The 72,089-nt window shown below is 45.9% G+C and overlaps 1 long non-coding RNA gene across 1 annotated transcript; it reads left to right on the top strand.

The window, feature by feature from the left end:
• Positions 1-28,128: 28,128 nt before the first annotated feature.
• Positions 28,129-56,885, top strand: LOC147685228 (uncharacterized). The gene is made up of 2 exons (XR_015300419.1): positions 28,129-28,342; positions 56,578-56,885. It is a non-coding gene; the product is annotated as an uncharacterized LOC147685228 (long non-coding RNA).
• Positions 56,886-72,089: the final 15,204 nt, after the last annotated feature.

Below are 72,089 nucleotides of genomic sequence, written 5' to 3'. Positions count from 1 at the left end.
AATCTATATAATCTCATGTCTATTGATTATGTACTTTTTCTATTGTAATTTTAACTGAATGTTGTCATATCAAAAAATAATCATAAGAAAACAAAACAAAACAGAAGAAAAAAGAAAAGAAAAAAAGAAAAAAACATATAAATACTTGCGCTTTCAAAGAAATAATGATTAAAATATATATATCATATACTAATAAAATCAAATCTTAAATATCCAATGCTTGACAGTTTTGCATACAGTTGGACTTCATATCTGGGTTATGCTAACTATGAACTTTATATAATCAGAAAATCACCTTTTTATTGTGTCACTTGGCTATAGACCTTTTCCAAACTTAATTCGTCTGAATTTGCCTTCTCACCAATGACCTTTAACGATCGCGCACGCCGCACAATATTCTTTTTTACCCTCCGTAGTGGGTTGAGCTGATCCGTCAGTATAAATTATACATTCATACTGATCAAGAGGGAGAATTTCAGTAGGCAGAGGACATTCTTGTTCGTATTGTAGAAATGCTTATGTTTTTAAATAAGGTTCAAAAACGTATTCAACATCGGTTGCAGTAAGAGAACTAACCCATTGTATCCATTTCGAATGTATAGCCTTAGCATTAGGAATGCTCGCTCATCACTGCCGCTAAGGCAGGTACAGGTGTCACAACCATAATTCCTTTTCCCTGTGCGAGGGCTCTTTCTTTCACTACAGCAGTTTGAACAGCTGTCAGAATTTTTTCTGTAGAAGTGAATTTTATTTCTGCTTGTGTGTACAAATGTGATTTGTAAGCTATTGGTACTTTTTCACCTTCATTAAAAGTTAAGTACGTGAATCCGCATTGTCCTGGAATGATTCGGATCACTAAGTTGCGTCCGTTCACATGTGCCTGTAAATGTTTAGTTGCCAATATGTCTTTTTGCAATGAACGCAAAATTTCTGTGTGTTTTTGTGTCCAATTTACTGTTTTAAAATCAGGTTTGATTAATTAGTAGAGAGGTTTAACCCTTTCTGCGTAGTTTAGAATGTAAGTTCTTCTGAAATTTAGGAATCCTAGAATTAACTGTAAGGTTTTCAGCATTTTAGAGGTTGGAGCAGCACACACTTTTCTAAAAAGTTCACTGCCAGGCTGTTGCTTTCACTTGATAATTCATATACTAGAAAAATGATGCTGAGGTGGGCAATTGTTGATTTTTTTTTATTGAATTTGTACCCCTCGGAGGCGAATCCAAGTATAATGGTGTTCACCCTGTTCAAGTGCCTATCCAAGTCATCGTCTGTCGGATAGATGTCATAGACACATGACAATGCCTCATCGTCATAGATTTGAAGTAACTCTGTTACCCTTGCTGAGAATGACCCAGGACTATTCTTGAATCCTTGAGGGAGGCGACAGAAGTGATGCTGTGCCCCTATTATTGAGAAAGCAGTCAAATACCTGCTTTCAGGTGCAATGTTTTGACAAAAGAACACATTTGAAATATCTAATGTGGTTTTATATTTTTTACGCACAATAGTATTCATTAATGCTGTACTGTGTGCATTCTGCACAGCAAATGTTTTTCAAAAAAAGTTTAGATATCTGAAATCCAATACTAGACAATATGTATTGTTTGGTTTGGAGAGAGGAAACAAAGGATTGCTCATTGATGAGGTGCATGGTTCAATCAGACCTTGGTATTCAAGTTGATCTAATATCTCCCTGACCTGTTTTTTAGCTTCTTCCATAACTGGGTACTGCCTTTGTGCAGTTAGTTGATTTTTTAACTGGATTTTATGGTGAGGGGAATCCTCATCCTATCCTACATGATTTTTATATGATGCAGGAGCTTGGGCAACTGTCCATTTCCTGGCATAGGTATATTTTAAATGTATTGGAATATGATTAGAGAAGGCTGGCATAATGATGTTTCCGCATGTGGGCACTCCCTGACACATTCTGGTGGCCAGTCTTGTTCAGCTAAAAGAATGTCATAGCCCTTAGAAAGTCGCTGCCAAAAGAATGCTTTCACATTTCGTGGTATGTCTCCCTCCATCCGCAGAGTTATTTCATATAACTTATGTGGAGAACTAACCCTGGTTTCCGCAATTTCAACTTGGATGTATTTATTCAAGTCCACTGTTTTCCAGAAGATCCTTCGGGTTCTGGCGAACTTTTGTGACTTCTGCTGCGCTGTCCAACATTGTCTGAGCCCATTCTCCGTTCTTGAGTTGTGTCCTCAAGATCCTCGGCATGTCTGATTTTTAGACCTGCTACCTTCTTTTTGGTAAATTGAGGTTTCTTGTTTTTCGGAACGTGTTGATCGTCTTTGGACTTCACGTGTTCTTCCTTGTTTTCTGACCGTCCTCTTTTTTCGGATTTCTGTGATGAAGTCTGAAAGGTACGAGAGGAACATGTATCAGTATCTTGATATCTATCAGGTTTTCTCAAATTATCCCTATTCCTGAGGTTATACCTACTTTCACAGGGATCCTTTTGAGGAGACCTACCTCTGGAATGCGAACGCTTCTCTTTAGAAGTTTGTTTGCTATTTTCCCACTATTTTTTAGAAGGAGTAGGCGTGTTTTAGTAAAGACCTTTTCAGGACTTTCAGACCGTTGTGGTTTAATTGTATAATTCAACTAACCTGGTAATGTGATTTAAATGTCTTAGGGTACCTTTAAACCAAAGCTCATACTCCTCGTATGTGAGTGGAATTTCAATATCCTCGAAAGGAATGTATTCCTCTGGTGGCTCATCTTCTTTGTAGAAGTGAAACATTTATGTTATTAGATTTGCTTCTGGGAAGACTATCCATGAATAGAATACTAGGCCTGGGCGTAGTGGGCGTAGTGGGGCTTCGCGGAGCTACGTGAAGTGGGCGAGAAACTACGTCCACCTCCGCACTCCGCGTAGCCCCACTACGCACCGCAGGTCTCCCTCCCTCCCGCCCTCCCTAAATACTTTAATTTAAATGTTAGAAATAATTAAAAGGCACTTACCTAGCCCGCCGCTGCCCACCCCGTCCCCGGGGCTCCCTCTCTTCATCGCTGCCGTCTTGGGTACTAATGCGCATGCGCGGGCGGCCGCGCATGCGCATTTCTCGTGAAAAATGCGCATGCGCGGCCGCCCGCGCATGCGCATTAGTACCCAAGATGGCAGCGATGAAGAGAGGGAGCCCTGGGGACGCGGCGGGCAGCGGCGGGCAGCGGCGGGCAAGGTAAGTGCCTTTTAATTCTTTCTAACATTTAAATTGAAGTATTTAGGGAGGGCGGGAGGGAGGCAGGTGGCGGCCAGCTACGCACCGTCTGCGGAGCGTGCGTAATGCCGAATTCTACGCCTGCTACACAAAATGCGTAGAAGCCACCACTACGCACACTCCGTGCACGGAGCGTAGCTGCCCGCCCAGGCTTATAGAATACCTCTGTCTGGTGATATTCATGTGACTCTATCACAAAAACTGCCCTACCACCTCTTGATGTTAGGCCATGTTTTATAAGTTTTATAGTGATGGCTTTCCTTAAATTTGGAGGAATGACTACAGCATTCTAATTGGTTTCTTGGAAACCTGCGAGGTTAAAAGCTGCTAAATCAGCCGCAGGTCCACCGGCCTCGGTGTTGTTATCCCCATTTAGGGACACTTTTGTTTAATGAAAACTGCAGGGCACGTTTCAAGGGAACAAGGATAAGGTGCAAAATATTTTGGAACACTATCCTTCAAAGTTGAACAAACCAAAAAGCTTATACATAGGATTTTTCGTCCTACTAAGCTATGGTGGATATTATCCTTTACCTACTCTAGACGTCTATTGGAGTATTACGAGAAAAGGGTTCTCTGAGAAAAGCACAACTGAGTTACTCCAGTATCTAGCGTTAAATAAGTGCCTTACCAAACCGTTGGGCGCCATGTAGTGTAGTTCCTATATTCCCAATGGGCTCTGCACATTGGAATAATATAAACTATAGATGTGACATAGGACTGATGTCAATATGTCTCTATAGCGTATACTAAACTTAATTGTTTGTGCCAGCTAACTCAGAGGTCACTAGAAAAAGTTCTCGAGTAAACAAGGGATTAGTCTCTGACAACCGCATAAACATGAAAACTTTCTTTCCCCTAGAACCGAACAATATCTTCAGAGTCATGGAAACAATAGATAACTATTTCACTCAGTCAATCATGCATGCTTAGTTTCTACTGAGTTTTGCACAGAAATAGAGAGACAGGCTTTTCAATAAAAAGGGGTTTATTGAACAGTCTTCTTTCTCATGCAAGAGAGGTGAACTGCTACAATCGTTAGACAGAATGCGAAGTATAATGCGTAAAGCATAAACAGTCAAATAAAATAATACTGTAATAGCATTGTCTGGTGCTATGACATATATAAAAGTACATACATAAATAACACAGGCTAAAATACTCAACCGGTGCTTCTAAAATACGCCTAACCCAGTGTACCTAATCTAGGTCTAGTACGAGGGAAGAAGTAGGTGTTTGTCTTTAGCATAGGTTTAGTTTTGCCAAGAATTGCAAAAGGTTTCTCTAGGTTCTAATCAGCTCCATACCTTAGAATGAGAGAGGTTGGTATCTCTTTCTCAGCACTCGATTTCCCAACACCCTGCAAGGGGAGTCAGAAACAGTGGAGCTGGATTCTTGGCAGGAGGATGACAGCTTCTGGTCAGTGCATCAGCTGGAGAGTTGGCTTCCTTCGGCACTTGCTGTAGCGAGCTGCGTCGTGCAAGTAGGTAGTGGAACTGCACCGAACCACACAGTGCTTTGCCATAGCAAGTGAAGGTATATTTATACCTTGAAGGTGTTTAGGAATGCCAGCTTTGACGTGAAGTATGGCATATGAACGTCATGAATGAACCCCTAAAGAATAGATGTTCATGCATAATAAATGAGTTATTGGAAAAATTAATATCCAAGCAAGGGGAAGTCCCTAACGGCTTAAGAGTCTGGTTTTTCAAGAAATTATTGTGACGTAGATGAACGGATGGAAGTAGCCATGCCTGTATTTGGGTACCATGGACTATGTCTAAATAAGGACTGGATTTCTATGCCTATATAAGGGCAACGCGAATTGTACCTATGTAAGGGCATGAATTGGGAAATTCATTTGGAATCTAAAATCGAACACAACACTTCGGAGGCTAAGCGAGTCTTGGTTCAATCAATCAACCAATCAATCAATCAATGCATTTATAGAGCGCGCTACTCACCCCTGAGGGTCTCAAGGTGCTGAAAGGAGGGGGGGTGTCGCTACTGCTCGAATAGCCAGGTCTTGAGGTGTTTTCTGAAGGTGAGATGGTCCTGGGTCAGTCGTAGGTGCGCGGGGAGGGAGTTCCATGTTTTGGCTGCCAGGTAGGAGAAGGATCGTCCTCCGGTGGTGGTTCTGCAAATTCGTAGGATGGTGGAAAGGGCGAGGATGGCGTAGCGGAGCTGGCGGGTGGGGGTGTAGAACGAGAGGCGGTTGTTGAGGTATTCGGGGCCCTTGTGGTGTAGTGCTTTGTGTGCGTGGGTGAGGAACCTGAACGTGATCCTCTTGCAGACGGGGAGCCAGTGCAGGTCTCTCAGGTGGGTGGATATGTGGCTGTGGTGAGGGATGTAGAGGATGAGTCATGCCGAGGGGTTCTGAATGCGTTGGAGTCGAGTCTAAAGTTTGGCTGTGGTTCCTGCGTATAGGGCGTTTCCGTAGTCCAGTCGGCCGGTGACGAGGGCCTGGGTGACAGTTTTTCTGGTTTCGGTGGAGAACCATTGGAAGATTTTTCAGAGCATTCGCAAGGTGTTGAAGCAAGATGAAGAGACAGCGTTGACTTAATTGGTCATCATGAGGGAGGAGTCCAGGATGAATCCCAGGTTGCGTGCGTGGTCTGTGGGTGTTGGCGCGGAGCCCAGTGCTGTGGGCCACCAGGAGTCATCCCAGGCACATGGGGATTGTCCGAGGATGAGGACTTCCGTTTTGTCTGAGTTCAGTTTTAGGCGCCTGAGCTTCATCCATTCTGCGACGTCTTTCATTCCTTCCTGGAGGTTGGTTTTGGCGGTGCTTGGGTCTTTGGTGAAGGAGAGTATCAGTTGAGTGTCATCGGCGTAGGAGATGATGTTGATGTTACGTTTGCGTTCGATGGTGGCGAGGGCGCTCATGTAGATATTGAAGAGGGTAGGGCTGAGCGAGGAGACTTGGGGTACTCCGCAGATGATCTTGGTTGCTGCTTAGCAGAAGGGAGGGAGGCGGACTCTCTGGGTTCTGTCGGAGAGGAACGAGGTCATCCAGTCCAGGGCCTTTCCTTGGATCCCAGTGTTGAGGAGGCGGATTGTTAGGGTGCGGTGGCATATGGTGTCAAAGGCTGCCAAGAGGTCTAGGAGGATGAGGGCGGTTGTTTCTCCGTTGTCCATCTGGATCCTGATGTCGTCGGTGGCTGCGAAGAGAGCGGTCTCCGTGCTGTGGTTGGCTCGAAATCCGGACTGGGACGGGTCGAGCGAATTGTTTGCCTCGAGAAAAGCAGTTAGTTGTTTGTTGACGGTCTTCTCTATGACTTTGGCCGGGAAGGGAAGGAGAGAGATGGGGTGGAAGTTTTTGAGGTCTTTGGGGTCCGCTGTGGGTTTCTTCAGAAGGGCGCTGATTTCTGTGTGCTTCCAGCTCTCAGGGAAGTTGGTTGACGTGCAGGAGTTGTTTATGACTTTCTGGAGGTGGGGTGCTATGATGATGTCGGCTTTGTTGAAGATATGATGGGGCAAGGGTCAGAAGGGGAGCCAGAGTGGATGGTGTTCTTGACGTGGATGGTGTCTTCCGTGCTGATGGGGGTCCAGGCACTGAGGGTGGTGGTGGGGGTTGATGCTTCGGTGGCTGGAGGCTGGGTCTGGGGTCTGAAGCTGTCGTGTATATCTGCGATCTTTCAGTGGAAGAACCTGTCGAGGGAGTTGCAGAGGTCTTGCGATGGGGTGATGTTGTTTTTGCTGGCGCTGGGGTTGGAGAACTCTTTGGCGATGCTGAAGAGTTCCTTGCTGTTGTGGGTGTTGTTGTCTAGCCGCTCTTTGAACGATGCCCTTTTGGTAGTGCGGATCAGCTGGTGGTGTTCGTGGGTGGCGTTCTTGAGGGCTGTCAGGTTTTTTGTTGTCCGTTCGTGGCACCAGGTTTTTTCGAAGGTTCGGCAGGATTTCTTTGAATCTTTGAGGGCGTCTGTGAACAATGAGGTTTTCCTTTTGCCGGTCTTGCCTGGGGGTTCTTCAGTGGGGCGAAGTCATTGGCGCAGTTGGTGATCCACTGTGTGAAGTTGTGAGCTGCGTTGTTGGTGTCAGCGGTGTCAGCAAGCGGGTTCTGGCTTATTGATGAGAGGACCTGGTCTGTGGTGATTTTGTTTTAGCATCTACGGGGCATTTGTTGCGTGCGGTGGTGTGATGTATTCTTTTTGATGGTGAACTGGATGCATCTGTGGTCTGTCCAGTGTAGTCCGGTGGAGTGGCTGAAGGAGACGTGGTTGCTGGCGGAGAAGATGGGGTCGAGCGTGTGGCCAGCGAGGTGGGTGGGGGTATTCACCAGTTGTTTGAGTCCGAGGTTGGCGAGGTTGTCAAGCAGGGTGGTGGTGTTGTTGTTGTTGTTTTTCTCCAGGTGGAAGTTCAGGTCCCCTAGGAGGATGTATTCTGGTGAGGCCAGGCCATGTGGGCTGATGAAGTCGGCGATGGTTTCGCTGAATTGTGTGCGCGGGCCCGGGGGTCTGTAGATGATCGTTCCTCTGAGGGTGGTCTTGGGGTCGGTGTGAATCTGGAAGTGTAGGTGTTAGGCGATGGAGAGTGTGTCTTCGGGATTGGTCATGATGTTGATGGTGTCCCTGTAGATGATGGCGATTCCTCCTCCAGTTTGGTTGATACGGTCCTTCCGGGTGATCTTATAGCTGTCCGGGATGGCTTTGGTGATTTTGGGGGCCGAGGAGGTGTTCATCCGTGTTTCTGTGAGGAAGGCGATGTCTGGTGCTGTTGTGTCAAGGAGGTCCCAGATTTTGACGGCGTGCTTGTGGATGGAGCGTGTGTTGAGGAGGATGCACTTGAGGTGGTTGTTGTTCATGTTAGGTCCGGTGGGTGGTCTGCAGGTTCGGAGGCAGTTGAATTTGCAGGATTGACAGGTGAAGAGTCCCTGGGTTCGCTTCGGGGTTGCTCTGTAGCAGGCGGGTCGGCTTCCAGTGTTGAGTGCCTTGAGGCGGAGGAGTCATTTCTCAGTCAAGTTCCCTGGCTCCGGCGGGGGCCAGGGGTTCAGGCGCTGGGCGCGGTCCAGGCGCGGACGGGCACAGACGGGCTTGTCTTTGGCGCGCCTTAGGCGCGCCAGCGGCGGCCTCCATATGAGGGACTGTGGCAGGGAGGAGCAGCTGGGAGGCAGGAGTGGGGCGGCGAATGGGAACGGCGGGGGGCGGGGATGCAGCGGCAGGAGGAAAGCACAGAGGGAGCTGGGGAAATAGGGGGCAGGACACGGGAGGCAAAACGGGGGAACAGGGGGGGCAGAAGGAGGTACAAGGTACAACAGGGGAATGTAAGAAATCACAAAATACAGTAGAAATAAAAATAAAATACAGTGGGCAACAGAGGGGACTCACACGGCCCAAGTAAACACAAAATACAGAAGAGATAGAATAAAGATGCAGCGAGCAACAGAGGGGACTCACGAGGCACCAGGCAGCGGCAGGGGCAAGGCAACAGCGGGGCAGCATCACCGGAGGACCGTGTGGTGGCTGGGGGCTGACCTACCTGGGGACAGGGTCATAGGTAGGTTCCTACCATTCCAATCTGTCTGGATTGACTGTGTTTTGCCTGTTCCCCGCTTCTTGCTTTGAATGCGTGTTGGATCTCTGGATCTCTGTCTAACACTTCCATCGGTTGTGCCACAGGATGTGGATGTATTGCTGGACCCATTAAAGGCCCAAGTAGTGCAGTGTCCTCAGTGTATTCCCATGTTGATATCGGCATTCTTCGAGCCACCACTGGATGCTTCAGCTCCTGTTGGATTGGATCTACTACAGGCACACAGGCTTTGGCTGTTTCACATGCTTCTCCGGCATCAGCTGTCGGAACTGTAGAAGATCATTTTTACTCGTTTGATCTGATCTGTGAGGTGTTACAGCCTGGAACCATCGTCTGTGAAGGCAAGCAGCAGTGATGTTGCTTCTCCCACACAACACACATAAACATTTAGCTCTCCGTGTGCTGAGAAGATTTTGGCCTTTTTCTAAAACAACCAAAATTGGAATTTTAAACAAAAAAAAGTTGCTCTCTTTTTCTCCTTCCTTGCTCTTCCGAGCACAATGGCTTTCAGATGCAGTCAGTTGCTCAGACCATATACATGAACATATTTTAAGGGATTGAAGAGCTTTTTTAAAAGAACATATAGAGTTTTTTGGCATTTTCCTTTTATGAACTTTATTATGAAATTTGTATTCTGAAAATGTTAACAATGTTTTTATGATTGATTAGAAAGACATTCCCTTTCTAAGTATAGCGTCCGGTCGGACGAGGAGTGGGTGTTATGATTCGCATTGCACCCCAATTTGGGCCCGGGGAGTCACTTAACCTTTCACCTATATTTTCTGTGCTATTGTAATACATAACGGGCTTGGTGCTGACCTTTTACCTAGTTAGGTGCTGCATAAGTTTTGTATGGTTTTCCCACGAAACTAGCCTCATTTAGTATACATGAGGATTCTCAGAATCCAAGCAGGATTACCTTCTTGTGCATAATAACTATGTTTAAGGTTCGTCCATTTCGTCATCCTCGGCTGACATGATACAGCAAGGTAGAACCCATGAGAGTACCTTTTGGGTATAAAAACACCATATATTTGTGGGGCAGGAAGAGGAGAAAGACTTACATGCTGGCACACTGACTCGAGCCGCTCAGGTTCCTGCACACAGACATCCCAGCACACAGTTGTCTGACATCCCTCGCTGGGGGTCCATATCGAGACCAAGACGGGGTCCTTCATTCTCTCACACCAGGTAACAAGGTAGGTTATATCCTAAAGGGATTCTTGGTTATACACATACATACATACTAGGTAAATTTAGCTACATCTAGTTAGGACCTGCATCATAGGAGTACGCATTATTACTGTCATATATACATATGCCTGCATATATTCATTGTTTTAGCACGATAGTAGAAATCTACCATCCATTTACTCTGTTGGTGCTAATAATCATTTATATCTGTTTCTGTCTTATGGTTGTTTCAGCACACATATTTTACACTAGAATGATGCTGGTTCAATAAATGCTTCTTGAAAACGTCCCCACCGTTTATTCTGTGAGCACAAATGACTGATCAAAAAGTACTGCAGTGTTTCCACGATCCTTGACTGGAGTATTTCATACTAGAGCCATTTGGTAACTTTACAAGTGTTTAGTCACACAAAGAAATATTTTATATTGTGTTCTTTCTGGCATCATGACACTTTGACTTCTACATTTTCAATGGAAAAGTAATAAAAATTGAAGATCAAAATACAAAAGCATACCGGAGAGATTGAATTAATCACGTTCGATACCGGAAACACAATCCTTGGCACATCCGTGTGTGAAATTCTCCATTTTTAATTGCTTGCTTTCAATATTATGAGAGGCATGGAAAATGTTGCAGAGATTTCAAGCTGCCTCCTGTATGGAAGGGGATATCACCCAGTCATTGTTTTGTCTGTGTATTCTGGTACCCATTTTTCACAAACGATAAAGACTTTAATAAAACCTGAAGAATAAGACAAGTACAAAGGAACGAACGGAACAAGATAAATTGCCTGCACCTGAAATAAGTTACGCTCTACCTACTGTTCAATGGAGAGTGAGAGAGAGAGAGAGAGAGAACGTGTGTGTTTTTTACAGCAAATCCCAAATATGTCTTTTAACATTTTCAAGTACTGTCTGATTTTGAAAAAAAGCAGTCCTTTGAGATGTTCTGATACAGGTCCATCAAGAATGTATCAACTACGCTGTGAGCCCCTCCTTCCATTATTGGCCCTTCAAAAAGGATTCATGCCTGAAGCACACAGGTGGACTGCAATCCTCTACTGACACCAGGGAAATGTATTTTTGGAAGGACCACCCCACAGCGTAGGACTTACCCCTGACCCACCAGAGCAGATCTTGCTCGCTCTTTCTTCCATAGTTGTTATACATTTTATGTAGACAAGTTCTATTCAGGAATACAGCTGTCGAGCAAACCATACATTTTTGTTAACATGGCATGAGGGTCAATTGGAAGCATCTGTAAAGGAATCCCTCCATATCTAGTTTATAAAAGGCTCTAGGAAGGTCAGTGCAGTGCTTTACATTGTAATGAACTGCTGGCTATGATTTAATCTGAGAGATTGAGCTACATGATGAGAGCACTCATCCTCCAAAGGGTGGAGTCAGTTGGTAGACATGTATAATCCCAGATGTATACTTGATCATAATAAGGACATGGGTGCAATTCAGAACAATGACCAGTTGCTTTAACCATATGATGCAAAATCGTACAAGACATTGGCTATCCACCTAATTCATTTGGCAGAATACAGTTTGCATGTTGTCCTTGATCTGACTCCCACTGGAAGACTGATAGTTGCTTCAACCACACAAAACAAGTAGCAAAACCTAAACTTAGTGTAATAAATTGGCTATCTACCTGACTCATTTAAAGAGTACAATGCATATGTTGTCTATCATCAGACTACTATTGCAAAACTGAGGTCCTTCCTTGAAGAGGAGCTGGCCATATAATCAGTAATTGCCATGGAAGCAGCAGCCTTCGTTTCTTCTATTAGGAAGAATGTTACAGACCTGAGGGATTAACAATTTGCTGACCACAGTCCTGCAAAGGAGAAGAAAATGCAGAGTTTGAACTCAGAAAGTAAGGAGACCCTAGACTCCATACTACTGTTATCAGTGACCATATAAGCCAGGCCGGTGCATTCCTGCTGGGTTCTTCATATCATACAAAGGAGAAGTTATGGGAAATCGACTAAAGGGGAATTGTCAGTTTAAAAGTAAGTAAGTACCTGACTTCAGATGGATGTGTATGACTACATGTCTTCCATGGAATATTTGCTTACTTGCCTATGCAACATTTGAAATTATTCTATCAGAATTAGAAACATAGAAAACATTCTTGCTCAAAGAATTACCAAAACCTATAAACGTTTTTCTTTGTTAATCCTATTTGAGACATTTGGGCATACTTACAATGAAATGTCAGAGCACAGAGGTGTGCTAAATTTGCCAACGCTGTGCTATGAAATTTTAACAATACAGGGAAATGCCATATTCACAAGAATACAGTGCACCCCTGTGATTCCGCTGGCTCAAAAAAAGCTGCCTAGCAACGGTGCAGGCACCCTGCCGCCATGTTGCAAGGACACCTTCCTGTGCATAAACAATCAATAATGGTGATTTGCATCTTCTATGAGTGCTGCAGAATGCGTGCAGCACACATGTGAAGAGCGAAAAACTAGGAGTAATTAATGATTTCTCCTTGTATTACTATTCTAATGCCTGGTATTCCATTGCGTTAGTTTTGGCGCTGCCTCAGCCTTGTAAATCTGGGTCAGAATCAAAAGGCAATGGGTGTTGCAGTGGAATGAACACACCAATACCCATTGCATGACCCTTTAGTACAGATGACTGGAGCAAAATGGGGCAAATCTCCAAGGTGACGTTAAGCCACGCAAAGTAGCTTAGCGACACCTTGTAAATATGGAAAATAGCACTGTGCTACCAGAGCGTCAAAGGAAGTGATGCTTCCATGGTGGTGAGGGTTTGTAAATATGCCCCATTGTGTTTACACTGACTCAAGTAAATGAGTACCTCGGGTAGGTCACTTCCCCACCGCTGCTGCTCCGCCTGCCAGTCTTCTTGCCTCCTGCTCCTCCCTCCAGATCGGCGCTCTCCTACCCTGCTCGAGCACCGCCTGGACTGCCTGCGCCTGGACTGAGTGCCCCCATCTGCCTGCCTGCCCCATTCTCTTTTTTCTGTACCCCCACCCGTACTGCCTGAGTGCCCGTGTGCCTGCCCGCCCCATTCTCTCTTCTGTACCCCCGAGTGAGTGGTTTGTCCGCCGGGCTCCTCAGCCCTGTTTTTCCCGCCGCTGCCTCCCGTGCAGCCCCGCCCCCCCAACACCCATTGGATTCTACCCTCCCGCCTCCCAGCTGACCCCTCCTCCCCTCTTATGACGCCCCGGAGCGTCCGCGCAGCGGGCGCGCCGATTGTGCGCCGAAGGCAAGCCCGTCTACGCCTGGACCGTGCCCAGCGCCAGAACCCCTGGCCCCCGCAGAAGCCACCCCACCCGCCGGACTTACGACGCCGCCACCCTGAACGCACTCAAAAAGTAAGTTGTCCCCGAGCACATATATGTCAATCCTTATGTTATTCAAAGAGAAAAGATGACCACAGTCAAATGAAATATCCTTTCACAGTTCATCAGATTAAATTCCTTTAATTTCCATTTCTTTTCTCTTCAAAACATCAAATCTCTTCATGGTCTTCATCTAGTTCAAACAGAGGTAGCCAACAGAGGTAGCCAACACGTGTTTCGTCAGAGGGTACAGTCACCCAAATGACTTCTTCAGGGCTACAACAGAATAAACAAATCCATAATATATACAATTCTCTTTATGTACACAAACCCATTTGTGTACATAAAGAGAATTGTATATATTATGGATTTGTTTATTTGTTGATTTGATGTTTTGAAGAGAAAAGAAATGGAAATTAAAGGAATTTAATCTGATGAACTGTGAAAGGATATTTCATTTGACTGTGGTCATCTTTTCTCTTTGAATAACATAAGGATTGACATATATGTGCTCGGGGACAACTTACCTTTTATTGCTGAATTCTCTGGTTGCAGAGGATTTCTTTGGGGACGCAAGTGGCCGCTTTCCCCTGTTCCCTTGAGCCTTCATATAAGGAGAATATTAATTCAGTTATAGTTGCGCAAAAGTTACCCAGCCACTATCTGTTTTGTTCTGAACGCACTCAACACCGGCCAGACCCCGGCTGCTACCGAGCCATCCCGAGATGCACCCACGGACCCTTTACCTGCCAATCCTGCAAGTTCTCCTACATCCAGACCTGCACCGCACCCACACCCGCCAAGCCGAGCACCAGCAGCAACCACCTGAACTGCATCCTGCTCAACACCCGCTCCGTCCACAGGCACGCCGTGAAACTCTGGAACCTCCTCGACACCACATCTCCAGACGTCGCCTTCCTCACGGAAACCTGGATGAACGCCTCCTCAGCGCCCGACATCGCCATCCCAGACGGATACAAGATCACTGTGGTAAATTTAAATTACCTATACTTAATTTATGCGGTAAAGTTCAATAAGAATAACTCAGTCAAAAATAAGAGGCAGAGTCCGTGGCATCTGAGTTTTATGAAGGTTTTATTTCTTAAAAAGGAATTGGTTCGAACCAGGTATCATGTTCCATCACCACAAGGGTTCAGGAAGGGAATGGACATGGACATGTACAATGCTTTATTAACAGGATATCATATATATAGTCAATACACTTAATAGTAATGAATGCAGAAGGCGTAACAGCTGAGAGAAACGAGATAAGAACACATGTACGTAACAGAAGGCGTGCATGAGGGCGTGCACGGAGGTGTGTGCTAGACAACGTCACTTGAAACGTATCACAGGTAGGTGGATTCATAGAAGAATCCTGCAGTGTCAGCAGAAATACATGGCAGAGATGCGCGCGCAGCAGCATGACGTGTGATTGACGTGGAACTGGAGGGTGAAGGGGACTTGACATTTAGCCCTACATGAGGAGACAGAAGTCTGGGATGTCAGAACAACCTAATCCCAAATCATATCTAATATCTTGTGTTTAAGGAACTGTATTATCTAGAAGGAAAGGTCTCTCGGGCAGAGGCTATTCTATACTGACTGCTAGTGCGTGCATATGCGACTACGTGTCTACGTGTAAAGCAAGGGGGCCATGGGCCTACCATGGTAACAGGAGCTATGAAGTACTTGCATGGAGACAGAAAGGCCGGGCCCTTTGCTCTGCAGCTGGGAAGATGTTTTCCTAAACTACTAGACAGGAATGTATTTTCGAGGAGCGGAGCAGATAACTTGAAGGCTGAATACAGTCTTGGCAGGCAAGCAGGTCGAGCCAGGCACCGCTCGCCGCACAGGGAGTAAGGCAGAGGTCAGGAAGCAGCAGACTGTAGTTTTCAGAAACAGAAGGCAGAAAGGGCTCGATGGCAGGAATCAGGGCCTAACTCACCAGAGCTAGTAAAACATGAAAGTGCACCAGGTAAAGACGTTGGCGAGGCACACTTAGGAACCGAATATCCGACCCATTCATGGTGGATCTGAAAGAGGACATGTTAACGTTGGACGCAAATGTATTTGCGTCTTCATAGCTGGTTGTGGAGGGAACATACATGTACTTGAAGCACGTACATGGAGCCGTTGGGGTCTACGTTAGGGGACACAATTGACCATAAAATTCATATTACCTCATTCCCTCCTTGTCCCCTACGGACCCTTCATGATATATCAATCCTCATTAATCTATCAATCTGTTCATGTAACATCATTTGCTCTTCTTTCTTCTTACGGTGTTTTGAATGTGGACTTGAATGAGGAATACATGATGTGGCGCACAAGCTGCAAATCGCTGGCCCACATTGCAAACATAGACAGCAACTGAATACTATGAGAAGGGCAATACCTAGGACGGATAGGACCTTCCATCCCCAGGCTGATAACACGCTCCAGAACCAACCGGACCAAGTCCAGGTGCCTGGATTCTGGTGTATCTGACTTGCAATTTTGTGAAGACGAGTTATGGCTCTGTATACTGATGGCGCGTTTTCTGGAATGAAAACACAGCAGCTCGATCCGATGACTCTACAAGCTCCGCCCCTATCGGCCAGGATGACGTCAAGGACAAGACGATTTTGAAGAACAACAATCTGCATAGCAGACTGCTCCTCCGTTAAGTTACCTAGGGCGGAAGTAGTTTCATTCACTACTGCTTTGAGGGTTCTGGTTAATTTACGTATCAGTTTACTATTAAAGACAGCACCTAAGTAGGGAAAGAAACCTTTATTGAAGTCTGTGTATTGTTCCCATGCCGTTTCAGTGTAGTCGACAATCGGGAGATCTCTCTGTGGTCTATTGTGTACTAGATGGGTGTCCCTATGGTAATCAGGAGGGGCTAGGAAAACGGGTGGCAGAAGGAATGCAATGTAACAGGTGCCATCCCAATCTAGAGGTAAGCGTATATATGCGGTATGACCACAAATGAAGTAGGAATGACGGGAGGCTTTAAACGCAGACTTGCCCTTATCACTGAATTCGATCACAGTAGTACATTTACTATGACCCAGGTGTACTGAACCATTCTTTCTGACACATAATTCACCTTTGACTGGTAGTACGGACATAGCGGGCAAGACTGGTTCGGTTTCGGATTCAACACTCAGAATCATGAGGTTAAGTGTAAAGTTACCTAATCCATATACTTCATTTTCTAGATCAGTCCCCGTCCTCTTTGGAAGACCCTCCTTGTCAGGGAAACATACTTTATGCAGAACTGTGTTCAGATTTCCCCATACCCAATTGCCCTGGTAAACTACGGAATCAGAATCTAAGGAATTAATTAAACTAAACCATGCACCACAGGAACCATTGTGTGTGAACGGGTACGGGAAGAGGGGCAGAACTCCCTTGTATTTCTGATAGGGAGGGAGTCGACCACATATCCAACAGTTTGTAGCATTGCTGGTCTGATGGGAATGATGTAACATACTAATGAATGTGTTGTTGCGCAGCGCAAGTCGGTAAGATAACTCATGCGGGGGCAGTTCACTGAAAGAGTGCTCGGCAGTGACATTGAAGGAAGAATGTGCACGCTTGAAAATAGGGTAATATATATGTAACAGTACACTTGTAGCAATAATCAAAAGACTCAGAAAAAACATAATCAAAAGTGTCACGATACAGTGACTGCGAAGAGATTTACAATATTCACGTTTCTTGAGCTGTTTCTGTCTATCTCTCTCTCTGTTGGGGTCTAGGGGATACATGTCAGAAACTCGTCTAACCGATTCACCTAGGGGAGGACTTAAACAATTAAACTGTCTGACTTGCTAGACCTCAATTTTAATTTATATTCTTGAGAAGAAGTTTTCTCGACCAGGGGGAGTTTTGAGTCAGTCTGTGGAGGAGGGCAGGGCTGGGAGTCTAGATCTGGCGGTAGTCCATGGTATTTTTTGATATGACTCGAGTGAAGCCAGCCCTTGCGGCCCTCGACTTTAATCGCGGTCCTTGTGGTTAAAAGTACTAGCTTCGGTGCTTGCCAACAGGGCTCCAGCGGACTTCTCCTGTCAAAGTTCCTTATGAAGACGAGGTCCCCCGGAACAACCTCATGCGGCTTCACCTCGGTGTTGTCGGGAAAAGCTGCAGCAACCTGTGAACGACATGATTGTAGTGCAGACATCAAAGAAGCAAGGTAATCTGTCAGCATGTTACAGTCAACATCAGTGATTTTGCGAGGCAGAGGCGTCCCCCACATATTCGGTGGCCTACCAAAGACCACCTCGTACGGGGATAGCCCTGTTCTGGAGTGTGCGACCATTCTCATGTAAAAGAGTGCGACTGGTAAAGCTACTATCCAGTCGACACCTTTCTCTCTACAGATCTTGGCAAGACGAATTTTCAGAGTCTGATTATGGCGTTCCACGAGGCCTGCTGCCTCGGGATGTCGGACACAGTGGAACTTCCATTGATAGCCGAGCAGGAGAGATACCTGCTTCATAAGCTCGGACGAGAATGGCTGACCGTTATCGGAGTATACGATGCGGGGCAAACCATATCTAGGGAAGAATTCACGAACCAGCTGCTTGGCAGTGGTCGGAGCAGTGTAATCTGGGACTGGATATGCTTCTGTCCAACGGGAGAGTGCACATACAACTACGAGGACATACTTGAATCCTCGACAACGTTCCATCTGGATATAATCCATCTGGAGGACTTCAAAAGGGTGATCGGGAGGATGAAATCCACCTTGCTCTACGGGAATGCTTTTACCTGGGTTGAACTGACAACAGATCATGCAAGTACGCACTTTCTGTTTGGCTGCTGCTCGTAAATGTTTATTGAACCAGAGGTTTTGAACACTGTCTAACATGGCCTTTTCTCCTAAATGTGCAGGACTGTGTACTGTGTTAATGATTACTTGGACCATAGAGTCAGGGAGAAACCATGTAGATTTTCCCTTCGTCATCCATCCCTGTTCTGTCTAGATCCCTCCTAGTTCAATCCATTTCTTGATTTCGTCTGGTGTAGCATGTGTCTGTATATCAATTACATCTAGGGCGGGATCCTTAACTGTCATGCAATGTGTCGGCGTCTGGACTATTGTCTTTGTCAGATCAGTTGCGTGAGTCTGAGTCTGGGCTGTATGCTTTGCTGTTCGGTCTGCCAGGTCGTTACCCTGGGAAATTGTATCTGTGACTTTTGTATGTGCTTTGCACTTCATGATGGATATTGCTGTAGGCAGATGTATTGCATCTAACAGAGTTTGAATGAGGGGACCGTGTTGAATTTTGGCTCCGTGAGAGGTCAAGAAACCTCTCTCTCACCACAGTACACCGAAGTCGTGTACGACTCCGAATGCATAACGTGAATCTGTGTATATGTTAACTCTCTTGTTCTTTGCTTGAATACAGGCTTGAGTCAGAGCGATGAGCTCTGCTGCTTGGGCTGACAGGGTGTCTATACAATTTGTTTCTATGACTTCAGTTTCTGTCGTGACTGCGTAGGCGGCCACTAAGTCTCCTGTACTTGTTCTCATGCATGAACCATCCACATAAAGTGTCAGGTCTGGATCTGGTAATGCGGTGTCTGTCAAGTCTTGTCTGGGTTTCGTCGTAATGGTAATGACTTCAATACAATCATGTGCCAATGGGTCTGTCTCACTTAATGGCAAAAGTGTAGCAGGGTTCAATGTGTTGCAACGTCTGATTTCTATGTGTGGCTGAAACAATGTCAATTCATAACCTGTCAGTCTTGCTATAGTCAAGTGCTGGGTCTGTGTTCGGTTTAAAAGAACTTCCACGGAGTGTGGAACTTGTACTGTCAATTGGTGTCCTAACACTATGGAATCACTTTGTCTGATTGCTAGAGCTGTTGCTGCTACTGATTTCAAGCACGCAGGCAGAGCCTGGGCTACTGGATCCAATGTACTAGAAAAATAAGCACACGGTTTGTGTGAACCTGCTTGATCCTGAGTGAGTACTGACAATGCAGTACCTTCACGTTCGGTGACAAAAAGTGTAAAAGGCTTGCTATAAGATGGTGTCGCTAAAACTGTTGCTTGACATAAGGCTTTCTTTAAGTCGTCAAAAGCTTGTGTGTGTTCCTGAGTCCAAGGGAGGGCAGTCGATGTCGCTGCCTCCTGGGTTGTCAACTGTATGAGTGGTTTCGCTAGAAATGCATACTGAGGGATCCATTGTCTACAGTAGGAAGTGAGGCCTATAAAGGCTCGTACCTCCTTTTGTGTCTTGGGCTGTGACATGTTTACAATTAACTGAATGCGGTCAGGTGTTAGCTGTCTCCCCCCTTTGGACAGCAAGTGCCCAAGGTAAACCACTTGCTGAACACAGAATTGCAGCTTCGAAGGGGACACCTTGTGTCCCTTGTCAGCCAGGAAATGCAAAACCGTCAGTGACGCTTGCTCACATTCAGGTTCGCTGCGGGCGGTGATCAGTAGATCATCGACATACTGTAACAGGGCAGTGTTGTCAGGCATGTGCATACTGTCTAGTTGTCTTTTCAGTGCTTGGCTGTAGATGCTGGGGCTTTCTGTGAATCCTTGAGGTGCGCGTGCAAATTTGAAGCTTCGACCATTTAAACAGAATCCGAAAAGGTATTGGCTTTCCGGATCAATTGGGACACTAAAGAAGGCGTTCTTCAGATCAATTACAGTAAAGAACGTTGCTTCGGAATCAATGGCAGTCAATAAAGACGAGATGTCTGGGACCACGGGGTACTGTGGTACGATGCATTTATTCAATTCGCGCAGATCGATAACTAATCGATAAACTGGGGGTGCATTTGGATCAGTACGTTTAAGAATTGGAATGATGGGGGAGTTACATAGATTCGAGTCGGTTTCTACAACCACTCCTTGTGCAATGAGCTTGTCAATGATTTTCAGTAAAGCCGCTACAGCATCTGGAGGTAACTTGTATTGTCGGATTCGTGGTAAGACTACTCCTGGCCTGAGTGTGACTCGATATGGTGTAATGTGCATACAACCTACATCAGTGGGGCCTTGTGCCCATAAATGTGCAGGAACATTCTGTAATCTGGGATCAATATCTCTCAACACGTAGTGACCCTTAAAGTCACGTAAGAACAATCTTACTCCTTCCGGAGAACAGCAAATCACAGCTCCTAGAGCTTTCAGTGTCTTGATACCTAACAAGTTTTCTGGACATGATTTCGTTAATAACAAATCTGTAGTGCGAGACAACGGACCAACTAAAAGAGGTACTGGTTTCGATACTTCATTAACAATAGGCTTTCCTGAAAATCCAAGGGAAACATTCTGGGAGCCTGAGAGGGGTGCCCCTGGGACCTCGTCATGACTTATCGTTGTTCTGCTTGCCCCTGTATCAATCAAAAACTTTCTATCTTTTCCTAACACTTGGCTATGTACATAAGGACCCTCTTGATCTACAGGAACCTCAATAAGGGGCAAGCCAACTTCCCTCTCTAGGCTGTTTCATGTGTATCGCTGATAATCGGGATAATCTGTTTGTGCATACTGGTACATCTGTTGCGTTGCATGTTGTGTTGCGGCAATGGGCTGTGGCTGTGGTACTGCTACGGTCTGTACTGTCTGTTGTGAAGCTTGCATAGGCTGGATATTCTGTGATACTTGTTGTTGGGCCTGGTCCTGTCTAGGAGGACGCGGTCTTTCTTTAGTTTACCTGTAGCTATATTGTGTTTCAAAACTGCACAATCGTTTATATAGTGACCTGGCTGTTTACAATAGTTGCATATCCCTTTAATAGGATCTGCTGAATTACTGGACTGTGTCATGCCCTTTTTCTGACCGTCAGCTGGAACTGACTGAGCAACTAACATTTTCATTTTCGTGTCTTTCATACGTCTTTGTTCGTGATCATATTCTTCTCTAATTCTGTTCTGGTGATACTGTAACATTTGTAACATTTGTGAGGGCGTGTTTGCTAACCTCCCGTAGCACCTCCTGAACTGGAGGCTTGAGCATAACCTGACTGTACTTGCTGTAGCTGGGTTTGGTCCTGGGCCACGCCAGTCCCAAAAGGATTTGATGGATGCAGTTGTTGAATACCGGGGGGAACAACGGGAGCAGGTGCGGGCAGCGGACCCGGAGGGATCTGCAGTTGCGGACCTGGGAGCTGATGCTGTAGGGGTAGGGAGATGTCAGCAGGTGCAGGTGGTACGGGTACATGAGCAGGTGCAGAAGTATATGAGGGAGCTACATCGTCTAGATAGGAAGAAAGGAAAAGGTCTTTTGTGGTCTTGTGACGTACTTTAGTCGGAACCAATGGAGGGGGCAGATCCTTCGGTATTTCCGGAGTGGCCTTAGGTAAACCCTCGGCCAGAAGAGGATACATACCATTCACAAGAGTGTTTCGTTGTCGGTCTACTTGTTCTGCTTTTACTCGTATCCCCTCTTCAACTAATATGTTTTCTCGGGCTTTGTCTGAATCCTCTCTATGTTTTTTCTGCTTTTATGAATTCTTTCTCTGTACGTCTGTGTGATTCTTTATGCCATAATTCAATGGCATCTTTCTGTGACTGTCTGGCTTTCTTTTTCCATAATGCTTCTTCTACTCTCATGATGCACTCGGCATCCCATGTCCCTGTAGCAGGCCATCTCTGATTTTCTGCTAGATCTTTGGTGTAATCCACCCACAAGTCGAGATATAATACAGCATCTAAGCCGTGTTTGTGGTACATAAAATACCCTGGAGTGTCCCTGGGTGGAATGGGAACAGCTTCCTCGAGTATCCCTTTTCTAGTTCCTATCTGTCTTAGTTTAGAGAACAGCGGCATGTTTCAGCCGTGCTACTTGGTACTTGATACTTACTCGGACTTGGACACAACTAACACAGTAAACACGATAATGTAGATCGAACAATCACTCATACCACGACATTAAAACACATTTAAACATTTTGAAAACGAACAACAATAACTAGAATAAAACTAGCTACCTGCATACTCGATATACTGCTAAACAGTACAGATACACCGCTAAACAGTGCAGACCGGGTCTGTGTACCCAAACCCGTCTTGACCGGGCACAAATTAATGCACCCGTCTAGATGCGTCCCCAGCAACGGTACTCACCGGGAAGCACGGAACGGAAGGCCTCGGAAACTCGACACTGGACTGGACCGGACTGGACTCGACTCGACTCGTGACGTAGGCACTTCGGAACTTCGGAACTGGTGGGCCTCTGAATACCTCGGACTTTGCTCTCTCAGCTAGGCTCTGGTCGGGATCCTCCGCACTCCTCACCGCCTCGTCTGGGTGTCGATCGCAGCCTCAGTCACCTCCGTTGGCCTGAGGGAGATACAGGAAATCCTGCGGGTACGCGTAGTTGTCCGTCCGGCTGTGGCAGGGGGCTAGGCCTGCAACGCACCGCCGGCGCGTAAGGTGGGGGAGGGGTCCCTGTTCGGGCGCCAATTATGTGGTAAATTTAAATTACCTATACTTAATTTATGCGGTAAAGTTCAATAAGAATAACTCAGTCAAAAATAAGAGGCAGAGTCCGTGGCATCTGAGTTTTATGAAGGTTTTATTCCTTAAAAAGGAATTGGTTCGAACCAGGTATCATGTTCCATCACCACAAGGGTTCAGGAAGGGAATGGACATGGACATGTACAATGCTTTATTAACAGGATATCATATATATAGTCAATACACATAATAGTAATGAATGCAGAAGGCGTAACAGCTGAGAGAAACGAGATAAGAACACATGTACGTAACAGAAGGCGTGCATGAGGGCGTGCACGGAGGTGTGTGCTAGACAACGTCACTTGAAACGTATCACAGGTAGGTGGATTCATAGAAGAATCCTGCAGTGTCAGCAGAAATACATGGCAGAGATGCGCGCGCAGCAGCATGACGTGTGATTGACGTGGAACTGGAGGTTGAAGGGGACTTGACATTTAGCCCTACATGAGGAGACAGAAGTCTGGGATGTCAGAACAACCTAATCCCAAATCATATCTAATATCTTGTGTTTAAGGAACTGTATTATCTAGAAGGAAAGGTCTCTCGGGCAGAGGCTATTCTATACTGACTGCTAGTGCGTGCATATGCGACTACGTGTCTACGTGTAAAGCAAGGGGGCCATGGGCCTACCATGGTAACAGGAGCTATGAAGTACTTGCATGGAGACAGAAAGGCCGGGCCCTTTGCTCTGCAGCTGGGAGGATGTTTTCCTAAACTACTAGACAGGAATGCATTTTCGAGGAGCGGAGCAGATAACTTGAAGGCTGAATACAGTCTTGGCAGGCAAGCAGGTCGAGCCAGGCACCGCTCGCCGCACAGGGAGTAAGGCAGAGGTCAGGAAGCAGCAGACTGTAGTTTTCAGAAACAGAAGGCAGAAAGGGCTCGATGGCAGGAATCAGGGCCTAACTCACCAGAGCTAGTAAAACATGAAAGTGCACCAGGTAAAGACGTTGGCAAGGCACACTTAGGAACCGAATATCCGACCCATTCATGGTGGATCTGAAAGAGGACATGTTAACGTTGGACGCAAATGTATTTGTGTCTTCAAAGCTGGTTGTGGAGGGAACATACATGTACTTGAAGCACGTACATGGAGCCGTTGGGGTCTACGTTAGGGGACACAATTGACCATAAAATTCATATTACTTCATCACCCTGAGGGACCGCGTCAACCAGACAGGAGGAGGCATCGCCATCGTCCACAAGAACACCATCCGCATCGCGACCAGCTCCGAGGACACCCTCACAGCCGCCAAACATCTTCAGTTCCAGATTCACACCGACCCCAAGACCAACCTCAGAGGCACCCTCATCTACAGACCCCCAGGACCTCGCACGCAATTCAGCGAAGACATCGCAGACTTCATCAGCCCACACGCCCTCTCCTCCACTGACTACATCCTCCTAGGGGACCTCAACTTCCACCTGGAGAACAACAACGACAACAACACCACCACCCTGCTGGACAACCTCGCCAACCTCGGACTCAAGCAACTGGTGAACATCCCCCCCACTACGCCGGCCACACACTTGACCCAGTCTTCTCCTCCAGCAAGTACGTCTCCTTCGGCCACTCCACCGGACTCCACTGGACAGACCACAGCTGCGTCCACTTCAGCTTCAGAAGGACCACAACTCACCACCACCCGCAACAGGTTCCCCGCAGGAGCTGGAACAAGATCACCGCCGACCAGTTCACCACATCCCTGAACCAGAATCTTCCCGCCAGCTCAACGAACCCCAACCAAGCAGCCAACAACCTCACACAGTGGATCACCAACTGCGCCAACGACCTGGCAACCCTGAAAACCCATCCCAGCAGACCCGGCAGCAAGAAAGTCTCCTGGTTCAACAACGATCTCAAGAACTCCAAGAAGAACTGCTGTACCCTCGAGAAAGCCTGGCGCAAAGACCCGACTACAGACAACATGACTGCCCTCAAGCACGCCACCCGCAAACACCACCAGCTGATCCACACCACCAAGAAGACAGCATTCAAGGAACAACTAGACAACAACACACACAACAGCAAGGAACTCTTCAGCATCGTCAAAGAGCTCTCCAACCCCAGCGCCAGAATCAACGACATCACCCCCTCGCAAGAACTCTGCGACTCGCTCGCCTCGTTCTTCCACAGCAAGATCGCCGACATACACAACAGCTTCGGCGCACAGACCACGCACCCAACCACCGAACCAACGCCCACCACCACCACCCTCCGCGCCTGGACCCCAGTCAGCACCGAAGACATCATCCACGCGATGAACACCATCCACTCCGGATCACCAACCGACCCATGCCCCCACCACGTCTTCAACAAGGCCGACTCCGTCATCGCACCCCAACTTCGGGACATCATCAACTGCTCCTTCAACACCGCCACCTTCCCGGAGAGCTGGAAGCATGCCGAACTCAGCGCCCTCCTGAAGAAGCCATCAGCAGACCCCATCGACCTCAAGAACTAGCGCCCCATCTCGTTCCTCCCGTTTCCTGCCAAAGTCATCGAGAAGACCGTCAACAGACAGCTCACCGCCTTCCTCGAGACGAATGGATCCCTTGACCACTCGCAGTCCGGCTTCTGAGCCAACCACAGCACTGAGACTGCCCTCATCGCAGCCACTGACGACATCCGACCCCTGCTCGACAACGGGGAAACAGCGGCCCTCATCCTCCTGGACCTCTCCGCAGCGTTCAACACTTTCTGCCACCGCACCCTAGTGCAGCTCCTCAGCAACATCGGAATCCAAGAGAAGGCTCTAGAATGGATCATCTCGTTCCTCGCAGGAAGAACCCAGAGAGTCCACCTCCCCCCGTTCAGATCCAAGGCCACCAAAGTCATCTGCGGCGTACCACAAGGATCATCACTCAGCCCCACCCTCTTCAACGTCTACATGAGCCCCCTCGCGGCCATCGCACGCCAACAAAACCTCAACATCATCTCCTACACCGACGACACCCAGCTGATCCTCTCCCTCACCAACTACCCAGCCACCGCCAGAACCAACCTACACGAAGGGATGAAAGACGTAGCCGAATGGATGATGAACAGCCGCCTGAAACTGAACTCAGACAAGACGGAAGTCCTTATCCTCGGATCTTCACCCTCTGCATGGGACGACTCATGGTGGCCCCCGGCCCTTGGCAGTGCACCCAAACCAACGGTCCATGCACGCAACCTGGGATTCATACTGGACTCCTCACTCTCAATGACCAGACAAGTCAACGCCGTCTCATCATCATGTTTCAACATCCTACGCATGCTCCGTAAGATCTTCCTTTGGATCCCCACCGAAACCAGGAAGGCGGTCACCCAGGCCCTCGTCACCAGCCGACTGGACTACGGGAACACCCTCTACACCGGAACCACAGCCAAACTTTAGAAAAGACTCCAACGAATCCAGAACGCCTCCGCACAACTCATCCTGGACATCCCCCCTCACAGCCACATCTCCGGACACCTGAGAGACCTCCACTGGCTCCCCGTCAGCAAGAGAATCACGTTCCGACTCCTCACCCACGCACACAAGACCCTCCATGACCTGGGCCCCAGGTACCTTAACAACCGCCTGACCTTCTACACTCCCACCCGTCAGCTACGATCGACCAGCCATGCCCTCGCAGCCATTTCACGCATCCGAAAAGCCACCATGGGAGGAAGATCCTTCTCCTACCTGGGAGCCAAGACGTGGAACTCCCTCCCCATCCACCTTCGTCTGACCCAAGACCACCTCTCCTTCAGGAAGCAACTCAAGACCTGGCTGTTCGAGCAGGAGCAGACCTCCCCCCCCCCAAGCGCCTTGAGACCCTACGGGTGAGTAGCGCGCTATACTAATTTCTTGATTGATTGATTGATTGATTGACACTTGTGGCTGTTGTGCTTTATTTGGCTACATTTTTCTGGCAATCTATACAGGAATTTTTGCAAAGTCTTTTTCAGGATTTCGCCCTCACTATTCAAATGTAATTATTCTCTCAGGTTCTGACCAGTGGGTCCCGGAAAGGTCCTTAGACAACCTGCATTTTACTAGAACACAGTGGAAGGAGAAGGATGGTGGTAAATGTGGACTACATTTTTTGTAGTAACAGTGCAGTTAGAAGCCTAATTTCACCTCTAGAAAGGCTCCTGTAAAGCATAGTGAAAATGCTATAGAGGCAAGAAAGACAGGTCATTATGAGCCTATACAAGCTGCCAAGGTGTGGCATAAATAAAGATGCACCTGCCCCCACACACATGTTTTAATCAGGTCTCACAGATAGACTGGAATTGTTATCTTAAGGATTTTATATCCAAGTAGAAGGTAGAAAGTCAGAGAAGGAATATAACACAGGTCACTACACCTTAATCTAATCGCATAGGTAGTACTAAAATCACACTCCTTTCAAACCAAACATACAAGTCCACCTGTCATCACTCCACACAAGTGGCAGTTGTGCACAAAACAAATGTCAGACCAGATAGCAAAAGCAAATGTCCTAGTACTAAATTGGAGGACTGTATGCAGGTGAGGGTCAGCCTTCCATTTTAATTACTATGGCATAGTCAAAACAAGACATAAACATAAAAGAAGTGGTGAAATCTGAATTGTGTGCCCTTGTAGTAGACTTTCTTTGTATGTTGTGTCATCCTCAAAATACCTGCTAGAGAAGAATGTTTTGCCACACGTTTCCAGAATAAAACTATACCTGGCATGCATTGATGGACATTTTATATGGAAGAGCAATGGTCTGAAACAGTACCCATGTGCAGTCAGTCTTGAATTTAAGATGTGGCTGCAGTACTTGGGTCCTTGGTCATCCAGCACCCACGGAAACCAACCAATCTCAGACATTTGTGAAAACTAGACTCCCAGTTCAATCCATGGTCATGTAGTTTCTATAAATTTCATGACGTGTTCCTGATATATAGGAAGCGCATAGATCAGCATTTATTGGCAAACCCAGTGAGCCTGGCTGTAATGAGCTGATATATGTACACACAGGCATCCTTAAATGCGCATAGGCTACTAATCTTGTGTCTTTTGAAAAAAATATAAAAGATGACACAGGCTTTTGTGCATGCTAGTTTGCATGCATTAAACCATTAAAGCCAGGCCTATTGGCTTTGCCAATGCTCGTATTATCTTGCATTAGGAGCTTTTTCAACAATTTTCCTAATTCGAATGTAGAATTCTGGAAAGTGTTCAGTTCTAATGCTTGGTTGGTATATATATATATCTGTTTTAGGTCAAGGTTGCATTAATTGCAAGTAGCAGGCTGCCTGGACACGCCAAAGAATTACACTTATCCTGGGAGTGTTTGAAAACTCCCATCTGATAATCACCTTTCTAGAGGCAAAGGAGCCTTTATAATCCAGTTGTGCGTTATCCTCCCTCCAGGACAATCAAGCATCTTTCATTAGAGATAGTCCCTTCTATCTCAAGTCCTCCCTTCCAGTTCCAGCACAGCCATGAGACAACACACACTGGTTCTCTTGCTGGAGGGTGCTCTGCTACTTCTTATGGTGACAGTCCTCAACACTGCACCACTTACAGATCAGCTCCTAAAAGACTCCAGCAACCTACTGGACTCAGGTCCTAAAGGCAGCCCGGTAAGTAGCACATTGTTCAATATCTATATATAGATTAAAGCGTTGCTACCTTGTGGCTAAAATAGAGGCGATGAGCAAAGGTCTTTTCTGAGGCAGTCACCGCGGGACTACTATTGATGAAAGTGGTATTCATGGTTTACTCCTTTCCTAACTTTTCTTATCCGGGAGCTATTATTATCCTTGAAGAAAAGGGGACAGTTATTGATAACCCTGATTTCTTTTATGTTTTAACAAACAGTGAATGCCTGTTTTAACTGGGGGAACGTCTTAGCGGACAGAGCTTGGCTGACAAGTGTTTGTGGGGGCTGCCTGTTTGTCCCTAGTACATATGGGTTATGGTCTATGCCACTTTACTTGCGGTTATCAAAGAAAAGTTCTCCTCACTGAGGGGCATATTATCAAGGTCCGGTGTTAAAATTATCACCGTTTTATCGACAGAAAACTGCTGATAAAACGGCGATAATGGGCTTGTTAATACGCCCTTGTTAATTCTTATAGAAGCACAGGTTAACATCAGAACATGGTCTTCTAGGGGAATTAACAAGGGTGTAATATCAAGCCCATTATCGCCGTTTTATCGTCAGTTTCCTGCCGATAAAACAGCGATAATTTTAACACCGGTCCTTGATAATATGCCCCTGAATTTCTATTAGCAGGGAGGTGTGGGTTTTGTGCACAGACCTCCAATGTACGAGAGCTACAATGAAATTCACGAGCCCAGAGGGAAAGTTGTCTCATGCGAGTGATCAGCTTCCTGTTTTTCTGGTCGCTTCCAGAAGCAAAGGCACCACAAGCTACAAACAAGCATTGGCACAGCTAATGCTTCTGTCTTAGGTTGACCACCACGGTCCATCTAATCACAGACAAGGGGGCATATTACCAAGGAACCTCGTTAAAATTATCTCCATTTTAGCGGCAGAAAACTGCCGCTTAACTGGCGATAATGGGCTTGCTAATATGCGTTATAGAATACCTATAGAAGCCCAGGTTAGATGTGCAGGACATCTAACCTGGGCTTCTATAGGAATTCTATAACGCATATTAGCAAGCCCATTATCGCCGTTTTAGCGGCAGTTTTCTATAGCTAAAACGGCGATAATTTTAACAAGGATCCTTGCTAATATGCCCCACTATTTCTAGACCTGGGCTTTAATATGAAAAAACTAGTGCATTCTAGGCGTTGTATTATTGTTTACTTCATTACACTAAATACACTGACACACCTGAAAGTAATTATTTGATGGCTGAAAGCCCAGAACTGGCATCGGTGACCGCAGTGACATGGAGCGGGGAGGTCAGGTCAATCTAGCCCGACTGACATTGTGACTTACAAGCCGACCCTTATAAGTTTAAGTTAAGAGAATAGAGTCATTGGATGCACTCACTGTGGGGCATAGTTACAAGCCCCTATCTCCACCACAACGTTACTTTTCACAACGTTGTAGTGGCGATAGGGGCTTAGCCTTATTTACAAGGCAGTGTTAAGCCACTTAATGAGGCTTAACGCTGCATTGTAAATAAGGCAGCCTTTCACGCTGTACTCAGCGTGAAAGGGGAGGGCAATGGCTCTTACCGAGGGCCTTCCACCTCAACACCCATTGATTTTGACGCTGCCCTCTATTTACAAGGGCAGCGTAAATAGGAGGCATTGCCAAAATTAAGACCAGGGAAAACCTGCGCTTAAACAGGCGAAACTAGGAGAAATTATTTTTTCCTCTCATTTTTGCTTATTTCCATGTGTGCTGCATTGTGCAGCACACATAGAAACAGCAACAGGTCATTGTTTATGTATAGAAAGGAGACTCTTCCTGCACACAAACAATCTTTTTAAAACAAATCACATTTTGTAACTTATATGTGTTCTGCATTAAGCAGCACACATAGAACTGACAATACACAATTTAAAGATTGTTTATGTGCAGGAAGGGAGACCTTCCTGCACATAAACAATCTTCCCCTCAACGCAGACACCCTTGAACTATGGTGCAAAGGTGCCTGTGTTGGCGCTAGGCTGCTAAATTTAGCACCAAGGTAGGGGGTAACGCAGGGCTGCACCATATTGTTGTAAATATGGTTCAGCTCTGCTTTCATGTGTGGCGGGGCGTGGCTTTTTTCTCCACCACTTTCTTGCAATTATGCCCCTCTGTGTGCAGTGCCCTGGAAGCAGGGGAGAGGAGCCACTTGGTAAAGGATAAAGCAGTGTCACTGTATGGACAAAAAGAAAGCAACAGACAGGCAGCAGGCGAGAGGAGCATTAAAGTATTGAATGTGTGATGACTGTCCATAATTTCCAGATGTAAAACAGTCCCTCCTGCAGCTCAGTGGAGGTGGAGAGATGCAAACAAACAACCTAAAGAAAGACAGTATGACTTAAACACTATGGGCTAGTCTAGACAATGACTCAATTCAATGGATGGATGAAGGATCCTGGGCAAAATAAGCCAATAGCTGAAAGAGGCTGTATCAGGGTCCAAATATTTGTATATTATGTAAGCCAAACTAAAAAGCAGCATTTAAAAACACAGTAAGTAGAAATGATAAAAAAAATTGCCAAAGGTCAGGAAAATATGTGCAGATAAAATAGTGGAGCGCTTGCAAGCAGCTGCCTGAAAAGCACAATAACAAAGGCATTACATGTGGGAAGCAGGCAACCGTTTATTTAAATGACACCAAAGTGACCAAGTTCCAAAAGTACTACACATACACAAGTCCAGCAGGGAAAGTAGTTAGTAACTAAATGGTTGGCCAACTCGACATTGAGGACCGCGAGCAAGCAAAAAATGACCGCTACGCTACGCGTGTTTGCACTGTGCTACGTGCAATTCGCGTAGTGCGAAGTAGCACAAACTTCGCAAACTACGCGAGCGTAGCGTAGTACTATACTCATGGTTAGTATGGACGACTTGAACGTCCTCTCCAAAATAAGCTGAGTTTAAAGGAAAAGAAAGGAGTCTTGCATTGGGGAGTTGAACAATATCAAGCCCGAAGTGATTTTTACCAGTATTATTTGCGAATATAGCGTAGGGATTATTGTGATATTTTAATAAAGTAGTCAAAGTATTCAGGAGAAAAAATATTAAAAGGTAAGCATATTGGGACATATAAATGTACTATTCTTAACTCCACATCTATGTACCTTGAAAACCCAATGTATTCATGCTAATGTGTTTATGCCCAATGTGACTTTTGCTGTTATGATGCATAATGTGTTTATATGCCTAAGGTTTATATGCCTAAGGTTGATGCCTATTGTTTTCCCCTAATGCTCACATTGCTGGTTTTCTGCATAATGTGCTTATACCTGATCTAATGATTCAGAAAAGGGGGTGGTGATGAACAGAGTGTCTGAATTAAGCAGACCACTCTTACCCAGTCCAAAGATCAGGGCTTGATCCATCACCGTTTTTTAGCTCACTGCACCATCCCAGCTTAGAACCTGGCTACATGCAAATTAGTCTGTTCCTGTCCCAGTGCATGATGGGAACAGGGCAAACCAAACTATCAAGCCAATTCTTATACTGGGAAGGAAACAGGCTACCGGGGACCGGTTTCTGGCATTTCAGCCGTCGTCGGCCCGGCTTGCTTGAATCCTGATGGTGCAATGAGCAAGGGACTCACATCTGAGTATACCCTTCCACGCTTATGGTGGACAAAATGATTCAGAAAAGGGGGTGGTGATGAACAGAGTGTCTGAATTAAGCAGACCACTCTTACCCAGTCCAAAGATCAGGGCTTGATCCATCACCGTTTTTTAGCTCACTGCACCATCCCAGCTTAGAACCTGGCTACATGCAAATTAGTCTGTTCCTGTCCCAGTGCATGATGGGAACAGAGTAAACCAAACTACCAAGCCAATTCTTATACTGGGAAGGAAACAGGCTACCGGGGACCGGTTTCTGGCATTTCAGCCGTCGTCGGCCCGGCTTGCTTGAATCCTGATGATGCAATGAGCAAGGGACTCACATCTGAGTATACCCTTCCACGCTTATGGTGGACCAAATGATTCAGAAAAGGGGGTGGTGATGAACAGAGTGTCTGAATTAAGCAGACCACTCTTACCCAGTCCAAAGATCAGGGCTTGATCCATCACCGTTTTTTAGCTCACTGCACCATCCCAGCTTAGAACCTGGCTACATGCAAATTAGTCTGTTCCTGTCCCAGTGCATGATGGGAACAGGGCAAACCAAACTACCAAGCCAATTCTTATACTAGGAAGGAAACAAGCTACCGGGGACCGGTTTCTGGCATTTCAACCGTCATCGGCCCGGCTTGCTTGAATCCTGATGGTGCAATGAGCAAGGGACTCACATCTGAGTATACCCTTCCACGCTTATGGTGGACAAAATGATTCAGAAAAGGGGGGGGTGATGAACAGAGTGTCTGAATTAAGCAGACCACTCTTACCCAGTCCAAAGATCAGGGCTTGATCCATCACCGTTTTTTAGCTCACTGCACCATCCCAGCTTAGAACCTGGCTACATGCAAATGAGTCTGTTCCTGTCCCAGTGCATGATGGGAACAGGGCAAACCAAACTACCAAGCCAATTCTTATACTGGGAAGGAAACAGGCTACCGGGGACTGGTTTCTGGCATTTCAGCCGTCGTCGGCCCGGCTTGCTTGAATCCTGATGGTGCAATGAGCAAGGGACTCACATCTGAGAATACCCTTCCACGCTTATGGTGGACAAAATGATTCAGAAAAGGGGGTGGTGATGAACAGAGTGTCTGAATTAAGCAGACCACTCTTACCCAGTCCAAAGATCAGGGCTTGATCCATCACCGTTTTTTAGCTCACTGCACCATCCCAGCTTAGAACCTGGCTACATGCAAATTAGTCTGTTCCTGTCCCAGTGCATGATGGGAACAGGGCAAACCAAACTACCAAGCCAATTCTTATACTGGGAAGGAAACAGGCTACCGGGGACCGGTTTCTGGCATTTCAGCCGTCGTCGGCCCGGCTTGCTTGAATCCTGATGGTGCAATGAGCAAGGGACTCACATCTGAGTATACCCTTCCACGCTTATGGTGGACCAAATGATTCAGAAAAGGGGGTGGTGATGAACAGAGTGTCTGAATTAAGCAGACCACTCTTACCCAGTCCAAAGATCAGGGCTTGATCCATCACCGTTTTTTAGCTCACTGCACCATCCCAGCTTAGAACCTGGCTACATGCAAATTAGTCTGTTCCTGTCCCAGTGCATGATGGGAACAGGGCAAACCAAACTACCAATCCAATTCTTATACTGGGAAGGAAACAAGCTACCGGGGACCGGTTTCTGGCATTTCAGCCGTTGTCGGCCCGGCTTGCTTGAATCCTGATGGTGCAATGAGCAAGGGACTCACATCTGAGTATACCCTTCCACGCTTATGGTGGACCAAATGATTCAGAAAATGGGGTGGTGATGAACAGAGTGTCTGAATTAAGCAGACCACTCTTACCCAGTCCAAAGATCAGGGCTTGATCCATCACCTTTTTTTAGCTCACTGCACCATCCCAGCTTAGAACCTGGCTACATGCAAATTAGTCTGTTCCTGTCCCAGTGCATGATGGGAACAGGGCAAACCAGACTACCAAGCCAATTCTTATACTGGGAAGGAAACAAGCTACCGGGGACCGGTTTCTGGCATTTCAGCCGTCGTCGGCCCGGCTTGCTTGAATCCTGATGGTGCAATGAGCAAGGGACTCACATCTCAGTATACCCTTCCACGCTTATGGTGGACAAAATGATTCAGAAAAGGGGGTGGTGATGAACAGAGTGTCTGAATTAAGCAGACCACTCTTACCCAGTCCAAAGATCAGGGCTTGATCCATCACTGTTTTTTAGCTCACTGCACCATCCCAGCTTAGAACCTGGCTACATGCAAATTAGTCTGTTCCTGTCCCAGTGCATGATGGGAACAGAGTAAACCAAACTACCAAGCCAATTCTTATACTGGGAAGGAAACAGGCTACCGAGGACCGGTTTCTGGCATTTCAGCCGTCGTCGGCCCGGCTTGCTTGAATCCTGATGATGCAATGAGCAAGGGACTCACATCTGAGCATACCCTTCCACGCTTATGGTGGACCAAATGATTCAGAAAAGGGGGTGGTGATGAACAGAGTGTCTGAATTAAGCAGACCACTCTTACCCAGTCCAAAGATCAGGGCTTGATCCATCACCGTTTTTTAGCTCACTGCACCATCCCAGCTTAGAACCTGGCTACATGCAAATTAGTCTGTTCCTGTCCCAGTGCATGATGGGAACAGGGCAAACCAAACTACCAAGCCAATTCTTATACTGGGAAGGAAACAAGCTACCGGGGACCGGTTTCTGGCATTTCAACCGTCATCGGCCCGGCTTGCTTGAATCCTGATGGTGCAATGAGCAAGGGACTCACATCTGAGTATACCCTTCCACGCTTATGGTGGAGAAAATGATTCAGAAAAGGGGGTGGTGATGAACAGAGTGTCTGAATTAAGCAGACCACTGTTACCCAGTCCAAAGATCAGGGCTTGATCCATCACCGTTTTTTAGCTCACTGCACCATCCCAGCTTAGAACCTGGCTACATGCAAATGAGTCTGTTCCTGTCCCAGTGCATGATGGGAACAGGGCAAACCAAACTACCAAGCCAATTCTTATACTGGGAAGGAAACAGGCTACCGGGGACCGGTTTCTGGCATTTCAGCCGTCGTCGGCCCGGCTTGCTTGAATCCTGATGGTGCAATGAGCAAGGGACTCACATCTGAGAATACCCTTCCAATCTTATGGTGGACAAAATGATTCAGAAAAGGGGGTCGTGATGAACAGAGTGTCTGAATTAAGCAGACCACTCTTACCCAGTCCAAAGATCAGGGCTTGATCCATCACCGTTTTTTAGCTCACTGCACCATCCCAGCTTAGAACCTGGCTACATGCAAATTAGTCTGTTCCTGTCCCAGTGCATGATGGGAACAGGGCAAACCAAACTACCAAGCCAATTCTTATACTGGGAAGGAAACAGGTTACCGGGGACCGGTTTCTGGCATTTCAGCCGTCGTCGGCCCGGCTTGCTTGAATCCTGATGGTGCAATGAGCAAGGGACTCACATCTGAGTATACCCTTCCACGCTTATGGTGGACCAAATGATTCAGAAAAGGGGGTGGTGATGAACAGAGTGTCTGAATTAAGCAGACCACTCTTACCCAGTCCAAAGATCAGGGCTTGATCCATCACCGTTTTTTAGCTCACTGCACCATCCCAGCTTAGAACCTGGCTACATGCAAATTAGTCTGTTCCTGTCCCAGTGCATGATGGGAACAGGGCAAACCAAACTACCAATCCAATTCTTATACTGGGAAGGAAACAAGCTACCGGGGACCGGTTTCTGGCATTTCAGCCGTCGTCGGCCCGGCTTGCTTGAATCCTGATGGTGCAATGAGCAAGGGACTCACATCTGAGTATACCCTTCCACGCTTATAGTGGACCAAATGATTCAGAAAATGGGGTGGTGATGAACAGAGTGTCTGAATTAAGCAGACCACTCTTACCCAGTCCAAAGATCAGGGCTTGATCCATCACCTTTTTTTAGCTCACTGCACCATCCCAGCTTAGAACCTGGCTACATGCAAATTAGTCTGTTCCTGTCCCAGTGCATGATGGGAACAGGGCAAACCAGACTACCAAGCCAATTCTTATACTGGGAAGGAAACAAGCTACCGGGGACCGGTTTCTGGCATTTCAGCCGTCGTCGGCCCGGCTTGCTTGAATCCTGATGGTGCAATGAGCAAGGGACTCACATCTGAGTATACCCTTCCACGCTTATGGTGGACCAAATGATTCAGAAAAGGGGGTGGTGATGAACAGAGTGTCTGAATTAAGCAGACCACTCTTACCCAGTCCAAAGATCAGGGCTTGATCCATCACCGTTTTTTAGCTCACTGCACCATCCCAGCTTAGAACCTGGCTACATGCAAATTAGTCTGTTCCTGTCCCAGTGCATGATGGGAACAGGGCAAACCAAACTACCAATCCAATTCTTATACTGGGAAGGAAACAAGCTACCGGGGACCGGTTTCTGGCATTTCAGCCGTTGTCGGCCCGGCTTGCTTGAATCCTGATGGTGCAATGAGCAAGGGACTCACATCTGAGTATACCCTTCCACGCTTATGGTGGACCAAATGATTCAGAAAATGGGGTGGTGATGAACAGAGTGTCTGAATTAAGCAGACCACTCTTACCCAGTCCAAAGATCAGGGCTTGATCCATCACCTTTTTTTAGCTCACTGCACCATCCCAGCTTAGAACCTGGCTACATGCAAATTAGTCTGTTCCTGTCCCAGTGCATGATGGGAACAGGGCAAACCAGACTACCAAGCCAATTCTTATACTGGGAAGGAAACAAGCTACCGGGGACCGGTTTCTGGCATTTCAGCCGTCGTCGGCCCGGCTTGCTTGAATCCTGATGGTGCAATGAGCAAGGGACTCACATCTGAGTATACCCTTCCACGCTTATGGTGGACAAAATGATTCAGAAAAGGGGGTGGTGATGAACAGAGTGTCTGAATTAAGCAGACCACTCTTACCCAGTCCAAAGATCAGGGCTTGATCCATCACTGTTTTTTAGCTCACTGCACCATCCCAGCTTAGAACCTGGCTACATGCAAATTAGTCTGTTCCTGTCCCAGTGCATGATGGGAACAGAGTAAACCAAACTACCAAGCCAATTCTTATACTGGGAAGGAAACAGGCTACCGAGGACCGGTTTCTGGCATTTCAGCCGTCGTTGGCCCGGCTTGCTTGAATCCTGATGATGCAATGAGCAAGGGACTCACATCTGAGCATACCCTTCCACGCTTATGGTGGACCAAATGATTCAGAAAAGGGGGTGGTGATGAACAGAGTGTCTGAATTAAGCAGACCACTCTTACCCAGTCCAAAGATCAGGGCTTGATCCATCACCGTTTTTTAGCTCACTGCACCATCCCAGCTTAGAACCTGGCTACATGCAAATTAGTCTGTTCCTGTCCCAGTGCATGATGGGAACAGGGCAAACCAAACTACCAAGCCAATTCTTATACTGGGAAGGAAACAAGCTACCGGGGACCGGTTTCTGGCATTTCAACCGTCATCGGCCCGGCTTGCTTGAATCCTGATGGTGCAATGAGCAAGGGACTCACATCTGAGTATACCCTTCCACGCTTATGGTGGAGAAAATGATTCAGAAAAGGGGGTGGTGATGAACAGAGTGTCTGAATTAAGCAGACCACTGTTACCCAGTCCAAAGATCAGGGCTTGATCCATCACCGTTTTTTAGCTCACTGCACCATCCCAGCTTAGAACCTGGCTACATGCAAATGAGTCTGTTCCTGTCCCAGTGCATGATGGGAACAGGGCAAACCAAACTACCAAGCCAATTCTTATACTGGGAAGGAAACAGGCTACCGGGGACCGGTTTCTGGCATTTCAGCCGTCGTCGGCCCGGCTTGCTTGAATCCTGATGGTGCAATGAGCAAGGGACTCACATCTGAGAATACCCTTCCACGCTTATGGTGGACAAAATGATTCAGAAAAGGGGGTCGTGATGAACAGAGTGTCTGTATTAAGCAGACCACTCTTACCCAGTCCAAAGATCAGGGCTTGATCCATCACCGTTTTTTAGCTCACTGCACCATCCCAGCTTAGAACCTGGCTACATGCAAATTAGTCTGTTCCTGTCCCAGTGCATGATGGGAACAGGGCAAACCAAACTACCAAGCCAATTCTTATACTGGGAAGGAAACAGGCTACCGGGGACCGGTTTCTGGCATTTCAGCCGTCGTCGGCCCGGCTTGCTTGAATCCTGATGGTGCAATGAGCAAGGGACTCACATCTGAGTATACCCTTCCACGCTTATGGTGGACCAAATGATTCAGAAAAGGGGGTGGTGATGAACAGAGTGTCTGAATTAAGCAGACCACTCTTACCCAGTCCAAAGATCAGGGCTTGATCCATCACCGTTTTTTAGCTCACTGCACCATCCCAGCTTAGAACCTGGCTACATGCAAATTAGTCTGTTCCTGTCCCAGTGCATGATGGGAACAGGGCAAACCAAACTACCAATCCAATTCTTATACTGGGAAGGAAACAAGCTACCGGGGACCGGTTTCTGGCATTTCAGCCGTCGTCGGCCCGGCTTGCTTGAATCCTGATGGTGCAATGAGCAAGGGACTCACATCTGAGTATACCCTTCCACGCTTATAGTGGACCAAATGATTCAGAAAATGGGGTGGTGATGAACAGAGTGTCTGAATTAAGCAGACCACTCTTACCCAGTCCAAAGATCAGGGCTTGATCCATCACCTTTTTTTAGCTCACTGCACCATCCCAGCTTAGAACCTGGCTACATGCAAATTAGTCTGTTCCTGTCCCAGTGCATGATGGGAACAGGGCAAACCAGACTACCAAGCCAATTCTTATACTGGGAAGGAAACAAGCTACCGGGGACCGGTTTCTGGCATTTCAGCCGTCGTCGGCCCGGCTTGCTTGAATCCTGATGGTGCAATGAGCAAGGGACTCACATCTGAGTATACCCTTCCACGCTTATGGTGGACAAAATGATTCAGAAAAGGGGGTGGTGATGAACAGAGTGTCTGAATTAAGCAGACCACTCTTACCCAGTCCAAAGATCAGGGCTTGATCCATCACCGTTTTTTAGCTCACTGCACCATCCCAGCTTAGAACCTGGCTACATGCAAATGAGTCTGTTCCTGTCCCAGTGCATGATGGGAACAGGGCAAACCAAACTACCAAGCCAATTCTTATACTGGGAAGGAAACAGGCTACCGGGGACCGGTTTCTGGCATTTCAGCCGTCGTCGGCCCGGCTTGCTTGAATCCTGATGGTGCAATGAGCAAGGGACTCACATCTGAGTATACCCTTCCACGCTTATGGTGGACAAAATGATTCAGAACAGGGGGTGGTGATGAACAGAGTGTCTGAATTAAGCAGACCACTCTTACCCAGTCCAAAGATCAGGGCTTGATCCATCACCGTTTTTTAGCTCACTGCACCATCCCAGCTTAGAACCTGGCTACATGCAAATGAGTCTGTTCCTGTCCCAGTGCATGATGGGAACAGGGCAAACCAAACTACCAAGCCAATTCTTATACTGGGAAGGAAACAGGCTACCGGGGACCGGTTTCTGGCATTTCAGCCGTCGTCGTCCCGGCTTGCTTGAATCCTGATGGTGCAATGAGCAAGGGACTCACATCTGAGTATACCCTTCCACGCTTATGGTGGACAAAATGATTCAGAAAAGGGGGTGGTGATGAACAGAGTGTCTGAATTAAGCAGACCACTCTTACCCAGTCCAAAGATCAGGGCTTGATCCATCACCGTTTTTTAGCTCACTGCACCATCCCAGCTTAGAACCTGGCTACATGCAAATTAGTCTGTTCCTGTCCCAGTTAATGATGGGAACAGAGCAAACCAAACTACCAAGCCAATTCTTATACTGGGAAGGAAACAGGCTACCAGGGACCGGTTTCTGGCATTTCAGCCGTCGTCGGCCCGGCTTGCTTGAATCCTGATGGTGCAATGAGCAAGGGACTCACATCTGAGTATACCCTTCCACGCTTATGGTGGACAAAATGATTCAGAAAAGGGGGTGGTGATAAACAGAGTGTCTGAATTAAGCAGACCACTCTTACCCAGTCCAAAGATCAGGGCTTGATCCATCACCGTTTTTTAGCTCACTGCACCATCCCAGCTTAGAACCTGGCTACATGCAAATTAGTCTGTTCCTGTCCCAGTGCATGATGGGAACAGGGCAAACCAAACTACCAAGCCAATTCTTATACTGGGAAGGAAACAAGCTACCGGGGACTGGTTTCTGGCATTTCAGCCGTTGTAGGCCCGGCTTGCTTGAATCCTGATGGTGCAATGAGCAAGGGACTCACATCTGAGTATACCCTTCCACGCTTATGGTGGACAAAATTATTCAGAAAAGGGGGTGGTGATGAACAGAGTGTCTGAATTAAGCAGACCACTCTTACCCAGTCCAAAGATCAGGGCTTGATCCATCACCGTTTTTTAGCTCACTGCACCATCCCAGCTTAGAACCTGGCTACATGCAAATTAGTCTGTTCCTGTCCCAGTGCATGATGGGAACAGGGCAAACCAAACTACCAAGCCAATTCTTATACTGGGAAGGAAACAAGCTACCGGGGACCGGTTTCTGGCATTTCAGCCGTCGTCGGCCCGGCTTGCTTGAATCCTGATGGTGCAATGAGCAAGGGACTCACATCTGAGTATACCCTTCCACGCTTATGGTGGACAAAATGATTCAGAAAAGGGGGTGGTGATGAACTGAGTGTCTGAATTAAGCAGACCACTCTTACCCAGTCCAAAGATCAGGGCTTGATCCATCACCGTTTTTTAGCTCACTGCACCATTCCAGCTTAGAACCTGGCTACATGCAAATTAGTCTGTTCCTGTCCCAGTGCATGATGGGAACAGGGCAAACCAAACTACCAAGCCAATTCTTATACTGGGAAGGAAACAAGCTACCGGGGACCGGTTTCTGGCATTTCAGCCGTCATCGGCCCGCCTTGCTTGAATCCTGATGGTGCAATGAGCAAGGGACTCACATCTGAGTATACCCTTCCATGCTTATGGTGGACAAAATGATTCAGAAAAGGGGGTGGTGATGAACAGAGTGTCTGAATTAAGCAGACCACTCTTACCCAGTCCAAAGATCAGGGCTTGATCCATCACCGTTTTTTAGCTCACTGCACCATCCCAGCTTAGAACCTGGCTACATGCAAATTGGTCTGTTTCTGTCCCAGTGCATGATGGGAACAGGGCAAACCAAACTACCAAGCCAATTCTTATACTGGGAAGGAAACAAGCTACCGGGGACCGGTTTCTGGCATTTCAGCGGTCGTCGGCCCGGCTTGCTTGAATCCTGATGGTGCAATGAGCAAGGGACTCACATCTGAGTATACCCTTCCACGCTTATGGTGGACAAAATGATTCAGAAAAGGGGGTGGTGATGAACAGAGTGTCTGAATTAAGCAGACCACTCTTACCCAGTCCAAAGATCAGGGCTTGATCCATCACCGTTTTTTAGCTCACTGCACCATCCCAGCTTAGAACCTGGCTACATGCAAATTAGTCTGTTCCTGTCCCAGTGCATGATGGGAACAGGGCAAACCAAACTACCAAGCCAATTCTTATACTGGGAAGGAAACAGGCTACCGGGGACCGGTTTCTGGCATTTCAGCCGTCGTCGGCCCGGCTTGCTTGAATCCTGATGGTGCAATGAGCAAGGGACTCACATCTGAGTATACCCTTCCACGCTTATGGTGGACCAAATGATTCAGAAAAGGGGGTGGTGATGAACAGAGTGTCTGAATTAAGCAGACCACTCTTACCCAGTCCAAAGATCAGGGCTTGATCCATCACCGTTTTTTAGCTCACTGCACCATCCCAGCTTAGAACCTGGCTACATGCAAATTAGTCTGTTCCTGTCCCAGTGCATGATGGGAACAGGGCAAACCAAACTACCAATCCAATTCTTATACTGGGAAGGAAACAAGCTACCGGGGACCGGTTTCTGGCATTTCAGCCGTCGTCGGCCCGGCTTGCTTGAATCCTGATGGTGCAATGAGCAAGGGACTCACATCTGAGTATACCCTTCCACGCTTATAGTGGACCAAATGATTCAGAAAATGGGGTGGTGATGAACAGAGTGTCTGAATTAAGCAGACCACTCTTACCCAGTCCAAAGATCAGGGCTTGATCCATCACCTTTTTTTAGCTCACTGCACCATCCCAGCTTAGAACCTGGCTACATGCAAATTAGTCTGTTCCTGTCCCAGTGCATGATGGGAACAGGGCAAACCAGACTACCAAGCCAATTCTTATACTGGGAAGGAAACAAGCTACCGGGGACCGGTTTCTGGCATTTCAGCCGTCGTCGGCCCGGCTTGCTTGAATCCTGATGGTGCAATGAGCAAGGGACTCACATCTGAGTATACCCTTCCACGCTTATGGTGGACAAAATGATTCAGAAAAGGGGGTGGTGATGAACAGAGTGTCTGAATTAAGCAGACCACTCTTACCCAGTCCAAAGATCAGGGCTTGATCCATCACCGTTTTTTAGCTCACTGCACCATCCCAGCTTAGAACCTGGCTACATGCAAATGAGTCTGTTCCTGTCCCAGTGCATGATGGGAACAGGGCAAACCAAACTACCAAGCCAATTCTTATACTGGGAAGGAAACAGGCTACCGGGGACCGGTTTCTGGCATTTCAGCCGTCGTCGGCCCGGCTTGCTTGAATCCTGATGGTGCAATGAGCAAGGGACTCACATCTGAGTATACCCTTCCACGCTTATGGTGGACAAAATGATTCAGAACAGGGGGTGGTGATGAACAGAGTGTCTGAATTAAGCAGACCACTCTTACCCAGTCCAAAGATCAGGGCTTGATCCATCACCGTTTTTTAGCTCACTGCACCATCCCAGCTTAGAACCGGGCTACATGCAAATGAGTCTGTTCCTGTCCCAGTGCATGATGGGAACAGGGCAAACCAAACTACCAAGCCAATTCTTATACTGGGAAGGAAACAGGCTACCGGGGACCGGTTTCTGGCATTTCAGCCGTCGTCGTCCCGGCTTGCTTGAATCCTGATGGTGCAATGAGCAAGGGACTCACATCTGAGTATACCCTTCCACGCTTATGGTGGACAAAATGATTCAGAAAAGGGGGTGGTGATGAACAGAGTGTCTGAATTAAGCAGACCACTCTTACCCAGTCCAAAGATCAGGGCTTGATCCATCACCGTTTTTTAGCTCACTGCACCATCCCAGCTTAGAACCTGGCTACATGCAAATTAGTCTGTTCCTGTCCCAGTTAATGATGGGAACAGAGCAAACCAAACTACCAAGCCAATTCTTATACTGGGAAGGAAACAGGCTACCAGGGACCGGTTTCTGGCATTTCAGCCGTCGTCGGCCCGGCTTGCTTGAATCCTGATGGTGCAATGAGCAAGGGACTCACATCTGAGTATACCCTTCCACGCTTATGGTGGACAAAATGATTCAGAAAAGGGGGTGGTGATAAACAGAGTGTCTGAATTAAGCAGACCACTCTTACCCAGTCCAAAGATCAGGGCTTGATCCATCACCGTTTTTTAGCTCACTGCACCATCCCAGCTTAGAACCTGGCTACATGCAAATTAGTCTGTTCCTGTCCCAGTGCATGATGGGAACAGGGCAAACCAAACTACCAAGCCAATTCTTATACTGGGAAGGAAACAAGCTACCGGGGACTGGTTTCTGGCATTTCAGCCGTTGTAGGCCCGGCTTGCTTGAATCCTGATGGTGCAATGAGCAAGGGACTCACATCTGAGTATACCCTTCCACGCTTATGGTGGACAAAATTATTCAGAAAAGGGGGTGGTGATGAACAGAGTGTCTGAATTAAGCAGACCACTCTTACCCAGTCCAAAGATCAGGGCTTGATCCATCACCGTTTTTTAGCTCACTGCACCATCCCAGCTTAGAACCTGGCTACATGCAAATTAGTCTGTTCCTGTCCCAGTGCATGATGGGAACAGGGCAAACCAAACTACCAAGCCAATTCTTATACTGGGAAGGAAACAAGCTACCGGGGACCGGTTTCTGGCATTTCAGCCGTCGTCGGCCCGGCTTGCTTGAATCCTGATGGTGCAATGAGCAAGGGACTCACATCTGAGTATACCCTTCCACGCTTATGGTGGACAAAATGATTCAGAAAAGGGGGTGGTGATGAACTGAGTGTCTGAATTAAGCAGACCACTCTTACCCAGTCCAAAGATCAGGGCTTGATCCATCACCGTTTTTTAGCTCACTGCACCATTCCAGCTTAGAACCTGGCTACATGCAAATTAGTCTGTTCCTGTCCCAGTGCATGATGGGAACAGGGCAAACCAAACTACCAAGCCAATTCTTATACTGGGAAGGAAACAAGCTACCGGGGACCGGTTTCTGGCATTTCAGCCGTCATCGGCCCGCCTTGCTTGAATCCTGATGGTGCAATGAGCAAGGGACTCACATCTGAGTATACCCTTCCATGCTTATGGTGGACAAAATGATTCAGAAAAGGGGGTGGTGATGAACAGAGTGTCTGAATTAAGCAGACCACTCTTACCCAGTCCAAAGATCAGGGCTTGATCCATCACCGTTTTTTAGCTCACTGCACCATCCCAGCTTAGAACCTGGCTACATGCAAATTGGTCTGTTTCTGTCCCAGTGCATGATGGGAACAGGGCAAACCAAACTACCAAGCCAATTCTTATACTGGGAAGGAAACAAGCTACCGGGGACCGGTTTCTGGCATTTCAGCGGTCGTCGGCCCGGCTTGCTTGAATCCTGATGGTGCAATGAGCAAGGGACTCACATCTGAGTATACCCTTCCACGCTTATGGTGGACAAAATGATTCAGAAAAGGGGGTGGTGATGAACAGAGTGTCTGAATTAAGCAGACCACTCTTACCCAGTCCAAAGATCAGGGCTTGATCCATCACCGTTTTTTAGCTCACTGCACCATCCCAGCTTAGAACCTGGCTACATGCAAACTAGTCTGTTCCTGTCCCAGTGCATGATGGGAACAGGGCAAACCAAACTACCAAGCCAATTCTTATACTGGGAAGGAAACAAGCTACCGGGGACCGGTTTCTGGCATTTCAGCCGTCGTCGGCCCGGCTTGCTTGAATCCTGATGGTGCAATGAGCAAGGATTCAAGCAAGCCGGGCCGAAGACGGCTGAAATGCCAGAAACCGGTCCCCGGTAGCTTGTCTCCTTTCTGGTGAAGAATTGGCTTGGTAGTTTAGTCTGCCCTGTTCCCATGATGCGCTGGGCCAGGGACAGACTGATTTGCATATAGCCAGGTTCTGAGCTGGGATGGTGCAGTGAGATAAATAACGGTGATGGATCAAGCCCTGATCTTTGGACTGGGTAAGAGTGGTCTGCTTAATTCAGACACTCTGTTCATCACCACCCCCTTTTCTGAATCATTTTTGGCCACTATAGGCGTGGCAGGGTATACTCAGACATGAGTCCCTTTCTCACTGCACCATCAGGATTCAAGCAAGCCGGGCCGAAGACGGCTGAAATGCCAGAAACCGGTCCCCGGTAGCTTGTCTCCTTTCTGGTGAAGAATTGGCTTGGTAGTTTAGTCTGCCCTGTTCCCATGATGCACTGGGCCAGGGACAGACTGATTTGCATATAGCCAGGTTCTGAGCTGGGATGGTGCAGTGAGATAAATAACGGTGATGTATCAAGCCTTGATCTTTGGACTGGGGAAGAGTGGTCTGCTTAATTCAGACACTCTGTTCATCACCACCCCCTTTTCTATACCTGATCTAAGGTGGCTTATGCCTAATCTAATGTGGTTTACGCTGAATGGGATGCATCATGTTTTTCAGCCTAATGTCGTGCTAGGATGTTTTAGGATGATGCCTCATGCACATGTGAATTATGCCTAATCCTAATGTGATGATGCTCAGTTCATTATTCACCTGTAGCTACTGGCTGTTATTCCTGGTTGTTATACATTTATTCTTTGGGATTGTGATGGTTCTGGCAGTGACCCAATTGACGCTGCTTTGTATATAATCCCCTGTAAATTGTGACCTGGTGCCAGTTGGCACAGTATATGTATATCTGTGATTATATTCTAATGTGTTTTTATAATACAAAGGCTATTTTTATACAACCTTGTGTGGAGTCTCTTTTGTAGTGTGCCTAGTGTGTCGCCGCTGTGTGTGTGTTGCACAAACACTTTACACATTGCCTCTGGGATAGGCCTGACTGCTCGTGCCAAGTTACCAAGGGGGTGAGCAGGGGTTATCCTCAGGGTGTAACTCCCTCGCCCTGACTAGAATGGGGGTTTCTGCCTCGCTCTGGCGCTTGCCCTAGCCTACCGGGAAACCCCGTTTCTAACAGGGGCCAAAAGGCAGATCTGGGCCTCCACTACCGTAATGATGTTATACTTTTGAAACAATGTCATAATCTGTAGCAGGGGACAGACAAATAGCACATGATTTAAATCCTGCACCCACTTTCCACACTGGCTGCAATATCTGCACTCCCTGGCTAATCTCTTCCATGCTCCTGTTATAATTCGCAAGGGGAGCACATTCAACTAAGTAACAGGATAATTCTACACACTCCATGGGGAAGGTTCCATGTGACATAACGTTGAAGTCGTTTACACATACTACTCTCCACTATTGTGTAAGTTCTAAAATGCCTTAAACAGTATACTATCTCTTTTGTGACTGACTTCATACATTTTTTTTTTATTAGACGTTTTAAGACCTGCTTTGGAAGAGGACATGGCTCCACTTTGCCCAATTTCAAACAAGTCTAAGGCTTTCACATAATTTCTAAAGACAACACTTTTTCTCTTAAGGCAAAAAAGGATTTTCTGTTTTAGCTCTCCCCATGCAGAACTTCAATCTCTATTCAGTAAGGCATTACCCCATATAAGGTTTGCTTCTATGGCAAACACTTAGGTCGAACAGACCCCAAATTCAAGCTGAAGGGCCGCTGGAGTGGCTGCATGATTCAGGTTACAGATTTAGAACCAAATGCCACCTTCCACATTCTAAAAAAGTCCCAGTGCTGTTCATCCACTTATTCACATGTGCAAAATGCCTTTGCCCACAGCATTTATTTAGCCTGCCAATTGTGGAGGCCTGAGATATTGCCTTACTTCTGCAGTGGCCAATGTGATCACTGCTAGAGAACTTGCTTGAAAGAATTCTACCTGAATATGGGTACAGCTTCACTGCCTCTAGCTTATCTTTCCCCAAAAACGAGTTCATATTGTTCCTAACTCTGCACCCTCGGGACCTAAACAACAGGATTTTACTTTTGAAGATATTAATTTGTAAAAAATGTTCATCGGCATAATGGCCTAGCTCATTAAGACGCCTTTGTAAACCTATTGGGGTTATCTGCGTAAAGTAGACAGCCGAGTTTCATTGTTCCTAACTTGGGTTGGTCCCCTTTACAGTGCCCCACCCTACTAGGCAGTCATTGATATAAAGAGATCAAAAGGAGAGGTGCTAATAAGCATCCATGCTACTACCCAATATGGGTTCCACTTTACTCGATAGGCCCTGGCTCCCTCCCATCAGGACCTTTGTCCAAGTGGAAGAATGCAATGCAAAAACCAGTCTAAGCAGATGCGCGGGAATCCCCAGTGCAGCCAATTTCCTCCACAGTGTCCCTCGGTCAACCTGGTTGAACGTCGTGAAGAAATCTATAAATACAGCATACAAGGCCATGCTCTTGCCTATTGGATACTTTTCAATCACAATCTGCAGGACAGCAATGTTGTCTAAGGTACTACTATGCTTACAAAAACCTGCTTCCTCTGCAGGTAAAATATAATTACCATAGGCCCAGTCCTGAAGATTAAGAAGTATACTATTGACAAACAGTTTTCTGATCGCATCCAATATTGCGATCTGCCTAAAACTGGCAGGAGAGGTTTTGGGAACCTTTTGTTAAATAGTACCGCTACGCTTCCTTTCCAAGAGGACGGGATAGTCCTGTGCGCACAGCAGTAATCAAACAACATATAGAGTAAGAGAGCCCATGTGGAGCTATCAAGTTTCAAAATGGCTATCGGTAGATCGTTCGGGCCCATTGCACCATAATACCTTGCTCTTCTACAGTCACAGTATTCGGCTATCAGAGCCCAGTTTTTACGCGATTCACCGGACTATGCAACCTCTCCCAGTTTAATCTATTTTAGATCCTCAACTCGATTACGTTTGGATGCCTTCAATCTCATTCTTACGCGCTTCAGCCTATTGATTTCCATTTGTCTCATCAATGATGACTGCTTAAATTGATCCCTTACTAAGTAATACAGCTCCTGATGTAACTTTTGTGCCTCCTGGGAGGTGGCCACCAAGTGATTGGTACAGTTAGCTCATTTCCACATGATTTCAATAAAGCCAAATGCTTCTCAAAACAAACAATGGGATTTTCCTGTATGGGCTCAAAAATGAAAAGAGAGGGGTCCAACTCAGCCAAAGGGACAGGACACCAACAGTAGACACTATAGTCAAACAAAACGATCCCTTTGGGCTCCTTTTGAAGCATACAAAATAGTCACACTACCTTCAATCATAAACCATTCACCAGCACCGAATGGTAACCCAGAGCATGATATAAGGAAGTCATATATTTTTATTAGCTGTATATCACAATGGTATATATATTTATTTAAATCACAAGTATTTCCCTAATACACATATATTAAAAACGTATATTAAAAAACATTTCATTCACAGTAAAAAGGGAGAACTAAAAGATTATTCTCAAGGCCCCAAAACCAACAATCTGCGACATATTAATGACACTTCAGATAAATATACTTGAGTATTAATGTATCACATTAGATGCATACATAATATGCTCTTTCTTTTGTCCACACCAGATGTTATTTCAAGTGTTTTTTAACCAGACCAGCTCTATTCAAACCAGGTGTTTTTTGGGTATTCCCTATGACACAGAACCGACTGGTTTCGGTGGTATCTCACGGTTCACCCCTTCTACAGACTAACATTGCTTTAAATATTCTCCCCAAATATTGATCCATTAATTGGTGAGTTAAGGGAGGTTGCTTTCCTGGATAAACTGCAAAACTGACCTTCGTTAAAGGGGCCAAACTGACCTTCATTGATGGCCTCTTTCTAAGTCTTATTCAGTTCTTAGACCGGCACCTAGGGCATCATCAACCAGGGACCACCACCTCATTGGTTGTACTGGTATATAGGTGCAAAATATCTTGACCACCGGAGCTATCCCTGATACATGAAAACAGAAACAGGAGCAGGCCAGGAGAAGAGTCAGTCCCGGCAGAATTTGGGAGACCCGATCTATTTTTAGCCTTGACAGGGTGAGGGCCATAGCTCCGGTGGTCAAGATATTTTGGACCTATATAACAGTTTCAGGGATGGCCCATATGCCTCCCAATTCCCGGTTACCAAAAGCCAAAGAGGAATAATTCCTGATTTTGGTGTTAAAATCTCTCACCATAATTATCAATGTGCATTCTTCTGAAGTACTAATTTTATGCACAAAAGAGAACTTGGTTTCAACAAGAGTGTCAGACGCCCTCACAGGGGAAATATATACCAGTTAAAAGGTTGAGTACTGGCGTCCTATAACATTACCCAAAGTCAGTTTTATGCACATGCAGAAATTTGGCGGTTGGATAAAAACCAAATGATTCTAATTTACACGGCCACTAAGTAAAAAAGCTGGACTTCCACTTGCATGACATTTTACGGAAGGTTTTGCTGCACAATAGAAAACAACAGAGTTCTCAACTTAAAATCTGCACACCTCCTGTAGGCAAATTATATTTTTGGATCAGATATCATTAATGAACTTAGATTAGAGCTAGGGTGTCCTAAACCTGCAATGAACACAAGTGTCCTCACTGCTCATATGAACTGCATTTAATGGCAAGAGGCCACCCTACGGTTGGGAACCAATTCAACATGGCTCTGCTCAACTGCAGAACCATGCCAAAACATGCACAGAAATCTTCATAGTACTGAAAGATACAGCACTTGGTGTGCTATTTCTCATAGAAACTTGGTTAGTACCAAGCTCAGATCCAGATGTTGTCCAAGCGCTTCCCTTTGGCTACTTGATTTGGCGTGTAGACAGAATATGTAGCTAGGGGGAGGATTGCTATTATCTATTAAGATCATTTAGTCTGTCGCCTTCTGGGCAGTCCTCTCCTAGACTGTGAAAATGCCAATTTGTCCATCAAATTCACCCCTTTACTCACGTTTGTTGGCATTCTTCTCTGCCGCCCCCCAAGAGCACAGGGACAATTCTGCAGCTTGTTACTGGAATCTGTTTTAAATGTAGCCAGCACATTGTCCAATGCTAATCTTCTGGGAAATTTCAACTTCCATTTTGATGACCCTCAGGACACAGCAGCCAACAATGTTGCTCATGACCTCGCAGCCTACCGGATGCATCTAAAGATTCATCAAGCCGCCCACATGAAAGGTCATCTCCCTGACCCGATCTTTTCAATTATAGCAGAACTAAAAGGGAAGGAGCCCATTCCCCTCCCTTGGTCAGACCACTTTCTAGTCCCTTTTTCATGGTATCCATCCTCCCCGTGCCCGTATGTGTTAGCATCCCGTATTCAAGCCCACCAATGGCCCAAATTGATCGTAGAGGAATGGACTCAGGAATTGCAATTTACCATATCCTCATACCATCCTCACCCTTCAATAGCTAGCAGAAAGTTCCACTCATGGATTGAGAACTCACTAGATGTAGTATTGCCTAGGAGATCTATACTACAAAAAGTCAGATCCAATAAATCCCCCTGGTTCACCCCCGAACTCCGCAAAGTAAAACAACGGTTCAAAAGATTAGAAAGAGTATGGAGGAAAGATTTTGCAAACAAGAAAAAATCGGACTATAGGGCATCTATCATCTCATATAAAGCAGCCCTCAAAGCAACCCAGGCGACCTATTATGAAGAAAAAATGTCATCCTCCTCCAACTCCACTAAAGAAATATTGTGGATCATAAAAAAATGTATGAAAGTCCATGATCCGCCTTCAGCCCCTGACTTCTGAAGCCATCATTGTGAGGAGCTAGTCGATTTCTTTGCCACTAATATTCAAAATATACTGAATCTTCTTCTACCGGTCAATAATGAGCATCCATTCGAGCAGCCCAAAGTAGAATCTCAGAATATTGCCCCTACTTTGAGTCAAGTTCAAGTTCAAGTTCAAAAAGCTTTATTCGAAATGTTAAAACAATTCATAAAAGCATACAATACAATCACAAACAAAACAAAAAATTCATTCTAATTACATTATAAAAAGGGAGCCAATATTAAAATCCATATATACAATATTGTTAAAACAAATGAGATTTAAGGATTCAATAATGGATTAAGCCTAACAGTAGCAAACCATTAATTCATCGAAAATATGTAACTTATTCTAGGGTAATAGCCCGTCTTAATTTCATTATTGCTCTTAAATACATCGTTACAGTATTAATCGTATAGTAATCTTCCAAGGATCGCAATTTATTATACGCTTCTCTCGATTTTCTTATGCCCCATTTTAACAAAAGGGGCCTTAATATTTGTTGCCTTGGATATGAATATAAAGTGCAATATAAGGTGCTGTGAATGTTGGATTGAAATGACAACTTGTCACAGGGGCAAACTACTTTGAGTCCTTCGGTCCACTCACTGAGGAATTTCTACCATCCATCCTTGACACGATCAAGAGTGGCTCCCCGCTGGATCCCGCCCCCTTCAATATTCTGAAGCCTGCAACACCTATCATCATCGCTCCCATTGTTAAACTAGTCAATGCCTCTTTAGCATCGGGTGTAGTCCCCCAGGAATGGAAGAATGCCATAGTGAAAGCATTACTAAAAAAAAACCACCTAGATTCCATGGAGTTGGCCAATTATCGCCCCATCTCCTTGGTATCAGTAAGGTCACAGAAAAATATTTTAGCCGCCTACTTTCTGCACATCTCAAAACCTTTAAATAGCTCAATTTCTTGACTCCGGAGGGTCCGTAGCCATCATCCTCCTGGACCTAAGTACAGCCTTTGATACTGTGAACCACCACACCCTGATACACCGGCTCAAAAAAGTGGGAGTGACGGGCATGGCCCTGTCCTGGTTGGAGTCATTCATTGAAGGAAGACACTTCCAGGTGTTTGAAGGTATACCGGATCACGACCACTGCCACTCCAGTGTCATCCCTGAGCCCCACACTCTTCAACGTGTACAGCCCCCATTGGCTGAGATAGTAGCACCCTTCGGAATCCAACTAGTCAGCTATGCAGACGATACCCAGCTTATCTTGGCACTGAACCAGGCAGAGCAGACCCCCACAAACCTGAGCTCCTGTCTTAAAGAAGTCGCTAGATGGATGATTTTATCCCATCTCAAACTCAAATGGCGACAAGACGGAGCTCATGTTGTTGGGCAACCAAGCAATTTTCAACCCACACACTCTGTGGCCATCCTGCATGGGGCCCGCACCAACTCCAAAAAAGGAAATAAAGAGCCTGGGCTTCTGGCTCGACCATGATCTCACCTTTAGAGCCCAAGCCAGAAAAACCGCTGCCATTTGCTTTGGTCTGCTCCGGTCAGCACGCAAAATACTGCCTCTTCTACCCGGTAGCTCTCGAAAGCTCATAATTCAGGAGCTTAGTCTTTTGAGGCTGGACTACGGGAATGCCCTTTATTTAGGTGCACCCACCACAGTTATCGCCAAACTACGGGTGGTTCAGAACTCGGCAGCAAGGCTCCTTACAGGCACAAGCAACCGCTGCTCGGCCAAGCCTGCCCTAAAAACACAACACTGGCTCCCGATACAAGAGCGAATACATTTCAAGGCACTTTGCATTTCACATAAAAACTTTCAGGGAAAAGGTTCTCCCATTAGCAATAATCTCATCAAACCCCAAAAAGCTACCTGGAGTCTCCGCTCTAATGAACTCCATCTGGCTGAGGTTCCCAGAATTAGGAAGGCCTTTTCTCCTATAATGCTTCTAGACACTGGAACTCTTTGCCTCTCCCCATTCATCAGGAAGTCAACCACCTATCATTTCGCAGACACCTGAAGACATGGCTCTTCCCATAATTCCATCTGCTCCTCACTACGTTTCCGCAGCGCTGGGATGCCTTCGGGTAGACACGCGCTATATAAAAACATATTCAAAACCTCTACTTATTACTAATCTGGGATCCTCAATATCAGAAATAACTGCAGTAGAAAACTTCTATTAAATGGACCAAATTACCTATCAAACAAGGAAACAAAGATCAAAGTGTTAGATACTTCTCCTGACCCAAGTCCTGCAAATACTCTATTGCTCTGCCTTTGCTCTGCCTCCAATTCTGAAATTTGTATGGATGGGGAAGTAAAACCAGCCTCCCCATCATAAAACCTCCCTTGATTAGGATCAGTCCGTACAGGGAGAGAATCCATATGAGAGAGGGTTGAGGGAATTCTGTCCACAGTCCGCCCTACCTCGGACGGAACTTCATTTACTTTTACTGCTATACTCTGTGAATCAACCAGGTCTATCCTTGCTTTAACTGTCTCAAAGCCGGTGCCCAACCCCCACACTTGTAATTACCTGTTATCCCCATATCCTTGTGGCCCCTCCTCTTGCCATTGTCCACCTAATGCAAGTACTTCTATCATAATAGAGGAAGGGAGAGGATTTACTTCCAGGCCCCCCAACTCCTTTCCATTTTGAGACAGAGTGATTAGTTCAGGTTCCTCAATGGCATTAGGAAACCTCAATTTTTTGGGCTTACGTTTTGTAATGTGCCAAATCATTTTCTTCGTATTATTCCGTACTTTTAAACTAGTACTGTCTGAGTGAGTGGAACCCCCCTGGGGGAAACATCATCAAATTTTGCCCTTGATTATTTAACAATGGAAGCGTCATTTAATAGGTCTATATCGCAAGAGATACAGGGTACCACTTTTTAAAAAAATAGGAAAAATGGGAGGAGAATTCTTGAGCATGGATGCAATCAAATTTTCCCCTTGAACAACAGGGTGGTGAGCCCGAGATACCTGATTTTGGGGATGGAACGGAACATCTTATCTAGTAAAAGGATATCTTCGTACAGCACAATTGAAAAAAACTAGGATCATCATAAGTTCCCACTTAGACTCCCATTTTCATCACCCCAGATAACACCACTATGTTAGTCTGGGTTGCCTGAGATTTCACATCAATACCCGTTTCTGCCTTCCCTAAACAAGAACCGGCGGAGGTAAGGTGCTGCACCCCCATTAAAATCAGGAACAGTGCATCCAATACATGATCAGAATTAGCAATTGATTACTCTAACAAGGCTACAATTGAGGAGAAAATCCTCCCAAAAGCATAAAGAATATCAGAGTTTGCCCTCCCTCCCCTATTCCTGTTAACACCGTTATTCGTTAGTTGCCATAAGGCTTGAAACTCTGTTTTTGGGGATGCCCATAGTTTCGATAATACCAATGAGCATAAAAAGGATACACTTGAAGGAGTACTGCTGCACACTACTGGCATAAAAGGGCAACTAACAGGACAGTCCAATGGCAGTCTCAAATCCGTTTCTTGAGCGACCAGTGATTTTAAATTAGCCTCCATAACTTGATTATTTTTCATATGTATAGCAATGTCCGGCAATGAGAAATCCTCAAAATCCCCAGAATCAAAACTGCATCTACCCTCCTGTTGCTCATTCTGAAACACTCAAGAGGGCTCTTTAGACATTACTGGTACTGACTCAGCAACATTCAAGGGGCCAGTTATAACCATCAGACTCATAGACTCCAGCGTAACCACAGGCTCAGACATCAACTTTGTGCCAACGCTGTTTATTTCGGGATTAGCCTTAACGTCCTCCATATCTATTTCCATTTCTTAAACTGCTTCAGCTGAAGGCCATTGGTCAGTAAGCTGAGTTGGATAAATAGATTTCACTAGGTCATGGCTATTCGCAAATGTTTTCCCAGGGGCCATAAACTTTGGTTTGTCATGTGACTATGGGCCGCATTGATGCAGAGAGATTGGTTGTCACGTGTTGGGGAAGCTGGTGGTAAGGTGGGTGTAAGGGAAGCAATCATATATATCTGGTGTCTGAATTAAATGAAACCAAAAGCTTAGGACTGATCCCTGCATCTCCCCTTGACCAAATTGTGTGATCCTAGGTGCATTTTAATTTCACTTTGCCTCCTTTTTGTTTTCATTATCACATATAAGGGCCTTGAAAAACATGGCTTCAGGATGTCCCCTGTGCAAAACATTCTCTTATGTTTGATTTAATAAACTATAATGTTGTTTATGTACTGTAGGAACCCATGTCACCAAAAGAATGCAAATGCCAGACCTGCCTTTTAGTTCACTATTAGCAACTTTGTGTCATCAGGGTGAGGGTGGTTAGTGAATGGCATTTTACAAATGTATCTTTAAAAACTATCACTATTAAAATAATACTTTTTAATGCAATGATATTTTCTTATGTATTAAGATGAACTTGTTCTACTTGATAAAGAAATACACTTTTTTAATTTTGAACAGTCTATCATACTTTTACGCTTTTTCTGCAAAGATATCTTTAAATATGAAGGTGTTTCTAAAGTTAAGTGGTCCAGGATACCCTCATTACTACATTTCTTTAACCTAAATTAACACGTGTTGGCTGTGGCTGAAACCAAAAGAATAAAAGCCTGAAAAGAAAGGACCAAAGAGATTGTTTATTTTGTTTTGAAAATGATTGTGTCTTACTTTAACGGGGAAACCATTTCAACAGATAAGGTGTGCTTGGGAGTGAAGTAGATTTGATATAGAGCTTTGGCTTTGTTCTTTGTGGAGTTTAGTGGTTCTCCACACCTTTGAGCACCGTTGATACACTCTTTTGAAGTGTATAATTTGTGCAATTTCACCAAGAGGCGCCAAAATCCCTATAATTAATACCACGCATTTTAGGATTTATGGCCAAATGGCAACTACTGACAAAGCAGCTCTGGAGACCAAAAAAAATGAACAAAATAGAGCCCCCCTCTCGTAAAGGAGAGAAAAAGGGTGCAAAAAATAAGTACAGCAGGGGTTGTGAGTCTGATACAGGAGGCAAGAAACAGGGGCGGGCTCCAACAGGAAGGAAACAAACAGGAGCGGAAGCGCACCTCCCCGACGCACTAACCGCACTGACCTAACGCATGCTGTCTCTGCCTAGCCGGTAGGAGTCGCAGCACTAGCTTCACCACTGCTGCTTGCCCATTTACCTGCGCCTCCAAGGAGCAGAATGGAACGGAGAGACAAGCAGTCCCTCAGCCTTGTGCGCCCTCCAGCTCCTCTGTAATCTTGTCTCCTCCACTACACCATGCCTGGCAGGCCACAGAGCACGGAACGTGGAGCCCTTCAACTCAACATGGTTCCTGCTCGCTCCCGTTGAGTCAGGCATCACTTCCTGCACATCACTGCATGTCACTTCCACGCCCATCAGCTTAATTGTTAATCAAATGTTTGTGCATTGATGACTCATGGACTCTTCAATGCATGTATATATCTTCTACATAAGATATTGGTTGAATCTGAGATTGTCATTTTTGATCTTTTTTCCATGGAGGGTCTTTATTATAACAACAGGCTGTTATGTTTCTGTCAGCTGTTCCTTCTCTCTGCTAACTCACTGCTATTTTTTCCCCAGCTGCTGCCTATGAGGGCTCGAAGATCAAATGATGGCCCCTATCCAGAGAATCTCCCCACAACAACAGCCAATATCTCAACCAGCACTACGATAGGCACTACAAAAGGATCCGCAGCAAACGCATCATGTGTCTGTTGTGCAGTGCCCTTACCCACATGTACTACAAATCAAACGACTCAACAATAATACAATTTCAATTTGTGTTGCCCAGCTTAATGCATGTTCAAGCAGCCATTAGGCATTGCTGTTGTTGCCTTCAAGCACCCTCTGCCTACATTTGTTAGTTAATAAATCAAATTTGTTCAACACTTGTTTACAAAGTCTTGTGCCTGGTTCCCGCCAAAAAAACTCACCAATAAAGCCAGGTATTAAATGTAAAATTCATGGCGGGAATCTCACCCAGAGACACCAGTGAAAACATGGCAATTGAATATTTGTCTATTCCAGGGGTAGGGGATCAGGTGAGGAGGGAGGTTGGAAAAGGGATAGCGGGGGGAGGGTGGGTGGGAGTGCTTAAATGAACATACGTTTCTGGGTGTTTCTCACAGGTAAAAAGTGGCCATTCAGAGCATGAATAAAATTGTCATTTAGGTGTGTAATAGTGGTTGAAATCATTCAGTTCTGAATGATTAAAAAATGTGCATTGGTCTGACACTTGGGTCAAAGGACGTTAGATGCCCCTTTGTTAGACCTGTTAGCCTTAGGGTGGTGCTCCCGCAAACTTTTTTGCCTTTTTGCTTCCAATTTTGTTCACCTCATTTCTGTTGGCCTGAGGACACTGCCTACTTTACCATTGCTAACCAATGCTAAAGTGCTTGTGTACACTCCCCTAAACAGGGTTTGATTGGATTATCCACAATTTCCATATTTAATTTACCCATACGGCCCTAGTAAAGTGCACTCCATTTGCAGAGGGCCTGTAAATTAAATGCTACTAGTGAGCCTACAGCATGGATTGGATCATCCACTTAAGTAACCCTTTAAACATGTATCAGGCCTGCTGCTGCAGAGCCTGTGCGTGCAGTTTACACTGGCAAGTCGACGTGGGCATTTAAAACTCTTTGCCAAGCCTTAAACTCCCCTTTTATTAAATATACGTAACACCTTAGGTAGACCCTAGGTAGCCCATAGGTCAGGTTGCTGTGTAACTAAAAGGTAGGACATACACTTTTAAAGTTTGAAATGTTCTGGTAGTGAAAATCGCCCAAACTCGGTTTTCACTACTGTCAGGCTGTAGTAACAGGGTAGACCAAATATAGACGTCTTCAAACAAATGGTAGAGAAATGAAAATATTTTTTCATTAAGAGTAGTTACTGCACGGCCAGATGAGAAGCCAGTAAATAACTCACTCTCACCTAGAAGCCAGGGATGAACATTCTAACAGGTACATGCATCAATCTCGCCATTTGCAATTCCTTAATTGCGATTTTTAAGGAATCGCAATTAAGGAATCGCAAATGCCTATGCATCAAGAAATCGCTAAATAAATTGCGATTCCTTAGTATTCCTTATTTGCGATTAGCATTTTGCGAATCGCAATTAAGGAATCCCTTCCCATTCATTCCTATGGGCCTAGAGGCCCATAGGAATGAATGGGAAGACAATCTCAATTTGCGATTCGCAATTAGCTAATCGCAAATTGAGATTGCGATTTCAAGGGTGCAGGGGTGTCCAAAGGACACCCTGTTGCACCCCTGAAATCAAACAATGCACATATGTTGTGAACACACATGCCCTAAGGGCATGTGTGTGCACAACATGAAAGTTAAAAATATGAACAAAATTGCATATTTCTAACTTTTCGCAAAATTACCATGAGGTCCAACCTCATGGTAATTTTTTCTCTCTAATTGCGAAATCGCAATTTTTTTAGGTTTTATGCATTGCTTTCAAGGAATCGCAAAATTGCGATTCCTTAAAAGCAATCGCACTTTAAAAAATCGCTAAAATAGCGATTTCTTCACTTTTAGGTTGATGCATCCCAAATAGTGATTTGGGAATCGCAAACGGCCGAATTTTGCAATTCGCACCGTTTGCGATTCCTAAATCGCTTGATGCATGTGCCTGTTAGTCACATAGAATGAGCACACTCATAACATTCTAATGCTATGATGTAGGCATAGAACATAAGGTGCAACATATAAATAAATGAATAAATCTGCATACTACAGGGGCCCACAACTCCGGTAGGTTAATACTGAGGATCTCTTACTACACCTAACAAGTTGTAATTCTCATTAGGAAGGACGTAGAACTTTCATGTTAAGTACCTTTAGAGTTATACTGATAAATACTCTTTAATGGCAAAGTCACATTTATCATTACAATTTTAAAAATGCTACTTTTAGAAAGATTGCAATCAAGAACAGAGGATGTGCCAATCATACGTCAGCCACTAAAAACTAAGACACAACTACCAGTGCCAACACTGACTATCCTTTCAAGCAATCAGTGTTACTATTTGAGATTGTACAAATTAATTACTGCAACTACAATTTATTTGCTTTATCTTCAAGAAATATTCAATAATTTTTTCAAAACACTCACAGACAGTTACCCAACAAACATGAAAAACATTACATCAACTTTTTCAATAATGATCACCCACATAACATTTAAAAAAAACATATAACTATCACATGTAATTTACACAAAAGAAGCAACACATTTGTATATAGACAACAACAACAGATGTATCCCAGCTCTAAATTTGAATGCCCAATGGGAGCTGAAAACAAGTTTTTAATCAATTCACCTAGCTACTGCATGTAGAGTCATACAAAAAGGTGTTAGCACAATTTATATTATGACCAGCTATTAACAGGGATGTATCCTTTATTGCCATTCTTTCTACTTATTCCCTGTGTGCCAGTGATGTCTCTACATGCACTCTCTGGTGTTTGAACATTGTTGACGTGTTTCAAACCCAATATGATTTGGGGGTTCTCCACAGGACTCCGGCTGGATGCTATAAAATAAAACATATCGGGTATCTGTTAGTGGCTGCCACTTTTTATTTGTGGGAGTTTGAAATCAATCCACCTCTAACTTTCACTGATTACCTTGATGTGAACTCTGGGATGGATCACCGGATCTTTCAATTATCCCTTTTTTATCTTTATTCTGAGCACATCTAAAAAAACAAGTATGAAGGTCCATTACTCTATGTACATAGTAGGGGCACTAATGCAACTGAGGTAGTGTTCTTTACTGTGAAACACACTTAGGTGCACTCACTCCAAACAGCTGCAGAGACTCGGCCTTCTGGTTGAGAACCTTCTTTTTCTTTGCACCAGGAAGGGAGTGATCTGTGACCATGTAGGTAGAATACTTGTGTGAGAACGTGCTTCTGGGAAGTTTATATGAGCTTTGGAGAGTACGTGACACCTAACTTCTGACACGTTTGTGTAAGCTGTGGAGTGCACAATTTTAGAGGCTTCAGCATGCAGCAGTTTGAATTTCAGGCAATAAAATGATCAGACTTTGCGGCCATAGAGCTCTAGGTTGACAGATTATGTAAAGAAATGGCAACATAGTTTCTCAGCAATGTATCTATTTAAATGTGAGAACAATAGCTTGACTGCTTCGAGTGAGCGGAACATTTTGCCTTATTAAAGCAGCAACATTTTGCTCGCAGAGAATATGTGCCCGGCAAGAAATGACCTTACTTTTTTATGAAGCCTTTTGCTGAATACTCTTGGGTTCACTGTGGACACCGCTAGGTCAGTCCCCTCCAGCGGCTTAACATTTTCTGAATAGAATAAACATTGTTTCTCGGCTTTGTGTCCGTATTAATGGCAGAAGGCTAGCGTAACTGTTCTGAGTGTGCCTGACATTTTATTTAGTAAATGTGGTAGCATTTAGCATACAATAACTATGCGCTTGGCGAAAGGTTCCCAATATGACCCTAGGGCCAGTTTTTAAGAATACGTTGGAACTGTTCACCATTTTCCTACACACATTGTTATTCAAAGAGGTTTTAAAAATGCACTGACTCCTGTGCACCTTGCGTCAGGGGTTTTAACAACAACCAAATCATTTCCCATGAATTTACCTTCTTCAACTCCGTGTTTGCTGTTGTACCTATTTTTATAGTCAGTCTGGTGACTCCTGATACATTCATTCTCACTGTCACAATGCACCTACCTTGTTTCTCCACCACCCATCCAATTTAGAAATCTTTTAGTACCTGGAAGTCTACCTATTAGCAGTAAGAACAGCGGGGCACCAGTAACAGAATTAGGAGCAATGTGGTATGACCACAAGAGCTTCTTGACAGTGCTACAGCGGGACTCCAGAAAGAAATTTTAAATCACCATGGCCATTTCTCCAAAACCTCAGAAACACGCATAACATTCAACAGTGGGGACCATTACACTGCATACTTACTCTGTTCATTTAATTCAATCAATCAATCAGGAGTTTGTTAAAGCGCGACTACTCACCCGTAAGGGTCTCAAGGCGCTAGGGGTGGGAGGGGGGTGGGGGGACGCAGGTTCCATTCCATCAAGGAGGGGGTCTGTCGAAGAGCCAGGTTTTGAGGTTTCTTGCGAAGATGGGGAGCGATGTTGTCTGTCTGAGGTGGAGCGGAAGGGCGTTCCATGCTTTGGCCGCGAGGAAGGAGAAGGAGCGGCCTCCCGATCTGGTCTTTCTGGTGCGGGGGACCACGGCGTAGGAAAGCTGGGCTGATCGTAGGGTCCTTTGGGGTGCGTGGAATTTGAGTCGGCTGTTCAGGTATGCTGGTCCGGTGCCGTGGAGGGCCTTGTGTGCGTGGGTGAGCATCTTAAAGGTGATTCTCGCCTCGACGGGGAGCCAGTGGAGTGTGCGCAGGTGCTGGGAGATGTGGCAGTGTTTTGGCAGGTTGAGGACCAGTCTTGCGGCGGCGTTCTGGATGTTCTGTAGCTTGCGGATGAGGTTTTTGTTTATTCCGGCGTAGAGTGCGTTGCCGTAGTCGAGTCTGCTGGTGACCAGGGCGTGAGTGACTGTCTTTCAGTGTTCGAGGGGGATCCATTTGAAGGTCTTACGAAGGAGGCGGAGGGTGTGGAAGCAGGAAGATGAGACAGAGTTGATCTGGCGGTCCATTTTGAGCTCGGAGTCCAGGATGATTCCCAGGTTGCGTGCGTGGTCTGTGGGGGTTGGCGGGTTTCCGAGGGCAGTGGGCCACCAGGTTTCGCTCCAGGCGTCGGGGTTTGGGCCCATGATGAGTACTTCTGTTTTGTTGGTGTTTAGTTGAAGGCAGCTGTTTTTCATCCATTTGGCGACGGCTTCCATGCCTTCTCGAAAGTTGCGTCTGGCGGTGTTGGGGTCGTTGGATAGGGAGAGGATGAGCTGGGTGTCGTCTCCATATGACACGATGTTGAGTCCGTAGGTTCTGACGATGGGGGCAAGTGGAGCCATGTAGACGTTGAAGAGCGTCGGGCTGAGGGAGGAGCCCTGGGGGACTCCGCAGGTGATCGGTGTGGGGTCCGAAGGGAAAGGGGGGAGTCTGACCCGCTGCGTCCTGCCGGAGAGGAAGGAGCAGATCCAGTCGAGGGCCTTGTCCTGGATTCCTGCATCGTAGAGTCTGCGTATTAGGGTGCGGTGGGAGACTGTGTCGAACGCCGCTGATAGGTCGAGGAGGATGAGGGCTACTGTTTCTCCTTTGTCCAGTAAGGTGCGGATGTCGTCTGTTGCGGCAAGGAGGGCGGTTTCCGTACTGTGGTTTTTTCTGAAGCCGGATTGGGAGGAGTCGAGGATGTTGTGTTCTTCAATGAATGTGGCGAGTTGGCTGTTGATGGCTTTCTCGATGACTTTCGCTGGGAACGGGAGCAGGGAGATGGGTCTGTAGTTTTTGAGGTCGGTGGGGTCCGCTGAGGGTTTCTTTATGAGGGGGTTGACCTCGGCGTGTTTCCAGTCGTCGGGGAACGAGGCGGTCGCCAGGGAGCGGTTGATGGTTTGGCGGAGCATGGGTGCGATGGTGTTGGCGGCTCTGTTGAAGATGTGGTGGGGGCAGGGGTCCGTGGGGGCCCCTGAGTGGATTGACTTCATTGTCTTCAGTGTGTCTTTGGTGGTGAGGGCTGTCCAGTCATCAATCGCTGGTTTCCGGGTGTCGGGGGTGGTTGGTGAGGGTTCTGTGTGTTGGTTGTCTTCGTCGAAGTTGTCGTAGATGCTCGTGATTTTGTGGTGGAAAAAGATGCTGAGTTTGTCGCAGAGGTCTTGTGAGGGAGGGATGTCGGTAGACTCGCTGGTGGGTTGGGCGAACTCCTTGATGATGCTGAAGAGTTCCTTGCTGTTGTGTGCGTGGGTGGAGATTCTGCCTTCAATCGCTTTTTTCCTCGTTTCTCTGATGAGTTGATGGTGAGCGTTGGTGGCGGCTCTGAAGTTGTTGTGGGCTTCTGTGGATTTGGTGTTTCTCCAGGCCTTTTCAAGGCGGCGGCATGTGCGCCTGGACTCTCGAAGTTCGGTGGTAAACCATCTGGCTTTCTTGGCACGGGTATTGTTTTTCTTGAGGGGGGCTATGGTGTTGGTGCTGTCCGAGATCCATCTATGCAGGGTTCGGGCTGCGGTGTTGTATTGGCCGGATTTTCCGCTTAGATGGGATCAGCCCCTAGGGGCCCCGATAACCCAGCCAAAACGTACTCACCTCCCTCCTTAGAACGTATTCACAATGGTTATGGATAGATATATGTATATACAGATCGTACCTAAGGATGGGGAAATAGCAATACACATGCATGGATTTTCTATAACATCTTATTCACATCAGTTAGTCTCGCGGCCACTCCGACCCAGACTGATCTACCCTAGGGCAGATATGACACACAATCCGGTGCGTCTACACATGGGCCTGCAGAACCCAATGCTCTCCTTTCCAAACGGTTCGCAATCCGGCAAACCTACACGCCAGTCATCCCCCCTGACGCTCTCACTTATGCAAGCCACAATCCTGTGGGTATACACGCTGGTAATCCTACCCAACGTTCTCACTAACGCCGCATATCAACGACGACCACATTCCTATGAGCACTTATCGGAACAATTTCTCCTTTGTCTACTTGGGATAAAACTATAATAATAAGATTTGGTATGGTTTCCAAATAGTTTAATGTGCCTACTATCCTCGGCATCGAAGGTCCACGTTATTCCCTATTTATGTGATCACCTCTTACCTGAGTGGGATTACTCGTCCATTCATATAAAATGGAAATCGCCTAGGAATACTGTTTACCAGGATTGAACAAGAATACCAGGCACACTTTAATTCACTAAGAACTAGGGTATTTATTGACAATAAACATACATCAAAATACTATGCAACATAATTTCTGCAAAGAAAAGGTAAAGGTTAGAATGCACGCTTATTAAAGAAAGGGCGGAGATCACCTTGTTAACGTGAAGTCGGGACTCGGCAGTCATCTAGGTTCCCTTCTCGTCTCTGTGTCCTGGCTCGCCTCGCAGTCACACCCCAGCCGTCACAAGTACACGTCTGCACCGCTAGGCTCAACCTCGTCTGCTTCCCTCCAGGCCACCGGAACCTCGCTGGTTATTAACTACCGTCTCTCTCTCTCTCTGTTTCAGTGCGCTCCGCGCTAATACTCCTTCAGTCTTTCTCAGAGAGTTTCGATCTTAAATCTTTCTCGGACTTCAAAGATGGCGACTGTCCGCCATGGAATAATTAATGGCAGAGATGCTAACGGCTAAATGCCGCCTACGGACTGACTGACGACTGACTAACACCTTCGCTAATATCAAAGCCCGTTCCTTCATGGAAAGTTACGGTCAGCCACCTGCCGCCCACCAAATTCTTGTACCTCCCCGTACCAAGGACACGTTCCCAGCCGGCCGGCCTGAAGTTGTGTCTTCGGAGTGGAGAAAAATACATTCCTTCGATAAGGGCCAGCCTGAGCCGGTTCTCTCCAAGCGAACAACAGCTTGAAACTAAAACACTACACTTGACCTAGAAGGCCTCTCAAGCTACCAAGCAGAGAGCAAGATGGAGTCTGTCTCGTTTAAGGCCTACAGGGCCCGCAATATGCGCAACTCCATGGAAAATATCCTAACACTTTAGCAAATGGGCAAATCATGATTAATACTTATGTATCTATCCCCTAACTTAGATTCATAAGCCCTACACTAAGGAAAGGGACACGAAAATACTCTACTATACGAAAGGCAGGGATCCTGTCTATAGTCCTAATCCCTATGCTATGGGGGTGATAGACTGGAGTCACTCTCCATCATTCTCCCTCTTAAAGGAGCCAGAAAAGGGCAGCCATTACATTACACCCCTTGACTCCAGTCTACAAACCACAAACTAAATAGAACTCACATCAGTAGAAGAATAATAGGAAACAAAATTAACTGATCTATGCCTCTTGGTAAGTCTACAAATTTGAAGCAGGGAAGGAATACACTGAATAAAGCAACAGATAGCTATTAAAACACAAATGACAACGATAACCCCCCCTAAAATCTGTCGCAAAGAATGTAGGTCAGGTAACCAATTAAAGAGCCAGTCAAAGAAACCCTGATCTATGTGTTGTCTAATTTCTGCAGTCAAGTCGTGGAGTTTGTCAATATGAGCTTGGATTGATTTAGAATGGTCGGACAAATTAAAACAGCATAGACCTTCAAAATCAGAACATTCATGTCCATGTTTTAGCAAAAGATAATCAATAGCAGCGCGATACTGTAAAATAGCTCTACGTTCGCCTTGGGCATCTAACAACAGATCAGATAAAACAGTAGATGTTTGATTGATGGACTTAACCATCCAACAGGCCATCTTGCCGATTGTTTTGGCATTGTAAACGGCCAATGCAGGGACTCCAATAATAGAAAAAGCTAAACCAAGATATTCCGATTTAGAGTAAAGATGGACAGAGGAATCACAGTCCTCATGCAATAACATTGAATCACGTACCATACGGGAATGTGAATAAGGATGTGAGGAAAACATTAATAGACTCAATCTAGTGATGGCACATGGGCCACCAGAAATATTTGCAGGAATATAGGGCCAAGATGAATTCCCGCAAGAAAAGAGCCATCCAGATGGCAATAACATGGAACGATAATAACTAGGGGCAACTAATAAACGTTTACATGTCATGTTATTTTTAACAGAGAGACACGAATTCGGAAGTCTCTTCAAACACAGCAATCGTTGATGAGCTGAAAAAGAAGTAGCAGCTTGAATCTTTAGCCTAATACATTCGGTGATAGCTTTTGGATCACATGTCATCATAAAACATAAGTCTCCGGGGGTAATGTTAAAAGTAGTAATCCGGGATGAATAGGGATATCGAGGTCTGGAAGAGCAGTACATAAGGGACAAAATTCGTGGGCCGCAAAATCACCCAGAATAACATTTGGTCGGGCATTTGAGATATTAAAAATGTGTCGTAAAGTCTCGGTAGAAGCAGGGACGGCAACCAAGCAGGTCGCCAAAATGTCAGTCACAGACCTCATCGGTGTAAGACAGAAATGTGGAGAGTTTGTCACTCTCTTTGCGAGTGTTATCCAAAAGTTAGAGGATGTCGTCCACGCAGAACGCGGAACTCGGATGCTTCCATCAACCGACGTCGGTGAATCCTCTCCTCTCCCGGCGTAGCAGGCCAAAAGGAGTCCAACGCCGACACATCCTGCAGCAGCAGTCCAGAGAATGATCTGAAAGAATACAAATACAGGCCTTAATCATTCTCGTAAGTAACATTTATCAGCCGGGACAGCTTCCCAGCCATCTTTCCCTGGCTTCATCACCAAAACGGTGTTGTCATGACCGGTCGCAATAACATCAGCCTGTTCAGGAGGATTTTTAGGCGATTGCACCCATATTTTAGCTCCAGGAAGATCAGATGATCCGAAGCCTTTTTGTCCTCGCACAGTTAGCAACGTTGGGGCAGAGCCTTTCTTGATCTCACCACTGAAGACAGGCATAATCAATAACTGAGCAACACGGTCAGACTTTTTAATCAATAAATCAGTCTCACTGCTATTAAGCAAGAGAACCTTGATCTCTCCCTGATAGTCACTGTCAATCACTCCTCCGAGCACTTGAATACCTTTCAGGGCTAGGCCTGATCTGGGGGCAATTAATCCAAAACTACCGGCAGGTATACAGACACCAATGCCAGTTTCAACAATGATCCGGTCTCTTCCATGTAATTTTGCATCATTTAAAGCATGCAGGTCTAGGCCTGCGGAACCTGGGGTCGCTCTACATGGAGCCAAAGCCCCGGGGGTAATTTCCCAATACATGACAGTGTTGGACAAGGAATTAGGCTTTACATCCACATTTGGAGGAAACAAACGCATCAAAGGGGATTCAGCATGTAACAAAGGGCGATTATTTAAAATCAATAATGCTTGAAACAAAACGTCCTTCCAGTTCTTGTATCGATTATCTGTGAATTTACGTAATTGTTCTTTTAGCAAACCATTCATTCTCTCAATCAAACCCGAAGCTTGTGGATAATATGGAATGTGAAACACCCAATCAATGTTATTTTCCACACAGAATTCCTGTACTAATCTTCCACGAAAGTGGGATGCATTGTCTGATTGAATTTGGAAAGGGACACCATAGTACAGAATAAGCAGCTCCAGGGTTTTAATGGTATTCACTTGGGTAGCATTCTTGCAAGGGAAAGCAACCAGAAGGCCACTATAAGTATCAACAACTGTACAAATATACTGACAATTCCTGCTCATAGGGAGCGGACCAATATAGTCAATCTGCCAAATTTGAGCGGGCAATTTTCCTCGGTGTAACTGGCCTCGAACAATTTGAGGCACCTCCTTTTTTCTAGAATGCTGACAAATGGGACAATGTAGAATGACATCTTTAATTAAAGAAAAAGGAATATGAATTCCCCTATCGGCAGCCCACCTGCTAGTGGCCTTTTCTCCAAAATGTCCCGCTTTCTGGTGGGCCCACTTCGCCAATCCCGCCAAATCAGAATCTTGCATGTCCACCACTGCCTCAGCAATTTTAGATTTCTCATCTGCAATGTTATGAAAGAATTTATCAAGGGAATCAATCGGAGTGTGAGCATCCACGTGAAAGATTGTTACAGTACTCTGCGGGAGCAACTCCCAAATTTCTTGCCATAATTCTCTTCCCCACAATTCTTTTGAATGCAATTTCCAATTATGCGAATGCCATGTTGGTAACCATACCGCCAGTCCATTCGCAGTGGACCAGGAATCAGTGAAAATATGACATGTGCCAGGCAATTCCTGTTTCAAAACCTGGTAAACTGCATAGAGTTCAGCATACTGACTACTCTTACCCTCACCAGTTGTACTCAATAGCTTCTGCGTGATTGGGTTATAGGAAACAGCCTTCCAATGTTGTTTCTCACCGACGAACTTCGCCGAACCATCCGTAAACCACACATGTTTTCTATCCTCCGCGGACAGATCATCAAATGATTCACCCCACTTAACAGGAGACTCCTGCACTACGGGTACGGAACAATCGCTTCCAGTCTCACTGGAGGGCGCCTGCGCCACTCGCTCATGTAAAACCGCCACACCTTTCGGACCCACACGTGCCCTGTCTTGAATGTACCATTTCCATTTAATCACACTCGCCTCTTGAGCATGTCCAATTCGATGGGATTTCGGCGAACTCAAAACCCACTGCATAATGGGAATTTCAGGCCTCAAAATCACAGCATGGCCTAGGGTCAGTTGCTCGGTATCCACCAGAGCCCAATAACAAGCAAGTAATTGTTTCTCAAAGGGTGAGTAACGCTCACCAGCCTCAGGTAACTTTTTAGCCCAAAAACCCAATGGCACTTTCTGTCTGCCCTGCTTTTGCCACAGACTCCAATTGGCATACAGACCATCCACGGACACATTCAAGTCCACATCACCTTCACCCACCGGCCACAAATCCAAAGCATATTGAATAGCTTCTTTTGCCAAATGAAAAGCATTCTGTTGAGACTCACCCCATTCAAACGCATTCTTCTTACGAGTGACTCGATATAATGGAGCTAAAATCTGACTTAGATGGGGAATATGCTGACGCCAAAAGCCAAACAAACCAATGAAACATTGAGCCTCTTTCCTGTTCCTCGGGACTGCAAAATCAAGGATTTTTCGCTTCACCTGTGGGATCACCTCTCTGTGACCTTCATGCCAATTAATTCCTAAAAATTTCACATTTTGGGATGGACCTTGTAACTTATCAGGATTAATTTCCCAACCTTTTGCTCGCAAACAGTCAAGGATTTGATCTAAATGTGACTGTACCTGATCTTGCGTTTCACCTTGAATCAATATGTCGTCAATATAATGACACACCTGAACTTGTGGATTCGTGGGTACTTCAGACAAATGCTCTGCCACCAGCCGGTGACAGATCGTAGGACTGTGCACATAGCCTTGAGGAAGACTCCGGAACGTCATTTGACGTCCATTCCACGTAAAACTGAATTGTTCCTGACACTCGGGGGCAATCGGAATTGAAAAGAAAGCATTAGCAATATCAATAGAAGCATACCATGTACCTGGATGCTTTTGAATTCTCTGAATCAAAGTAACCATGTCTGGTACTGCAACAGTTAATTTAGGTGTGTGTTTATTCAATTCTCGATAATCAACAGTCATGCGCCAAGAATTATCACTTTTGCGCACGGGCCAGACAGGGTTATTCCAAGCAGATGTGACCGGAGTTATAACTCCTGCGTCAACCAAATCCTGAATTGTAGCAGTAATTTCTTCATGACCACCTGGGATACGATATTGCTTCTGAGAAACCACTTTCGTGGCTAAAGGAATTTTAATAGGGGGCATTCGCAAACGGCCAACCCGTACGGGTCTGGTCGAAATGTACTGTCTAGTTCCAAATTGATAACAACCATCATCCAAATGCAAAGTCATTCCTTTCAAAATGTCAATTCCAATTATATATTCCAAAAGTGGTACAACCAACACAGAGTATTCTCTACGAGGAATCCTACCAATTTTAATTTCAAGTGCAGTCTGAACTGCGGGTGTTTCTTTACCACCCAGACCAGTAATCGTGAAAAACTGTCCTTTAAATTTCTTTGATTTACCGTGAATTAAAGTGGCCTCCGCCCCAGTATCAACTAATGCTCGGGCCCTTTGGATATTACGATGTTTCCAAAAAATCTCAATATCTACATAGGGTCTGTTGTCTCTGTGAGCCCACTTGTGTACCGGAGCTTGACCTATTTCCTAGTCATTTTTCCCGCGTTCTGTCAACCAAGACAAATCAGGATAAATGCTCTCAGTTTTCTTCGATATCAAAATGTCTTGTTCATATCCGTCTCCAGTACGAAACGGATTAGTGTCATGTTCAAAAAATTGCGAATTACGGTCAGAAAGTCTGTTACGATCCTCCCTTCTTCTCATCTCAGGGGAATAACTCCTCTCCTCTCTATTGCGATTGGAAACACGATCATCTCTCCCCCTTTCACGTTCATCCTCTCTCCCTCTCTCGCCATTACGATGAGGGGATACATCACGTTCACAGCGCCGACCATCACGGCGATCAGAATCCACACGTCGTCTCTCATCACCACTGTCATCCGAACCACGGTCATACTCATTCTTTTGCACACGACGGGCACCCTCCTTTCGATCCAAACCACGCTTACGAAACATGTCCCATAAGCGATTATTAGGCTCACCGTCAATGTCCTCCCTTTTGACACCATCAGCAATAAGAGCAAGAAACATATCACGTCTAGAGAACTTATAGTCCCCACCAGTACGACCCTCAGGTCGAGATTGTCTTTCAGGTTTAAACCACTCACCCAGCTCACCAAGCTAACGAACAGACTCAAGCACAGCAGACAAAGGATTGCCAGTTTGATTAATCAACAAAGTCATCATAACCTGCTTGTAAGCAACAGGCGAAGAACGGATAATTCGATTGCGCACAGAAGATGTTAAAAGACCATCCAACAATCTGTCAGAAGTGCTAAGAAAGATAGCAGTTTTCATGACTTCCTCCTTCAAACGTTGCGACGCATCGCGCAAAGTGTACCATGGTTTATCATTAACAGGCCAGTCAGATTCAGTAGGATATTTGTTGTTACAGCCTTCGGACGCAAGCTGGAGCAAAGTAATTTGACCAGCACCATTATAGTTCCGAAAATGATCTTGAATAGTAGAATCAGAACTCAAAGAACAAAAACGTAAGCAATCAACAGCATCAAGAAAAATACCGGCAGCGCCGAGTTCATAAAGGCGTACCATCCAGGTAAGCAAGGCCTCACCAGGCCGTTGTCGAAATCGTTGTAAAATGTCACTAACCTCCTGTCGTGTAAAATCCTCAATACAATCCAAAGCAATACCAGCTGGATTACCAGGGGCTTGTTGTAATTTGCGTCGAAACACAGGGTGAGCAGAAACCTCAGGAAGAGCTTCCGAGGAAGCCCGCATCTTAGATTTAGAAGAACAATCGGGGCAAGATACGTCATCCAAATGGGAAGAACGTGCACGGTCGCTATGAGGAACCGGATCAGTATAAGAAGCAGATTTACAGTCACGTCCGGAGTGAGAAGATTCGCGCTTATCACCCTCCTCAGCCGAGGAGTCCGAAGCATTTGAATCCCAGATATTACCATCCCACTCATCAGGGTTCCAATCCATTCCGGCTTTTGCTACAACCAGACGCACTTTCCGTGACGATACACGACCACGACGGTGTTTGTACTTATATCGTGCAATGCGGACCGCAGCTCTTTCGGCTATGGTCTGATATGTTTCTAGTTTGTCAGCAAGCAATTTATTTTGACAACGCAAAAGAGTATGCGCATTTTGCAACTCAACACACTGTCCTTCCATGTCCTTAAATTGTCTTTGTAACAGAACAAATCTCTCATGAAGTATCCTGTACGCATTAAGAACAATCCAACCTCTGCGTCCTAAAATAGGAAGCTCATCACCCTTCACTACTGGCGCCTTCTGTAAGCACGATACCACATCGGCAGGCTCCGCCTGCTCCAAACAAGAAGACCAATTTTCACTCAAACCAGTAGAATCAGCCCATTCACGAGCCAAAGCCTCATAAGGCGTACACTCCCAGCCGGGAATCTGAATCGGTAACTTGAAAACCGACGATGATTTTTTCGCAAACATATTGACACACAAAAATTATATACACAATTATATACAAAATATTAAAAGTACGAGCCGAGCGCAAACCAACAAGATCAAAACAATACAGCGCACACAGGCTTCGTAAACAGTTCATGACGCCAGATGTATTGGCCGGATTTTCCGCTTAGATGGGATCAGCCCCTAGGGGCCCCGATAACCCAGCCAAAACGTACTCACCTCCCTCCTTAGAACGTATTCACAATGGTTATGGATAGATATATGTATATACAGATCGTACCTAAGGATGGGGAAATAGCAATACACATGCATGGATTTTCTATAACATCTTATTCACATCAGTTAGTCTCGCGGCCACTCCGACCCAGACTGATCTACCCTAGGGCAGATATGACACACAATCCGGTGCGTCTACACATGGGCCTGCAGA

The sequence above is a fragment of the Lissotriton vulgaris genome, chromosome 10, assembly GCF_964263255.1.
Source record: "Lissotriton vulgaris chromosome 10, aLisVul1.2, whole genome shotgun sequence".
Classification (NCBI taxonomy): Eukaryota; Metazoa; Chordata; class Amphibia; order Caudata; family Salamandridae; genus Lissotriton; species Lissotriton vulgaris.
The sequence above is the reverse complement of the archived record's forward strand: the minus strand, read 5'-3'. Positions and strand labels throughout refer to the sequence as shown.